The 61,893-nt window shown below is 49.6% G+C and overlaps 2 protein-coding genes across 2 annotated transcripts; both read right to left on the reverse strand.

Annotated features, from left to right (window-relative positions):
• Positions 1-28,119: 28,119 nt before the first annotated feature.
• LOC116989176 (complement C1r subcomponent-like) lies at positions 28,120-44,016 on the reverse strand. Its single transcript, XM_033046401.1, has 9 exons — positions 43,856-44,016; positions 42,249-42,462; positions 41,699-41,879; positions 40,971-41,102; positions 37,656-37,849; positions 35,889-36,036; positions 29,930-30,067; positions 29,629-29,703; positions 28,120-29,236 (listed from the first exon to the last, which is right to left on the reverse strand). Exons 1-9 carry the CDS (start codon positions 43,876-43,878, stop codon positions 28,386-28,388), a joined length of 1,956 nt encoding a protein of 651 aa, XP_032902292.1. The 5' UTR covers positions 43,879-44,016; the 3' UTR covers positions 28,120-28,385.
• A 9,297-nt stretch (positions 44,017-53,313) lies between these two features.
• LOC116989075 (complement C1r-A subcomponent-like) lies at positions 53,314-60,608 on the reverse strand. The gene is made up of 6 exons (XM_033046232.1): positions 60,441-60,608; positions 56,598-56,716; positions 56,257-56,338; positions 54,988-55,125; positions 54,807-54,881; positions 53,314-54,431 (listed from the first exon to the last, which is right to left on the reverse strand). Exons 2-6 carry the CDS (start codon positions 56,601-56,603, stop codon positions 53,581-53,583), a joined length of 1,152 nt encoding a protein of 383 aa, XP_032902123.1. The 5' UTR covers positions 56,604-56,716; positions 60,441-60,608; the 3' UTR covers positions 53,314-53,580.
• Between the last annotated feature and the right edge of the window lie 1,285 nt (positions 60,609-61,893).

Below are 61,893 nucleotides of genomic sequence, written 5' to 3' on the forward strand. Positions count from 1 at the left end.
ATTTTACCGTGGTATTACACAAAGTGGTTGTAAAACAGCCAATACAAGCTTAACCTGATTATTACAGGCACTAAAATAAGGGTCTCGACCCGAAACGTCGCTTATTCCTTCGTTCCATAGATGCTGCCTCATCCGCTGAGTTTCTCCAGCATTTTTGTCCACTTTCGATTTTTCCAGCATCTGCATTTCTTTCTTAAACATTACAGGCACAAAGGGTGGTGGGTGTATGGAACGAGCTGCTGGAGGAGGTAGTTGAGGCAGGTTCTATCGCTCGACGGTGGGCTAAAGGGCCTGTTTCCACGCTGTATCTCTGAGGGATGAGAGGGAAATCTTATTGAAACATATAAGATTGTTAAGGGTTTGGACACGCTAGAAGCAGGAAACATGTTCCCGATGTTGGGGGAGCCCAGAACCAGGGGCCGCAGTTTAAGAATAAGGGGTAAGCCATTGAGAACGGAGATGAGGAAATACTTTTTCACCCGGAGAGTTGTGAGTCTGTGGAATTCTCTGCCTCAGAGGGCAGTGGAGGCCAGTTCTCTGGATGCTTTCAAGAGAGAGTTAGATAGGGCTCTTAAAGATAGCGTCGTCAGGGGATATGGGGAGAAGGCAGGAACGGGGAACTGATTGGGGATGATCAGCCATGATCACATTGAATGGCGGTGCTGGCTCAAAGGGCCGAATGGCCTACTCCTGCACCTGTTGTCTCTTGTAAACATATGAACTTATGGACTAAACTAAATGAACCTAACTAGTGTGAATGGGTGATCAATGGTCGGCATGGACTCGTAGGGCCGAAGGGCCTGTTTCTGTGATGTATCTATCATTTGATCACACATGCCCGTGAGCGGAGTCTGCTTCTCAGGTTAAGAGATGAGGATCATGGACTGAGAGGGACAAGTTTGCTTTTCATAATTGACTGTCGTGTCAGCATTGGGTTTGGTGCAAGTCGATAAACTGTGGATTAGTCGCGCTCTGAGGCTTTGTCGGTATCCCTTGTCCCAAAGTCCTTAATCTTAACTGAAAAGAGCAACTTTGTCCGCAGAAGCGTGACGTTAATCATTTGCTTCTCTGCTGCCCTGCTAGTTCCATTGAGAACTGCCAGCGGAAAGGGGCGCCTGGGCCAAAAATGGACAGCTTCAAACTGAGGCTGAGGCTCTATAAGAATCCATGAGAATCCAGAAATCGGAGGTACAAAGGGACTTGGGAGTGCTGGTGCAGGATTCCCGCAAAGTTAATCTGCAAGTCAAATCGGTAGTAAAGAAAGCAAACTCAATGCTAGCATTTATTTCAAGAGGGCTTGTACACAAAAACAGGGGTGTTATATTGAGGCTCTATAAGGCGCTGGTGAGGCCGCATTTGGAATATTGTGAGCAATTTTGGTCCCTATTTCTGAGGAAGGATGTACTGGCTCTAGAGAAGGTCCACAGGAGGTTTACAAGAATTATCCCAGGAATTTCGTTCAGACCGTAAGGTCTGAATGACAATAAAGGTAATTCTAATTCTAATTCTAATTAGTAGGTTAACCTATGATGAGCGTTTGACGGCACTGGGCCATTTACTTTTCAACCAGGGCCTCGCTTGATTTTAGAAGAATGAGGGGGGACCTCATTGAAACTTACAGAAGAGTGAAAGGCTTGGTTGGAGTGGATGTGGAGAGGATGCCTCCATTAGTGGGAGAGTCTGGGACTACAGGTCATAGCCTCAGAATTAAAGGAGGTCCGTTTAGGAAGAAGATGAGGAGGCATTTCTTTAGTCAGAGGGTGGTGAATCTGTGGAATTATTTGCCACAGAAGGCTGTGGAGGCCAAGTCAGTGGATATTTTTAAGGCGGAGATAGATAGATTCTTGATTAGTACGGGTGTCAGAGGTTATGGGAGAAGGCAGAAAAATGGGGTTAGGAGGGAAAGATAGATCAGCCTTGTGTAGGAAGGAACTGCAGATGCTGGTTTAAACCGAAGATAGACACAAAAAGCTGGTGTAACTCAGCGGGACAGGCAGCGTCTCTGGAGAGAAGGAATGGGTGACGTTTCAGGTCGAGACCCTTCTTCAGACTGAGAGTCAGGGGAGTCCATATCTCTAATTTCCCTCTCTATTGACTCCCAGTCTGAAGAAGGGTCTCGACCCGAAACGTCACCCATTCCTCCTCTCCAGAGGTGCTGCCAATCCCGCCGAGTTACTCCAGCTTTTTTTTTTTAGCCTACCTTCGATAGATCAGCCATGATGGGATGGCGGAGTAGACTTGATGGACCGCACGGCCTAATTCTACTCCTATTCCTTAAGACCTTATGACCTTATAACACCAATCGGTGCCCTGGTTGAAAAGTAAATGGCTCAACTCCAAAGGATGATACATGTTATGTTAATAATTGCAAAGCATGGTTTGTGGAATTGGGTGATTCTGTGGGAAGACGTTGTTTTACATAAACCACAAAGGAAATCACGGTGAGATGAACTGTGAGGCGCCATCTGGAGCCACAGGAGGAGTCCGGATTATTATTTAAACAAAAACAAATGCTTTGATGTGCTGTGAAGCTTCAAAGCCGTGGGGAAAGGGCAAACCTGTCAATTAAAGTATTCCAAACAACCTCGGCTCATCTTGAAGCCCTCAAGGGCCCCCGCGTGTTTTCCTGGGAAGAAAAAAAAATATGGTTTTAGAGAAACCAAAATAGCGATGGGACTGGAAGCAAATATCCGACTGAGATAAAAAGAGAAAGGACTCAAGTTCCGATGCAAGCTGGAGTAACTCACAGCGGGTCTCCGGAGAAAAGGAATGGGTGACGTTTCAAGAACTGAAGAAGGGTCTCGGTCCACGAAACGTCACCCATTCCTTCTCTCCAGAGATGCTGCCTGACCCGCTGAGTTACTCCAGCTGTTTGTGTCTGTCTTCGGTTGAAACCAGCATCTGCGGTTCCTTCCTACACATTTCGTCCGCTCCACTGCGAAATCTCCTCAAGGAAGACCTCCTCTCTCCGACGAGAGTTCCACAAGTCTGCCGAAGGATCTCAAGTCAAGAGTCAAGAGCATTTTATTGTCATGTGCCCCAGATAGGACAACAAAATTCTTGCTTGCTGCGGCACAACAGAATATTTAAACATAGTACATAACGGGAGAAGAAAAAAGTTCAGTGTGTACATACACACATGCACACATTGAGTGTGTGTACATACACACATGCACACACACTCAATAATTAAACAAATATAGTGCAATAATAATTATAGTCTGTTGTAGTTCAGAGCTTATTTGTTGTGGTGTTTAATAGCCTGATGGCTGTGGGGAAGCAGCTGTTCCTGAACCTGGACGTTACAGTTTTCAGGCTCCTGTACCTTCTTCCCGATGGCAGTGGTGAGATGAGTGTGTGGCCAGGATGGTGTGGGTCTTTGATGATGTTGGCCGCCTTTTTGAGGCAGCGACTGCGATAGATCCCTTCGATGGTGGGGAGGTCAGAGCCGGTGATGGACTGGGCAGTGGTCACAAACTTTTGTAGTCTTTTCCACTCTTGACCCGAAACGCCACCTATTCCCTCTCTCCAGACATGCTGCCTGTCCCGCTGAGTTACTCCAGCTCTTTGTGTCTATCTTCGGTTTAAACCAGCACCTGCAGTTCCTTCCAACACATGACCAAAGGCTTCTTCGCCATCTGGCAGAAATGACAGAAGCTTGAAAGCGCGCACCACCAGTCTCAGGATCAGCTTCTTCCCTTCTGATATCAGGCTTCTGAACGATCCTTCCATAAGCTTAGGGTAGTGCCCGATTCCCCACTACCCCATTGCAGATGGCGCAGACTTGGTGGGCCGAATGGCCTGTTTCCGCGCTGTATGTCGAAACTAAAGACCAAACTAAACTAAACTAAACTGCCCATATGAGATTCAAAGTTTAGACAATAAACTAAACTAAATTAAAGGACAAGTTTAGAGGGATATGGGCCTAGTGCGGTTAGGTGGGACAAGTGTACATGGTGAACAAAACTCCAGTTACTCCAGCACTTTGCGTCTTTTTTTTTGTAAACCAGCATCTGCAGTTCCTTGTGCCTTAAAATTTAAGAAACTTTCTTCTCTGCAAAACCATGAGATATCCAAAAATCTGTGAACTTCCACACCAACCATCTGTGGACATATTTGCATTCTTCATTTACATAACGGGAAATAAATTATTCAGAGAAAATTTAATTGCAGCCTGATCAATTATTAATTTGCTGGTGTCGTTTCCCTCAGTGGCCTTGCTTAGTGCTGCTTTATTGTGTGAAAGCAGTGCGCTATAACCTACCATGTGTTTCTTGAGGCTCCCCAAAGCATGTAGGTGGGAACACCTACCTGTGTGATTGCAGTAACAACTTGGGGGCACAGTGGCGCAGCGGTAGAGTTGCTGCCTTACAGCGCTTGCATCGCCGGGAGACCCGGGTTCGATCCCGACTACGGGCGCTGTCTGTACGGAGTTTGTACGTTCTCCCCGTGACCTGCGCAGGTTTTCTCCGGGTGCTCCAGTTTCCTCCCAAAAGTACAGGTTTGTAGGTTAATTGGCTCGGTGTCGTTGTACATGTCCTGTTCTCTTCTTATCTGCTGGCGACGTGGGAGGAGCGAGGGCCGGTGGGAAAGGGACCGGGGTAATGCCTCCAGGTCGGCTACAGGAGGCGCCCACGGGACACAGAGGGGGTCAGGCGGGCGAGGAGAGGGGCTGCAGGCGCTGGCTTATACTGGAGATAGACACAAAGTGCTGGAGTAACTCAGCGGGACAGGCAGCATCTTTACTTTAGTTTAGTTTAGTTTAGAGATACATGCGGAAACAGGCCCTTCGGCCCACCGAGTCCACGCCAACCAGCGATCTCCCCGCACACTAACACTATCCCACACACACACTGGGGACAATTTTTACATTTTATACCAAGCCAATTAACTTACAGATTTGTACGTCTTTGGAGCGTGGGAGGAAACCGAAGATCTCGGAGAAAACCCATGCAGGGTCACGGGGGAGAACGTACAAACTCCGTATAGACAGGGCCCGTGGTCAGGATCGAACCCGAGTATCCGGTGCTGTAAGTAGCAATGTTACAAAATTTTGAGATTTAAAAAATCAAGTCTGTAATTTATCCCACCAGATAAAGCATAAAAAGAAGTTTAATTTGACACCTAATTCACTTTCATATCTCATGTATTTAAAAAGTTATGGCCATTTTCATACTCGGAAATTAGCATCTTGTTCCCTATTGATTTTCTATGGACGTAACAAAAAAGCTGTGATCGTGGACAGTCAAAAGCCCATAACTTTCTTAAAAATTAAGAGAACTGAATGAAATTTTCAGTTATCATAGATTGAACCATTCTGAAACAAATATAAAATAATCTTACTTGGATGACCTGAAATTAAAGCATATAATTAGTTAGTTACCCAAGTGTAGCTAATTTCAAACTTCAATTACTAGATCTAAACATCTATCCATTTCTTAATAAATGATTAACATTTTTAAATAGCCTAAGTGTGCAAATAATATTCATAAATAATTCACAATAAAACATGATTTTTAAATCTCATTTACATTAATTTATAGGCCAAATGGAAGGAATTAAGTGTTCAATTGCTGTAAATTAAAGTCCATTTTAAATCAGCTTTCTAGTGGGATCCTGTGAACGCGCTGGTTTAGAACGTTCACATTGCGCTAGATTTGTGCCCCAAATGCCCAGAAAAATACTGCGGGATATAATGGGCCCAAAATGAGCTACTCGCAACTTTAAACTTTGTATAAAGGGATCTTAAGAAGCCCTTTTTAATGTAAAAATAAGCTACATACCTTCTGTGGTTTGCTCTATGGGACCCTGACGGCTGTCGGTGGTCGCGGGTTTAGAGATTGATTTTTAAACTACTATAACTATTATCCAAGGCCTTTAAAACTAATAATAGCTTTTGCGACGGGGTCTTCCAGCGATTTTTCGTTAATAATTAACAAGGCTGAACATCTCCGATTTGAACAGCCTAGAGAAAATCGCGTTTTAAACCCGCCCCCCTCTAAACGGCGCCAAAATCGCGCACACCCGCAGCGACAGATTTTCAGCGACGCTTCAGGTAGGCTTTGCAACATACCTACTGTAAGCGCTGTAAGGCAGCAACTGTACCACTGCCCCACCAGGCCCTGTTTGCCCTGTGACCGCGTGGGTTTTCTCCGGGTGCTCCAATTTTCTCCCACACTCCAAACACGTACACGTTTGTAGCTTAATTGGCTTTGTAAAGATTGTATGTTGTCCCTTGTGTGTGTGGGATGGTGTTAGTGTACGGGGATTGCTGTTCGGCGAGGATTCGGTGGGCCGAAGTGCCTGCTTCCATGCCGCCGGTGGGCGGCACGACTCTCGTCAGCAGCGGCCTCTGCAGTCCGTCTGCGTTTTTATTATTTTATGTCTATGTTTTTATGTAGTTTTTGTTATTTTTTGTTGGGGTATGTGTGTGGGGGGAGAGGGGGTAACTTTTAAATCTCTCCCTGCACGGGAGACCCGACCTTTTCTTTGTCGGGTCTCCGTTGTCGTTGGGGCTGCAACGAGGAGCGGCCTCCAACAGGAAGACCGGGGGCTCTGGTGCCGACTACTCACCTCACCGTCGCGGAGCTGGCCGAGTCCAGAGCGGGTGGAGCTGTGGTGGACGCTGCTGCGGCCCGACCTCCGGAGATTCGGAGGCTGCAACTGCGGGTCTGGCGGACGGCGGCACCGGGAGCCCGCGGGTCCCTGGAGGGAGACCGCTTTTCAGGGCTCCCGCAACGGCGACTTCTCCCGCCCGAGTTGCGGGGTTGAAGAGCTCCTGGAGCGGGGCCTTACAGCACCGCCCCGCGCGGCTTGGAATGGCCGCGGGACTCTGTGAGCGCACGCCGGGGGCTCTAACATCAAGAACCCGGTGTGCGACCTTGCATCACCCGGCGTGGCTTTAATGGCCGCGGGACAATTCGCCATCGCCCGCCGGGGGCTTTGACTTTGACTTTGACTCTGACATCGGGGGGAGAGTGCAGTGGAGAGATAAGTTTTTTTGGCCTTCCATCACAGCAATGTGATGGATGTTTATGTAAATTATGTTGTGTCTTGGGTCTATTTGTTTGTAATGTATGGCTGCAGAAACGTCATTTCGTTTGGACCTCAAGGGGTCCAAATGACAATAAATTGAATTGTATTGTATATTGTATTGTATTGTATCTCGAAACTAAATTTGAAGGAGTGTCTCGACCCAAAACGTCACGTATGCCTTTTCTCCAGAGATGCTGCCTGACTTGCTGAGTTACTCCAGTTTTTTGTGTCTAAACTAAGCTGGATATAACTATGTTTCTATGCTTCTAGATATATGCGTAGGAAGGAACTGCAGGTGCTGATTTATACTGAAGATAGACCTAAAATCTGGAGTAATTCAGCGGGACAAGCAGCGTCTCTGGGGAAAAGGAATGGGTGATATTTCAGGTTGAGACCCTTCTTCAGACTGACCCAAAACTTCACCTTTTGTAAACAAGATATATTCAGAGATAATTTCACTCCAGACACGCTGACAGTTTCTGCGCCATTATAGATGAAGATGGAAAAATTCTGCACAGGATATTTAATTCATTGAATGAGATAGCGATCGTAATTGAGCACAGAATTGCTAATTATATCATCCACCATTAGAGTTTACAATTCACAAAGAAATTAATTACTTTACCACAGGAAGAAGTATTCACACATCAAAAGTGACATTGTTTACAGAGGTGTTAAACTTGGCTAAAGACTGCAGAAATACACTCCAGTTAGCCTTGATTTAATGGGCTGCACGGTGGCGCAGAGGTAGAGTTGCTGCCTTACAGCGCTTGCAGTGCCAGAGACCCGGGTTCGATCTCGACTACGGGTGCTGTCTGTACGGAGTTTGCACGTTCTCCGAGAGGGTAGATACAAAATGCTGGAGTAACTCAGCGGACGAGGCAGCATCTCTGGAGAGAAGACTGAAGAGGGTCTCGACCCGAAACGTCGCCCATTCCTTCTCTCCAGAGATGCTGCCTCACCCGCTCCAGGATTTTGTGTCTACCATTTTGTGTCTATCGATTTAAACCAGCATCTGCAGTTTTTTTGACACATTTTATCCACTCCACTGAAATCTCCTCAAGGTTTTCTCCGAGAGCTTCGGTTTCCTACCAAACTCCAAAGACATGCGAATTTGTAGGTTAATTGGCTTGGTATATTTAAAAAAATGTAATTGTCCCTGGTGTAGGATAGTGTTGGTGCACGGGGATCGCTGGTCGGCCTGGACTCGGTGGGCCGAAGGGCCTGTTTCCGCGCTGTATCTTTAAACTAAACTAAACTAGGTTTATCACAATTACAGTAAGCAGACTGTAATTTTATGCGCTGTATTTAAACTAACCCATAGGAATGTGACTCCTGTGTAGAACATTCTCTAATTATGCATTTATTTTACCTTCAAGTGGTGACTTTCAGATCTAGATGAAAACATTTCGGAAAGAGCTTCTCTACCATCTACATGGGGTATAATAGTGATTCAGTTAATTAACCATTACTTTACTTCACATGCACATTATTAAAATTGTCATGGTCTAACAAATAAGAGATTATTTTAAATTGAAGAACCTATGCAGTAGAATAGAGAGTTGTCTTTTAGTTTAATTTAGAGATACAGCGCAGAAACGGGCCCGTCGGCCCACCGAGCCCGCGCCGACCAGCGATCCCCGCACATTAACACTACCCTAGACACACTCGGGATAATCTTACATTTAAACCAAGCCAATTCACCTACAAACCTGCACGTCTTTGGAGTGTGGGAGGAAACCGGAGCACCCGGAGAAAACACACGCAGGTCACGAGGAGAACGTTCAAACTCCGTACAGACTGCACGCGTAGTCAGGATTGAGCCCGGGTCCCTGTCGCTGGAAGGCAGCAACTTCACATTCACATGAGTCAAATTGTCATGGTCTAACAAATGAGAGATTATTTACAATTCATGAAACTCTGTGGTGAGGTGAGGAGTTACCAAAGGAGATTCTCAAAAAAAGATAAGAGACTTGTCGACCGAAATTTCGATACTGAAATATGACTTACTCTTCCAACTATCACATTTTATTGTTCGGTTGCCTCCCACACTCAAAGGACGTACAGGTATGCATGCTAATTGGCTTGATGTTTGTGGAAATTGTCCCTGGTGTGTGTAGGATAGTGTTAGTGTGCGGGGATCGCTGGTCGGCAAGGACTCGGTGGGCCGAAGGGCCTGTTTCCTCGTTGTATATCTAAACTAAGGAGAATGGAGCGCTGGGCTTGTATACTCTGGATGGATGAGAGGGGACCTTATTGAAATATATAAGATTATTAAGGGTTTGGACATGCTAGAGGCAGGAAACATGTTCCCGATATTGGGGGAGTCCAGAACCAGGGGGCACAGTTTAAGAATAAGGGGTAAGCCATTTAGAACGGAGACGAGGAAACACTTCTTCACACAGATAGTTGTGAGTCTGTGGAATTCTGCCTCAGAGGGTGGTGGAGGCCGGTTCTCAGGATACTTTCGAGAGCTAGATAGGGCTCTTAAAGATAGAGGAGTCAGGGGATATGGGGAGATGGCAGGAACGGGGTACTGATTGGGGATGATCAGCCATGATCACATGAATGGCGGTGCTGGCTCGAAGAGCCGAATGGCCTACTCCTGCACCTATTGTCTAGCTTACACCTAGCTTACACACCTGAGAAGATCAGACAGAGAAATTAGAGCATAAATAGATGACATAAGGTCCTGAGGAAAAGGAGTATTCGGCCCATCAAGTCTACTCCGCCATTCAATCATGGCTGATCTATCTCTCCCTCCTAAACTGATTCTCCTGCCTTCTCCCCAGAACCTCTGAAACCCGCACTAATCAAGAATCTATATCTATCTGTCTTAAATATATCCACTGACTTGGTCTCCACAGCCTTCTGTGGCAAAGAATTCCACAGATTCACCACCCTCTGACTAAAAAAGATTCTCCTCATCTCCTTCCTAAAAGAACGTTCATTAATTCTGATGCTATGACCTCTAGTCCTAGACTCTCCCAATAATGGAAACATCCTTTCCACGTACACCCCATCCAAGCCTTTCATTATTCTGTATGTTTCAATGAAGTCCCCCCCCTTATTTTTCTAAACTCCAGCGAGCACAGACCCAGTGCTGTCAAACGCTCATCATATGTTAACCCACTGATTCCTGGGATCATTCTTGTAAATCTCCTCTGAACCCTCTCCAGAGCCAGCACATCCTTCCTCAGATACGGGGCCCAAAATTGCTCACAATTTTCCAAATGCATCTGACCAGCGCCTTATAGAGCGTCAGCATTACATCCCTGTTTTTGTATACAAGCCCTCTTGAAACATCTGCTAACATTGAGTTTGCTAGAAATGACAGGCGATCTATAAGGAATTAAATTCCCCACATGCGTTTGTACCGAGTCTCAACATTGGTGAAGCAACTAATTCGATCTGTTTGTGTGTGGGACGTGAGTTTTCACCTTCAGCTGGGTAAACATAATATATTTTTTAAAAGGTAGTCAAAAATGCTGGAGAAACTCAGCGGGTGAGGCAGCATCTATGGAGCGAAGGAAATAGGCAACGTTTCGGGTCGAAACCCTTCTTCAGACTGATGTGAGGGTGGGGGATCGGGAAGAAGAAAGGAAGAGGTGGAGCCAGTGGGCAGAGGAAGAGCTGGGAAGGAGAGGAGAAAGTAAGGTCGGTTAGTGGAGTGAGGCCGAGGCGATGTCTGGTGGGGGGATGGTGGGTGGTCAGGGAGGGAGGGGGTATGAGGACTATAGTGTGGGTGGGGAAGAGCTGGGGGTCACATGGTTGGAGGGGGAAGGGGAAGACCGAGTGGAATAGCGATGTTACAATACTCACCTTCAGCGGCGCTGCAGTTCTGCCACTGGCCGTGTGCGCGACTTTGGTGCCTTTGAGAGGGGGGGGGGGGGAGGGATTAAAATGCCGTTTTCTCCTGCCTGTCGGAGTCAAACTTCCTCTGGCTGTTCAGCTGCTGCAGAAAAATCGTTACGACTTCTGTTCTCGGAAGTTTAAAAAAAAAATTGCGGGACAATTTAATCCCTGGAGTAAAATAAAAACCTACTTCTAACGCCGTCAACGCCTACAACGGGACGGATCTCACGTAGGGGACAAAACATAGAGTAGGTCGTCTATTTTACATATAAACTTGCTTCTTAGGATGACTTTAATCCAAATTTCATTGGCAGAAATGTGATTTTGGCCCCATACGAACCGGCAGTGTTTTTCCTGCCGATATGGGGTTCAAATTCACGGCAACAACAACGTTCCAATCGATTGCGTTCCACAAAAACCCACTCGCAAGATGATTAAAATGCCCATTAATTTACGGGAATTAAACATTAAATTCCTTCCATTTGGCCTATAAATTCATGACAATGAGATTTAAAAATCATGTTATACCTGTATTGTGAATTCTTGTGTGAATGTTATTTGGACACTTAGGCTATTTAAAAATGTTAACCTTTTCTTAAGAAATGGATAGGTGTTTAGATCTAGTAATTGGATTTTGTAATTAGCTACAATTAGGTAACTAACTAATTATATGCTTTAATTTCAGGTCATCCAAGTAAGATTGTTTCATATTTGTTTCAGAATGCTTCAATCTATAATAACTGAAAATTTCATTCAGTTCTCTTAATTTTTAAGAAAGTCATGGGCTTTAGACTGTCCTCGATCACAGCTTTTTAGTTAAGTCAATTGAAAATCAATAGGGAACAAGATGCTAATTTCCGAGTATGAAAATGGCCATAACCTTTTTTAATACTGAAGATATGAAAGTGAATTAGGTGTCAAATTAAACTTCTTTTTATGCTTTATCTGATGGGATAAATTGCAGACTTGATTTTTTAAAATCTCAAAATTGTGTAACATTGCTAAGTGGAACAACCACTGAGGTTCCCTGGGTTAGGGGTACGAGCACTAGGACCCAGCGCAGTCAAACCCCGTGGAGTTGGAGTCTGCAGCGTGTGAAGCTTCAGGCCCGGTGCTGAGCCTAGGCCTCGGGTAAGGCGACGGCTGCGGCCTGCTAGAGAGCGGTGGAGTGGCGAGGGTCGGTGGAGTCGATGTTGGAGGCCCACGGGGAGTGGGGGAGTGAGTGGTCAGCGGGCGAAGCGTGGGAGATCCCGGTCAGCGGATGACCGGTGAGGCGGCGAGGTTAGGCGGGCCCGGTGAGGCGGCGAGGTTAAGCGGGCCCGGTGAGGCGGTGTGGTTCAACGGGCCCGGTGAGGCGGCGAGGTTAGGCGGGCCCGGTGAGGCGGTGTGGTTCAACGGGCCCGGTGAGGCGGCGAGGTTAGGCGGGCCCGGTGAGGCGGCGAGGTTAAGCGGGCCCGGTGAGGCGGTGTGGTTCAACGGGCCCGGTGAGGCGGCGAGGTTAGGCGGGCCCGGTGAGGCGGCGAGGTTAGGCGGGCCCGGTGAGGCGGCGATATTTGGCGGGCCCGGTGAGGCGGTGTGGTTAGGCGGGCCCGGTGAGGTGGCGATATTTGGCGGGCCCGGTGAGGCGGCGAGGTTAGGCGGGCCTGGTGAGGCGGCGATATTTGGCGGGCCCGGTGAGGCGGTGTGGTTAGGCGGGCCCGGTGAGGTGGCGAGGTTTTTTATAAACAAGCTTTTATGCCAATTACCTCAGCATAAACACAGCAGTACACCACCAATTCCCCTTTCCAACAAAATGTCAATGGTGCTTTATTCTCCCTGAGAGTCATACATTATTACCACACGTGCCTGGATGCAGGCACTTTGGGTGCGATCTGTGTGGAGTTTGCACTTTTTTCCTCTGACCATCTTCAGGCTGAAAGTACTAGTAGGGTCTCGATCCGAAACGTCTTTTTAAAAACAAAATTTGGAATGTCACCCATTCCTTCTCTCCAGACAATAGGTGCAGGAGTAGGCTATTCGGCCCTTTGAGCCAGCACCGCCATTCAATGTGATCGTGCCTGATCATCCCCAATCAGTACCCTGTTCCTGCCTTCTCCCCATATCCCCTGATTCCGCTAACTTTAAGAGCCCTATCTAGCTCTCTCTTGAAAGCATCCAGAGAACCGGCCTCCACTGCCCTCTGACGCAGATAATTCCATAGACTCACAACTCTCTGTGTGAAAAAGATAGGGAAGGCAAAGATAGAAAGGTTCTTGATTGTTGCGGGTGTCAGAGGTTACGGGGAGAATGGGGTTGGGAGAGATAGATCAGCCATGGTTGAATGGAGGAGTAGACTTGATGGGCTGAATGGCCTAATTTTGGTCCTATGACATGAACTTATGAAACTGGAGCACCGGGGGAAACCCACACGGTTTCAGGAGAACATGCAAACTCCACTCAGACAGTAACCAAGGTCAGGATCGAGGTCAGGATCGAACCTGATTCTCTGGCGCCGTGAGGCATCGCCTCCACCAGCTGTGCCACCGAACCGCCCAGTTGACTCCTCCATTAAAATAGCAGCATGCCATGCGGAGGCATGAATTATTTCCCCACTAATATCATTGCAATTTTCTCTCTGATAATATTACCTCCAACTTACTGTTTTAATACGATCTTCACTCGATAATTGTGCTTTTTTATATTGCAATTAGTAAGTGCTACAGGACCACGTTTGAAGGAGAGAATTACAGTTCAAATCTGAGCAGATAATTCCAGTCTTCGAGCCTCTCGGTTCTCTGTATCACCAATTTGGCCAGAGCTCATACTGAAAACTATTTGCTTTACACCGGAGAAAGTTCTTCATGCAATTTATAAACATTAGGAACTCAGCACTGGGCTCAATCCACATGCCAGGCGCAAATTGCCAATCCAGTCATTTAAAATCCTATTAAAGTTGCTGCGTTACAGCGCCAGAGACCCGGGTTCGAGCTTGACTGCGGGTGCTGTCCATACGGAGTTTGTATGATCCCCCCGTGACCCGCGTGGGTTTTCTCCTGGTGCTCCGCTTTCCTCCCACGCTCCAAAGACGCACAGGTTTGTAGGTTAATTGGCTTTGGTATAAATGTAAAAATTGTCCATGGTGTGTGTGAGGCCAAGTGTCACGGGGCAGTCCCACTGCGGCGACCTAATCCACGAGTTCAGAAGAGTGTCTTCGACCTTCAAGCTCGAGGGCACTCGCCTGAAAAACCGCAAGCTGGATCGACCGTCAGCGTTGAAACCGCGAGCTGGATCGACCGTCCGCGCACACACGCACACAAACACATCGCAAGGGCGGGGGTCAGGGAAAGTGGGGGAGTGCTGTCTGAAATTCACACCCGGAGGGGGGGAGGAGGAGTGGAGACACTTTTAAGGAGTATAATAAAGTTTAGCCGGCATTTAACGTACCGATCGGTTTTCCTGGGTCCTGAAAACTCCAATGAGCCAATTAAAATGCCCGGTCAGCGAAGGACATTGCCTACGGCTGCTCTCGACTGCCTGTAACTAAATAGCGACCCCACTCCCCCCACTGGATTTCCAAGATGGCGCCTGCCTGCGGCGACTTTTGCGGAGCTCCGGAAAATAAAAGGCTCAACTACAACTTCCAACAACTTACCTGGATCAGAAAAACGGCAGAAATCGGTGCCGTTTCGGACAAGCTGCTTGAGCACCTCAAGGCTCTCGCAATTTCGCGATCTCCCGCAGCTGTGGGAGCCCTGGACTTTAAACTTTCCCACGCTGGCTGTGGAACTCCCGACCCGACTGAGGATCCCAGGTACGGTACCTGGAGACCCCGGGATGACCCCCAGAGCCGACGGGCTGGATCTCCCAGCAACAACGGAGCTGGAGCTGCAGCTGCCGACTTTGAGGGAATCCCCGTTCGTTACGGAGCTGGAGCTGCCGTCTGTGAGGGAATCTCCGTTCCAGCGCAGGTCCGCAGAAACAGCAGGTACAGCAAGTACAGTACCTGGAAACAAAGGGGAAGCCTCCATTGTGTCCGGAAACGTGGCCGTTGGGCAGGACTTCAGGTCAGAATGAAGCGCAGGGGACTTCGGCCCCCTCTCCCTACCATCCTACTGGCTAATGTACAGTCCCTTGAAAACAAAGTGGAGGACTTAAGGGCAAGACTGCTTTATCAAAGGGAGCTGAGGGAATGCTCTGTGTTCTGTTTCACAGAGACATGGCTCACTCCCAGCTCCCCAGACTCAGCGGTCCAGCCTGAAGGGTTCTCCATCCACCGCATGGACCGTACCCTGGCATCTGGGAAAGGGAGAGGAGGGGGCGTCTGCCTCATGGTCAACTCTGCGTGGTGTTCCGACGTGGCAGTCCTGTCCAACTCCTGTTCTCCACACCTTGAACATCTGGCGGTGAAGTGCCGTCCCTTCTACCTCCCGAGAGAATTCACCTCCGTTATCCTGACCGCGGTCTACATCCCACCCCAGGCAGACGTCCGTCTGGCACTGGAGGAGCTGCAGGCCGTGGTCAACAAACACCAGACGTCTTACCCCGAGGCATTTACCACCATTGCTGGGGACTTCAATAAGGCGAACCTCAAGAAATCACTCCCCAACTTCCACCAACATGTCTCCTGCTGCACCAGAGGACCTAACACCCTCGACCACTGCTACACCACCATCAAGAATGCCTATCGTTCTATCCCTCGCCCTCACTTCGGTAAGTCCGACCATACCGCGGTGCTGCTTCTTCCTGCCTACAAGCAGCAATTAAAGAGCGCACCCCCAGAAGTGAGGACAGCACAGAGCTGGTCGGGGGGGGGGGGGGCAGAAGAACAACTCCAGGATTGTTTGGAGTCTGTAGACTGGGCAATGTTCAAGGACTCGGCAACGGACTTGAACGAATATGCCACAGTCGTTACAGACTTCATAAAGAAATGTGTGGAGGACTGCATCCCTACAAAAACCTTCCGAGTGTTTCCCAATCAGAAACCTTGGATGAACTTTGAGATCCGCACTCTCCTGAAGTCCAGACACAGGGCATTCACATCCAACGATACAGTGGCCTACATGAAGACCAGATACGACCTTGGTAAGGCCATCAAAAAGGCCAAAAGGGACTTCTGCTCCAAACTGGAGGATGAGACAGATGTTCGGCAGCTGTGGCAGGGTCTGAATGTAATCACCTCCTACAAGGCAAAACCAGGAGGCAGCTCGAATGCCGGTGTAACATCACTCCCTGACGAGCTCAATGCGTTTTACGCACGCTTTGACAGGGAAAATACTGATGTGCCTTCCCGATCCCCCATTCGCTGCGATGGCATTTCAGTCTCAGTCACAGAGGCCGATGTCAGGAAATCCTTCAGGGGGGTGAACCCCCGAAAAGCACCTGGTCCTGATGGTATACCCGGTCGTGTTCTAAAAACCTGTGCGGACCAACTGGCGGGAGTTTTTACGGACATTTTCAACCTCTCACTTCTGAGGTCTGAGGTCGCCACCTGCTTTAAAAGGGCATCAATTATACCGGTGCCCAAGAAGAGTAAGGTGACATGCCTCAATGACTATCGACCAGTGGCACTAACGCCGGTGGTGATGAAGTGCTTTGAGAGGTTGATCATGGAGCAAATCAACTCCTACATCGACAAAAACCTGGACCCACTGCAGTTCGCGTACCGCCACAACAGATCAACGGTGGATGCGATCTCGCTGGCCCTCCACTCCGCACTGGGCCACTTGGACAACAAAAACTCATATGTCAGGCTGTTATTCATTGATTACAGCTCGGCATTTAACACAATCATCCCCTCCAAACTGGTTACCAAACTCGCAGAACTGGGTCTCTGCGCATCCCTCTGCAACTGGATCCTTGACTTCCTCGTCCACAGACCACAGTCTGTTCGTATTGGTGGAAATGTGTCAGCCTCAATAACAATCAGCACGGGAGCACCTCAAGGCTGCGTGCTCAACCCCCTGCTGTACTCACTCTATACCCATGACTGCGTAGCGAACCACAGTGCGAACTCCATCATCAAGTTCGCTGACGACACCACTATTGTGGGGCGTATCACTGATGGGGATGAGTCAGAGTACAGAAGAGAGATCGAGCAACTGTCCATATGGTGCCAGCGCAATAACCTGGCCCTCAACACCAGCAAAACCAAGGAACTGATTGTGGACTTTGGAAGGAGTAGGAGGGGGACCCACAGCCCCATTTATATCAACGGGTCGATGGTTGAAAGGGTCAAGAGCTTCAAATTCCTGGGCGTGCACATCTCTGAAGATCTTTCCTGGTCCGAGAACACTAATGCAATCATCAAAAAAGCACATCAGCGCCTCTACTTTCTGAGAAGATTACGGAGAGTCGGTTTGTCGAGGAAGACTCTCTAACTTCTACAGGTGCACAGTCGAGAGCATGCTGACCGGTTGCATCGTGGCTTGGTTCGGCAATTTGAGCGCCCTGGAGAGGAAAAGACTACAAAAAGTAGTAAACACTGCCCAGTCCATCATCGGCTCTGACCTTCCTTCCATTGAGGGGATTTATCGCAGTCGCTGCCTCAAAAAGGCTGGCAGTATCATCAAAGACCCACACCATCCTGGCCACACACTCATCTCCCTGCTACCTTCAGGTAGAAGGTACAGGAGCCTGAAGACTGCAACAACCAGGTTCAGGAATAGCTACTTCCCCACAGCCACCAGGCTATTAAACCTGGCTCGGACAAAACTCTGATTATTAATAACCCATTATCTGTTATTTGCACTTTATCAGGTTATTTATTCATGTGTGTATATACAGTATTTATATTATGGTATATGGACACACTGATCTGTTTTGTAGTAAATGCCTACTATGTTCTGTGTGCTGAAGCAAAGCAAGAATTTCATTGTCCCATACAGGGACACATGACAATAAACTCTCTTGAACTTGAACTTGAACTCCACTGCACTACGAGTTCAAAAAAACCATGCCGACCAATTTTTACTCGCGGAAAATGTTTCAACATGCTGAAAAACTTTCCGCGACCTAGTTGAGGCCGCGAGTCTGCGGGAACTTCCCTCGAGCATGAAGGAGAGTTCCAGTGACCTCATAGGACCTCCTAGGACCACGTGTCGACCATGCTGTGAATTTGAGTCGAGAGCAAACTCTTCTAAACTCACAGCAGTGGGACAACCCCACTAGGGGCGCTGCACTGACAGCAGCCTCTACCTACAGCCTGTCTGTTATTTCTATGTTTTTTATTAGTTAGTCTAAAGTCTTGGGGGAAACTTTAACTTTTCTATGTGGGGGAGGGGGGCAGGGTAAGGGGGAAACCGTCTCCCAGTCTCTTCCTGGCGGGGACGCGACTATTTCTCCGAGTCGCGTCCTCGCCCCCCACCTCGCGGCCTATCAGCTGGATCGGAGCGGCCTTTCCTGCCGGGGACCGGGAACCGGACCAGGGCTGCTACAGCGGCGGCGCAGCGCTGGAGTCACCGCGGAGCGGGCGATGCCTACCTGGGTCGCCGTTTGGAGCTCCGGAGCGTTGGGCCGCTGCTCCAACATCGTGGAGCTCTGGTGCGGAGAGCTTCCAACGCGGGCGGCGCTGAACGGCATCGTGGAGACCTGGGGCGCCTTGCAGAGGGTCTCCAGCAGCAGTCTCCACCCCGGCGTGGCCTACGGACTTTGGAAGCCACCGACTCCGGTAGGAGGGGGCCGACTCTGGTGTCCACGCCGCTGAGGACGTCCCGCAGCCCCGACATCGGACTTGTATCACCCCGGCGAGCGGTCCTGAACATCGGGCCGTCCGTAGCTGCAACTGCGGAGGGCACGGGGAGCCCCTGACCACGGGGAACAATGGAAGAAGAGACTGACTTTGGTGCCTTCCCACACAGTGGGGAACTTTGATACTGCTGTGTGGGGATGTTTTATGTCAGACCCTATAGTGTGTTGTGTCCCTTATTTTTATTGTATGGCTGTATGGGAATTTCATTTCACTGTGCCATCTGGTACATGTGATGAATAAATCTATCTTGATCTTGTCTTGTAATCTTGTAGTGTGCGAGGATCGTTGGTCGGCGCGGACTCGGTGGGCCGAAGGTCCTGTTTCTGCGCTTAATCTCTAAACTAAACTATCAAGTAGTTGCAGATAATTTTATTTTTCTCATCACCATCCTCTGGCCAGTGGAGCAACTAATACAATTTGTCCCACCTTCGTACTTCCTGGTTTTCAATTTTGAGGTCTCATTCTTTCCGTGTCCATCTTGTTACAAATGTTGACCTCGTTGACATCATCCGTCCTGAAAACGACGCAAGCTTCCCGCGACAATCAGTGGGAGCCATCACTTGTTGCAGTAGATGATGGTGGCAGCAGAATTAGCTCGGGATACTTCCACTTTCCAGCCCTGCGACGTGGGTGCTTCTGCTATGGGGCCATTTTGGAGATGGACACAATTTTGGCCACTTCAAAGATATACAATCCATTAAAGACTTTTGATCAATAGGATCAAATTATGTTCATAAAGATAGGACCAGAATTAGGCCATTCGGCCCATCATTTCTACTCCGCCATTCAATCATGGCTGATCTATCTCTCCCTCCTAACCCCATTCTCCTGCCTTCTCCCCATAACTCCCGACACCCGTACTAATCAAGAATCCATTTATCTCTGCCTTAATAATATCCACTGACTTGGCCTCCACAGCCTTTTGTGAGTGAGCCCTGGGACTAATTATCACATTATGTGGGGATCGCTGGTCGGCACGGACCCGGTGGGCCGAATGGCCTGTTTCAGCTCTGTATCTCTTAAAATATAAATAAAGAAGGAATGGGCGACGTTTCGGGTCGAGACCCTTCTTCAGACTGGGAGTTGGGGAGTGGGAGACAAGAGAGATATGGAAGGGTAAGGTGAGAAAACACAGATCAAATGGGAAGATGTTCAAGAAAAATGTAGAATGGTTCATTGTTAGCTGAGGGGAAGGTGACAACGAGGCGTACAAAGTGACATTTAATCAGGAGGACTGAAACTAGTCGAAGAACTAGGATGGGGGAGGGATAGAGAGAGAGGGAAAGCAAGGGTTACGTGAAGTTAGAGAAATCAATATTCATACCTCTGGTTGTGGGAGTCTCTGCCTCCACCTGTTAGATCACCCATTAGATCATTTCAGCTGTCTGCTTTCATTTAGTCCATGTTATGGTGTTTATTGTGGCAGCTTTTGTACCTTTCACAAATGTGAGCAATACTTGGCTTGTCAATGTCAAACCACCAAAGATTTTGACGCTCAAATCTTTTCCTCCGTGTCTGTTGTCTGAATTCCCCTTCAGGTTTACTACTCGTGTTTGGTTGTGACATCAAGCGTAAGAATGGTACGGAGACGATCTTTGATCGGACTTTACCAGCTTTATCTTGCACTAAACCTTGTTCACGTTATTTCTCTTATCATGTATCTGTAAACTGTGGGCAGCTTGATTGTAATCGGGTATTGTCTTTCTGCTCTGTATCTTTAAGCTAAATTAAGCTAAGCTCAAGAACTGTCACAAAAATAGCCATTAATTAAAGGAGGTATTTTGATCAGTTTCATCAAACTAATGAATAAATATGCTATATACATTGTAAAAACAAAGAACTGCATATGCGGGTTTATATCAAAGATAGGCACAGGGCGGCACGGTGGCGCAGCGGTAGAGTTGCTGCCTTACAGCGATTGCAGCGCCAAAGACCCGGGTTTGATCCTGACTACGGGTGCTGTCTACGGAGTTTGTACGTTCTCCCCGTGACTGTGTGGGTTTTTTCCGAGATCTTCGGTTTCCTCCCTCACTCCAAAGACGTGCAGGTTTGTAGGTTAATTGCCTTGGTGAAAAGTACAATTGTCTCCAGGGTGTGTAGGGTAGTATTAATGTGCAGTGATCGCTGATCGGCTCGGACTCAGTGGGCCGAAGGGCACTGTATCTCTAAACTAAACTAAACTAGATTAAGTACAATCAATTCAAACTCGAGTACAATAGGTAGAGCAAAGGGGGAAGACACAGAGTGCAGAATATAGTTCTCAGCATTGTAGCGCATCAGTTCCAGAGACAAAGTCCAATGTCTGCAATGGGGTAGAGGTGAATCGGACAGTACCCTGGCTTATGGAAGGACTGTTCAGAAGCCTGATAACAGAGGGGATGAAGCTGTTCCTGAGTCTGGTAGTGCGCGCTTTCAAGCTTCTGAATCTTCTGCCGGGCGGGAGACGAAGGAATGACCGAGGTATGTTAAAGAAAACTTTAAAACACGACTCAAAGATCGGGTAAGACTTTATTTAAGAGGGTGTACTCTTGGAGATCGCTCAACAAGCAAAGATCGATCGACTCTTTATATACAGAACTTTCCTTTGTTGTGTTGTTGACTGTAGCAGGCACTTTAGCACTTTTCCTTCTTCTGAATGGTCTTATGACAATTATAAATAATGCCTCTCCGATAGACACGGCCCAATTCCACACCATTACAGGGAAGCAAATGTCCTGTGAGCCTTTTGCCTTTATTTTATCGTTTTACGATTGCTGTTTGTCCTTTGACGACAGGGAAACGGAATCTGACTAAAGTAGACTGCTGTGAGTATCAGGTACACATGATCAGATTCAACCTTCTCTAAAGCACAGAATTATTATCACACGTGGAGAGGACTTTAAACATTTTTAGGCCACTCTACCCATCCTTGTCCCTTGCTGTCTTCTTGAAGCTTTGCGATGTATCTTTGACAGGTGGAGCAAGTCTTTGATGGTGTTAGCTGCTTTCTCCGAGCCAGCGTGAGGTGCGGACGGAGTCAATGGCGGGAAGGCTGGTCAGACTATGTTTTACGTCTGTAGAATTTCTCAGCCAACGAGTGTCCGTGGAAAGGCAGGCCTTAAGATGCCGAGAGGAATTCGATGTTAATATGGTAATTGTAATTGTTTAATGAGATGGAATACTCTATATCCGAGTGAGTGAGCAAGAAATTATATGTTAAAAAGCAATTTATATGGAAGATGAACCTGGTCATGATAAGGGAGCTGTTCTTGAAATGGTTCATTTATACACAAGCATATACGTTTTATAATTTCTGTATCTATGCAATTTTATTGAACCAATTCACACAGAGAGGTGTGTAGGAAGAATATTTTTCGGACTGGGGAACTGTGTGGAACAGATAGGGTGAACGCACAAAGTCTTTTACCCAGAGTCGGGGAATCATGAACCAGTCGAACAAAAGTTAGTTTAGTTTAGTTTAGCGATACAGTCCACCGGGTCCGCAGAGACCAGCGATCCCCGCACATTAACACTATCCTACACACACTAGGGACAATTTACATTTATACCAAGCCAGTTAACCAACAACCCTGTATGTCTTTGGATGTAGGGGGCGCTGTCCTGTGCACGGCTGCCCAGCCAGCAGCTGTCTGTCTTTTCATCTTTTTATTTTTTATTTTAGTTAGTTAAGTGTTTTGTTTGGAGGTCTAGATTTTTTTATGTGGGGGGTGGGGGGGGGAGGGGGAAACTACCTTTCTAGGTCCCTACCTGGTCGGAGAGGCAGCTTTTCTCCGGGCTGCAGCTTCGACCCGTCCTCGTGGCCTACCAGCGGGCCTGGAGCGGCGTTTCCTGTCGGGGACCGCCCAGAACCTCGGCTTCGGCGGCGGCACAGCGCTGGAGCGCTATCGCGGAGCGGGCGATGCGTTGCCCGGGTCGCCGCGCTGGAGCTCCGGTGAGCTGAAGATCGCTGAGGAAAACATCGCGGAGCTGCGGGACTGTGGAGCGACCAGCTGCGGGCGGCGGCACTGACTTTACACCGGGAGCCTGGGATCTCTAGATGAGATCGCCAGTTGTGGAGCTCCAACCGGCGCGGCCTTGTGGGCTTTGGAAGCCGTGGCCTCCAGTACGGAAGCGGCCATTCCAGGGTTCCCAAACCGCTGAGAGGACTCTCCCGACGCCGGAGCAACATCACCCGGCGAGAACGGCCTGGAACATCGGGCCTCCGTAGAGGCAACTGTGGAGGCCTCAATGGGCCCGACTATGGGTGAACTGGGGTTGGGGACTGGACTTTGTGCCTTCCCTCATAATGGGAACCATTGTGGGGGGATGTTCTTTATGTTTAAAACTCTTATTAATGTTATGTCTGTATTCCTTCTTTATGTGCTGCAAAACGGCAAGAAGCATTTCACTTCACTACACCTAGGTGTATGTGAATGTGACCAATAAAATACCTTTGATACCTTTGATACTTTGAGTGTGGGAGGAAACCGGAGCACCCGGAGAAAACCCACACAGGTCACGAGGAGAACGTACAAACTCCGTACAGACAGCCCCCGCAGTCGTGATTGAACCCGGGTCTCTGTCGCTGTGAGGCAGCAGCTCTACCGCTGCGCCTCCGTGTCGCCCTACAGTATCAGATTCCACCGAGCAGCATATGATGCAGCCACTCGTTTAAACTTCATGCTAAAGACCTGGATGCTGGATATAGGTTTACATTGTTATATTTGTTGGTTGCAGGGGATGCAAACCCCAGTATTTTAGCAGCTGCAGAAAAAATATTAAATCAATTGTCTTTTTAATGTTGGAAAACAAATTAAACGTTCTCACTGCTGTAGAGCTACAGCAAACGGCAAACACATACCCCTATCTTATCTTGAACATGGGCGGCACGGTGGCACAGAGGTAGAGTTGCTGCCTCGCAGCGCCAGAGACCCGGGTTCGATCCCGACTGCAGGGGCTGTCTGTACGGAGTTTGTATGATCTCCCTGTGACACTCCAAAGGCAATAGACAATAGGTGCAGGAGTAGGCCATTTGGCCCTTCGAGCCAGCACCGCCATTCAATGTGATCATGGCTGATCATCCACATTCAGTACCCCGTTCCAGCCTTCTCCCCATATCCCTTGACTCCGCTATCTTTAAGAGCTCGCCAGTTTGTAGGTTAATTGGCTTGGTGTAAATGTAAAAATGTTCCTAGTGTGTGTAGGATAGTGTTAGTGTGCGTGGATCGCTGGTCGGCGTGGTCACAGGGGGCCGAATGGCCTGTTTTTCCGCGCTGTATCTCTAAACTAAAACTAAAACAGATATACGAAATGCTGGATTAACTCAGCGGGCCAGGCAGCCTCAGACCCTCTCTGGAGAGAAAGAATGGGTGACGTTTCGGCTCGACCCAAAACGTCACCTATTCCTTTTTCTCCAGAGATGCTGCCTGTCCCGCTGAGTTACTCCGCCATTCTGTGTTTATCTTCGGCGTAAGGCAGCTTCTGCCGTTCCTTCCCACACACTCCTACCTTATCTTTCCATGTCACTTAATACATGGAGGTCAGACAAAGATTGGGAACTAAGACAATGGGTGTCAAGTCTGAGGGATTTTAGCCATGCGATCAGCTTGTTGCCTTGGCAATGGTCTCTGAAAGAAATGTACTTCTATGCCCGGTCCTTGCCCTCTTAATCGTTGATGGAAAGTCACAGCACTTACTGACCTTAATTAGACTGGAAGTGGAGAAGTTTTCAATCATCTTTCCTATGTGGCATGTACCGTACTTTCTCCCTTTAATTTCAAAAATGACAATGACTTTGCAGTTGTCTGAGGTGTATGATTTAACCTCTTCACTAGAATTGCTCGGGCAGGCAAGTAAAATCACAAAGGCATTCATCAATTGACATTGCACTCTCTCCCCCGCTGTCTTGGATGTTAATCAGCTCCATTGAGCAGGTACTGTACGACGAGCCACACTTCTTGAAATATGCAGCGTAGGAAGGAACTACAGACACCGAAGATACACAACAAAATGCTGGAGTAACTCAGCAGGACAGGCAGCATCTCTGGAGAGAGGGAATGGGTGATGTTTCGGGACGAGGCCCTTCTTCAGTCTGAATATACAGATCAGACTCCAACCACATGGCACGGTGGCTCAGCGGTAGAGTTGCTGCCTCACAGCGCCAGAGACCCGGGTTCGATCCCGACTACGGGTGCTGTCAGTACGGAGTTTGTACGTTCTCCCCGTGACCTGCGTGGGTTTTCTCCGGGATCTTCGGTTTCCTCCCCCACTCCAAAGACGTGCAGGTTTGTAGGTTAATTGGCTTGGTATAAATGTAAAATTGTCCCTAGTGTGTGTAGGGTAGTGTGCGGGCATCGCTGGGCGGTGCAAACTTGGTGGGCTGCAGGGCCTGTTTCCACGCAGTATCTCTAAACTAAAGACACCATTGATGACGATGCTACTTTATTGTCACGTACTGAGGTGAAATTAAATTTGTTGTTCTTGCGTACAGAGTACACAAAAGAGTCACCACAGAGGAGCCGTAAAAAGTTACAGACAGCATTCATCCCTTCTTTGTTGTCCCACCACGTCCTGCCGATCCCTCTTTGTTCTCCGCGACCTCCCCCCTCCGCGCCCCCCCCCCCCCCCCCACACAGGATCCCCCTTAGGTTCTTCCCCCCCCCCCCCCCCCCCCACCACCACGCCGGGTCCTTCTTTGTTCTCGACGAAGCGGCCCCTCTACCTTGATCCAGCTCGCTCCAACCTCGAGATTCCAGACATGGGACTCCAGACGCATGGACACCAGACGCCGGGGACACCAGACGCCGGGGACACCAGACGCCGGGACACCAGACGCCGGGAAACCAGACGCCGGGAAACCAGATGCCGGGAGGTTGTAGGTAAATTGGCTTGGTATAAACGTGAAAAATTTCCCTAGTGTGTGTAGGATAGTGTTAGTGCGCAGGGATCGCTGGTCGGCGCGGACTCGGTGGGCCGAAGAGCCTGTTTCCGCGCTGTATCACTCTTTGACTCTGAGTTTGATTTTCAGAAATTGCCAGCACATGAAGAAAGACTCTGTGAACAAAGACTTGAATGTTAGAAGTCAGAACATCAGAATGAACATAGTCAAGTGTTCATCTTACAGTACTTGTGTCACCAAAGGTCCTTTAGATTAAATTTTCTGGAAAATTAATTATATTTCAATTACAATACATGAGATCAGTAGCAAAGCACAACAAAGCAGTACAGCTGTGAGAGTCAAAGGCCTTCAAAGATTTCAAAGGACTGTCTATGTATTTAGTTTAGTTTAGTTTAGTTTAGAGATACAGCGCAGAAACAGGCCCTTCGGCCCACCGAGTCCGCGCCGACCAGCGATCCCCCCGCACACTAACACTGCTCTACACACACAATTTGCACCAAGCCAATTAACCTACAAACCTGCACGTCTTTGGAGCGTGGGAGGAAACCAAGGACCTCGGGGATAAACCTACGCAGGTCACGGGTTCGATCCTGACTACGGGTGCTGTCTGTATGGAGTTTGCACGTTCTCCCCGTGACCTGCGTGGGTTTTATCCGAGATCTTCGTCTGGCCGACAGTCTGTCTGTCCCTTATGGCTGAATGGTAAATCGAGTTTCACTGTATCTTAACTGGTACAAGTGACAATAAACTGATCTTTGAACCTATGAACCTTTGACCAAACAAAACACCACTCTGTTTTTTTATCCAACAAACATTTACTTCCCAAGTGAAAAGGGAAACTGCCTTACAGTTTTTTGTCACGGTACAGGCATTGAAATAATGTTTAAGTGCCGTAAATAGCTGAACTTCAGAGGTTAGAAGGAACTGCACATGCTGGTTTACAAGATAAGAGTGCTGAGGTAACTCAACGGGTCAGGCAGCATCTCTGGAGAAAATGGATAGGTGATGTTTCGGCTCATCATAGAAACATAGACAATAGGTGCAGGAGTAGGCCATTCGGCCCTTCGAGCCAGCACCGCCATTCAATATGGTCATGGCTAATCATCTAAAATCAGTACCCCATTCCTGTTTTCTCATATCCCTTGATTCCGTTAGCCCGAAGATCTAAAGGGCCTGTCCCACTTGGGCGACCTCTACCGCGAGTTCTGGCGAGTTTGCCCGCCACCCAAACTCGCAGCATGGTCGCCACGAGGTCGTAGGAGGTCTTCGTAACTCTCCTTCATGCTCGAGAGTGGTCTCCTCGTACTCGAGGCCTCAGCTAGGTCGTGGTGTTTTTTTCCAAGATGATAAAAAATGACCACGAGTAAAAATAGATTGCCGTGGGAATAATCGATACCCATTCTCTCCCCTCTCCCCCCTTCCCTCCCCTTCTCTGCCCCCTTCTCTCCCCCCCCCTCCCCGTCTCACTCCCCCCCCCCCCGTGTCTGTGGCAGCCGTTTACCTTCCTCTTCAATCACGCAGAAAAAGCTCCTCCGCCTTCCTTGGCCCCCGCCTTCGGGATGTGTGTGTGTGTGTGTGTGTGTGTGCGCGCAGACAGGTCGATGCAGCTCGCGGTTTCAATGCGCTCAGTCGATCCAGCTCGAGGCTTTTCAGGCTCTTTTACACTCTTTTTAACTCGCCGATTAGGTCGCCCAAGTGGGACAGGCCCCTAAATCTAACTCTGTCTTGAAAACATCCAGTGAAATGGCCTCCACTGCCTTCGGTGGCAGAGAATTCCACATGTTCGCAACTCTCTGGGTGAAAACTTGTTTCCTCATCACAGTCCTCAATGGCCCACCCCCTTATTCTTAAACTGCGTGGCCCCTGGTTCTGGACTCCTCCAACATCGGGAACATTTTTACTGCATCTAGCCTGTCCAATCCCTTAAGGATGTTGTATGTTTCTATAAGATGTAGGACAGTCTCTTCTACGTCGTCTAGATCAAGCGTAGACTTGGCGACCATTTTGTTGAACACTCGCTCTGCTGAGGTCTGCCTGATCTCCCGGTTGCTCAACACTTGAACTTCCCTTCCCATTCCCACATCGACCTTTCTGTCCAGAGCCTCCTCCTCCAATGCCGGAGTGATGCCACACGCAAACTGGAGGAGCGACACCTCACATTCCGTTTGGGCAGCTTACAGCCTAGCGGTAAGCACACTGAATTCTCCAATTTTAGGTAACGACCATCCGACCTTCCCTCTACCCCTCCCCAATTCCCTTCACTCCCCCTCCTCACTCCAGCCCCCCTCAATCCCCCTTCAATTCCCATCCCATCCCCCTCAGTCACTCCCTCAATTCCCCCTCCATCCCCTTTAATTATTGCCCCCCTATCCCCCCTCAATCGCCCCGATTAATTCCCCCTCAATTCAATTCCCCCTCTATTCCCGCTCAATTACCCCCCCCCCTTCAACCCTCCATCCCTTTACAATTTCCCCTCAATTACTCCCTCAAACCCTCCCCCCCTTCAATTTCCCCCAAATCTCCCGCAACCCCCAAAATGTCCTCCAATTACTCCCTCAATGCCGCCTCAAACCTCCCTTCAAGCCGTCAGGCTTCTAAATACGACATCAAACAAGCTCTGAACAATAATAGTCTATTGTACTTTATCTGTTTATTTATTGTGTACATATATGGTCTATAGACACACTGAAATTTTATCTCCTGTTCCATATTATGTTTACATATTCTGTTGTACTGCAGCAAGCACGAATGTCACTGTCCTATCTGGGACACATGACAATAACTCCCTTCACTTGTCTGGATTTTCCCCTTTTAATTTACGTCAATTTGCCTCAGATTCCCTCACAATTCCCCCTCAACTTCTCCTGGATTCTCCCTCCCTCCCCGCTCGCTCTATGTCCCCACATGCCCCTCCATCACCTCCTGCATCCAGGGTATGTACGCCCCGACATTGGTGTACACCCCGTAACGCCCCACCTTCCCGCAGTCTATCCCCCAGGACACCAGCCCTGCCACATACCAAACCCCCTCCTCCACCTGCTCTCTCCCCCCCCTACCCCCCTCCACGGAGAGAGCCCCCCCGCTGTCCCCCTGGCAGGCATCCGCTCCGCCCCCCAGCCCCGTCCCGGCACAGAATGACCCCGCGGTCAGTTTCAGGGGCTTCTTGGCCCGAGGCTGGGCCGCAGCCAGCGCCCCGCGGCATTTCTCGGTGTTGGCGACGGGCAGGGAGGCGTAGTGGAGCTTGTTGGTCAGTCTCCGGTTTTCCGTCATCCCCCACCCCGCCAAGTAGCCCAGACGCCCCTCCTGGTAGAGCCACTCGTGCCCAGGACCCCCAGCGGGGGGGAGACACACGGGGCCAATGTCGGCCGTCAGGCGCAGGGGGGTGGCCAGTTCAATGAGGGCGATGTCATTGGAGAAATTGGGGTCACTGCCGCTGTAGTTGGGGTGCAGGTAGACCCTCTCCACGGGCAGGCCGGGCGACATTACTAGGTCATCTAGGTCATTGTCACCCACGTAGATGCCGTGGCTCTCCAACTCCCCGTCCGTGGGTTTCTTCGCGCCTTTGTTCCACAGGATGCTTGCCGCCGTCAGCACCCAGCGGTCAGACACCAGCACCCCCGCCCCACGACCATGCCGGGGCCGCACAAACACCTGCCACGGGAAGCTGCCGTCCGGGGCCTCCGAACCCCCCAGCACGCGGCCCACCGCCAGCGAGGTGACCGGCACGTCAGGGACACCACACACTGGACATGGGGAGAGAGGGGGGGGGGGAGAGGAGAGAGGGAGTGAGAGAGCGGAGGGAGAGAAGGGTGGGGGGAGAGAGGGGGGGAAAGAGGGACAGAAGAGGGACAGAAGGACGGGGAGAGAACGAGAGAAAGGAGTGGGGTGAGGGAGGGTTATAAGGGGAGAGGAGGAGGAGGAAGAAAGAAAGGAGATAAAGTAGAGCGAGAGGAGAAGGAGGTGAAAGAGAAGGAGGAAGGAGAGATAGAGAGAGGAGGGAGAGAAATGGGAACGGGAAGAGCGGAGAGAAAATGAGAAGGCAGAGGGAACAGGGGAGGGAGAGAGAAGTTAGTGGGTGTACCACAGGGGGAGAGGGAGGGAGGGAGGATAGGGGATGGGGAGGGGTCTATCTTACCCGAGGCACAATATGGGATGGTGTTGGAGACGGTGGGATTGTTCCAGACACGATCAGCAGAGCAAGTGTACGTCCCTGGGGAGAGAGAGAGACATCAGTACGGGGAGAGGATGGACGTTGAGTCTCCCTCTATCTCCCCCTCGCTTTCTCCCCTTCCCTCTCTCACTCCCTGCCCCAACCTCTCTCCCCCAACCTCTCTCTCCCTTCCCCTCCCTCTCTCCACCTCCCTCTCTCCCCCTCTTCCCTCCTCCCTCCTCCCTCTCTCCCCCTTCCCCAACCTCTCACCCCCCCCCTCTCTCACCATCTCCCTCAGTCTTCATACGATATCTGCGATCACATGAGTACTGGATTCGAGTCAAATATCCGTCCTTCACCGCTCTTACGTCCAAGACTTCGAACTTCCCATTCTCCAACAACTTTGGTGTTCCACAATCGCTCACTTTAGAGAGGGAGAGGGAGAGGGAGAGAGAGAGAGAGATTGATTAAACAGTGAATACATTTTGGGGAGGGGATGGTGTGGGAGCATTATTTATTAGTAAAACACTAATACACTAAAAAACAATATAACATTAGAACATCATAATGCAAAATACTAGCAATATAACACAGTATAATACACTATTACTATACTAAACTATAATGCAGTATAAAACACTATATTAATAGATTATCTATTATATATTAAAACTCTGTGGCTGCCGCCTGCCGTCCGTCCGTCCGGCTGCCGGCTGCCTTTCTTCCTTTTGATTTGTTTCCATCGTGTGATGTCACAATGCCCAATGCTCACAGATGTCCAATCGGAATGGCCGATGCTCGCAGATGTCCAATCGGAATGGATCCATTTACATGTACGGCTGCCGGCTGCATTTCTTCCTTTGATTCCTTGCCACGCCGAATCCAGACGTACAATCGCCGAGATCTTTTCCATTCCGGTAGAGATTTCACTTTTCTTTCTAAGTATCCGCTCCTCATTACATTTCGTCGTGTTTAAGTACACCTTTTTAATCAAATCCTTCTCCCCCCCCCAATATTTCAAAAATAAACTGGCTTCTCACCCATAGAAGCAGCCATTTCGGTAGACATTTCACTTTTCATTCCAACTATCCACTCCTCATTAGATTTTGTTATGTTTATGTCCACATTTTTCATTAAATCCTTCTCCCCCCCCCACCCCACTCACTCATTTTGTCGCCTCCTGCTGGCCAGCGACCATAACGGCTGCTGGCGCCCGCATCTCGCCTCAAAGACGCCATTTAAAACCAGCCGCACTGCTCATTCCTGAGCCGCTTGAGTTGGAGGACCACGTCTCCCGTGGGGGCTACGGGTAAGGAACGGCTGCGTTGGGGGAGCAGACCCAACGGGTCTGCCCTTGGTCTAGTATAATATAATACACTACAACGTAATATAATACACTACAATATGACACTATAATGTAACACAAAAATACTATAATATAACTATATAATATACTATAATATAATAATATTATACGCTGCAATATAACACTATAATATTATAATACAATATAATATGCTATAATACACTATAATACATTATAACACAATATAATACACTATAGTACAACTATAAGACACTACGATAATATCAGGAGGAGGAGCCATCTTGGGGAACGGCTGCTAACCAGCAGCCGTCCGTTTAATTCATTTTTTTTCCAGTTTTTAGTTAGTCCTGTTCGTCGTTTGTTCGGAGAAATGGACTTCTTAATGTGGGGGGAAGGAGGTAACCTTACTTCTAGGTCCCTACCTGGTCGGTGAGCAGCTTTTTCTCTGGGCTGCCCGTCGACCCGTCCTCGTGCCTACCAGCGGGCTTGGAGCGCCGTTTCCTGGTGGGGACCGCCCAGCACCTCGCCTTCGGTGGCGGCACAGCGCTGGAGCGCTATCGTGGAGCGGAGCGGGCGATGCCTTGCCTGGGTCGCCGCGCTGGATCGACGCGCTGGAGCTCCGGTGAGCTGGACCGCCGGGATCAACTCCTCCGGGCTGCGGGTCTGCGGAGCGGGCGGCGCCGCCTTTAACATCGGGAGCCTGGGCGCTCCAACTCGGTGCGTCCTTGTCGGCTTCGGAAGCAGCCGTTCCAGGTGGCCCAGCCACTGTGAGGACTCTCCCGACGCCGGGGCAAGACCACCCGGCTAGAACGGCCAGGAACATCGGGCCTCCGTTGAGGCAACAGCGGTGGCCTTAATAGGCCTGACTTTTGGGAGAATTGGGGTTGGGGACTGGACTTTTGTGCCTTCTCCCACAGTGGTAACCACTGTGGGGGGATTACTTTTCTGTGTGTAAGGTGCTTTGTTAGTCTGTGTCCAAGATGGCTGTCGGAAGGGAGAGTGGACGCTGGCGCGCTTTAGCTGCCGCTGCTCTCTCTTCACATTGTGTTTTTTTGATTTTTTCATTTTGTGTCTTTGGAGCGATTTCTCTCTTTAATTTGTGTATTGATGATGTCCTTATTATTTATTTTTCTCCGACTATATGTTTTTTTCTCTTCTGTTAATCTTTGTAAGGTGTCCTTGAGATTTGAAAGGCTCGAGTGCTCGAAAATAAAATTTATTATTATTATTAATATATAATACACCAGAATACAACACTATAATACACGATAATACACAGTAATACATAATCTCCATGATACAGTCATACAATATAATGCACTATAATACACTACAATACACTATATAACACTACTAGACTAAGTGGGACTCTTTGGATTCTTGGGCTGGCAGCTCAGTCACTCACGACTGGTGGGCTGGCAGTTGACTCACGGCTATTCCTTGAGATTCCATTTCAAGCAGTGTGCAAGGCCACCAAATTCAAGTGCAGTTTCTTACCACTTCAAGCAGGGTGCAAGGCCACCAAATTCAAATGCAGTTTCATGCCATTGCAAGCAGGGTGTAAGGCCACTAAAGACAGCGACTCGTGACCTCTCCCTCCTCCATCTTGCAGAGACTGAGCCACTCCCATTCTTCTGGGTTTTATAGTCCCTCCACCGTCCCACCAGAAGGGGCGTGGCCTTCATGGCGTGATTGACAGGAGAGAGAATCTCAACATTTTTTAAACACTGATAACTGTTTTATTTTTCATCCTTGGCACCTGATGAGCGGGGGGGGGGGGACTCTCAGTAAGATGGCCAAAAATCACAGCTGTACGTGGTAGCTTTTATTTTATAAAATCAATATAAAGCGAAAACAGGGTGGTCAAGATTAGACTTTTAATACTATAGAAGGCAACTTTAATTAGGCAAGGCAACTTTAATTAGGCAAGGCAACTTTAATTAGGCAAGGCAACTTTAATTAGGCAAGGCAACTTTAATTAGGCACAATGGGCTAAGTGTTCGGCTGGCGGCCGGAAGGTAGCCGGTTCGAATCCCGCTTGGAGTGCATACTGTCGTGTCCTTTGGCAAGACACTTAACCCACCTTTGCCTGTGTGTGAATGTGTGTGAGTGATTGGTGGTGGTCGGAGGGGCCGTAGGCGCAGATTGGCAGCCACGCTTCCGTCAGTCTGGCCCAGGGCAGCTGTGGCTACAGAAGTAGCTTACCACCAACGAGTGTGACTGAGGAGTGAATGAATAATGCGATGTAAAGCGCCTTGAGTATTAGAAAGGCGCTATATAAATCCCATCCATTATTATTATTATTAACTTTAATTAGGCAAGGGAACTTTAATTAAGCTACACAGCTTTATCATTTCCAAACCAAAGGCAACACAGCTTTAGCATTTCCAAACTATATTTTCAAACCACATTAAGGGCACTGACCACTCACAGTTTAGTAGACATGTGTTCAGTGTTATTCACAGCTCAGACAGAGACGTAACCCTCTTGCTCCCCCATCTTGCAGAGACAGACTGAGGCACTCAACACTTCTGGGTTTTATAGTCCCTCCGGAAGGGGCGTGGCCATTTTTTAAACACTGATAACTGTTTTATTTTTCATCCTTGGCACCTGATGAGCGGGGGGGGGGGGGGGGGGGGTGGGGGTGGGGGGGGTGGGGGTGGGGGGGGGGGGGTGGGGGTGGGAGGGGGGACTCTCAGTAAGATGGCCAAAAATCACAGCTGTACGTGGTAGCTTTTATTTTATAAAATCAATATAAAGCGAAAACAGGGTGGTCAAGATTAGACTTTTAATACTATAGAAGGCAACTTTAATTAGGCAAGGCAACTTTAATTAGGCAAGGCAACTTTAATTAGGCAAGGCAACTTTAATTAGGCAAGGCAACTTTAATTAGGCACAATGGGCTAAGTGTTCGGCTGGCGGCCGGAAGGTAGCCGGTTCGAATCCCGCTTGGAGTGCATACTGTCGTGTCCTTTGGCAAGACACTTAACCCACCTTTGCATGTGTGTGAGTGATTGGTGGTGGTCGGAGGGGCCGTAGGCGCAGATTGGCAGCCACGCTTCCGTCAGTCTGGCCCAGGGCAGCTGTGGCTACAGAAGTAGCTTACCACCAACGAGTGTGACTGAGGAGTGAATGAATAATGCGATGTAAAGCGCCTTGAGTATTAGAAAGGCGCTATATAAATCCCATCCATTATTATTATTATTAACTTTAATTAGGCAAGGGAACTTTAATTAAGCTACACAGCTTTAGCATTTCCAAACCAAAGGCAACACAGCTTTAGCATTTCCAAACTATATTTTCAAACCACATTAAGGGCACTGACCACTCACAGTTTAGTAGACATGTGTTCAGTGTTATTCACAGCTCAGACAGAGACGTAACCCTCTTGCTCCCCCATCTTGCAGAGACAGACTGAGGCACTCAACACTTCTGGGTTTTATAGTCCCTCCGGAAGGGGCGTGGCCATTTTTTAAACACTGATAACTGTTTTATTTTTCATCCTTGGCACCTGATGAGCGGGGGGGGGGGGGGGGGGGGTGGGGGTGGGGGGGGGGGGGGGGGTGGGGGTGGGAGGGGGGACTCTCAGTAAGATGGCCAAAAATCACAGCTGTACGTGGTAGCTTTTATTTTATAAAATCAATATAAAGCGAAAACAGGGTGGTCAAGATTAGACTTTTAATACTATAGAAGGCAACTTTAATTAGGCAAGGCAACTTTAATTAGGCAAGGCAACTTTAATTAGGCAAGGCAACTTTAATTAGGCAAGGCAACTTTAATTAGGCACAATGGGCTAAGTGTTCGGCTGGCGGCCGGAAGGTAGCCGGTTCGAATCCCGCTTGGAGTGCATACTGTCGTGTCCTTTGGCAAGACACTTAACCCACCTTTGCATGTGTGTGAGTGATTGGTGGTGGTCGGAGGGGCCGTAGGCGCAGATTGGCAGCCACGCTTCCGTCAGTCTGGCCCAGGGCAGCTGTGGCTACAGAAGTAGCTTACCACCAACGAGTGTGACTGAGGAGTGAATGAATAATGCGATGTAAAGCGCCTTGAGTATTAGAAAGGCGCTATATAAATCCCATCCATTATTATTATTATTAACTTTAATTAGGCAAGGGAACTTTAATTAAGCTACACAGCTTTAGCATTTCCAAACCAAAGGCAACACAGCTTTAGCATTTCCAAACTATATTTTCAAACCACATTAAGGGCACTGACCACTCACAGTTTAGTAGACATGTGTTCAGTGTTATTCACAGCTCAGACAGAGACGTAACCCTCTTGCTCCCCCATCTTGCAGAGACAGACTGAGGCACTCAACACTTCTGGGTTTTATAGTCCCTCCGGAAGGGGCGTGGCCTTCAGGAGAGAGAATCTCAACATTTTTTAAACACTAATAACTCTTTTATTTTTAATCGACGGGGAAAATCCTCTTGCCCTGCACAGCGGAGGGGGACTTTGAGTAAGATGGCCAAAAACCACAGCCATAAGTGGCAGCGATTTTTCTTAAATCAATATACACAACAACAGGAAGTGGTCAAGATCGGACTTTTAGTATTATAGATAATATAACACCATCATAAACTAATGTAACACTATATTATATAATATAACTAAATTACAACATTATAATGCACTGAAACAATATAATGCACCAGTGTAATACACACTAATTCAACATTGTAGTACATCAGTACAATACAGTCTATAATACAGCAGTATAATACGCTCTAATAGAGCAGTATAATACACTCTAACATTATAATACAGCACTATAGTAACTCTAATACAGCAGTATAATACTGTCTAACACTATATTACAGCAGTATAACACACTCTAATACAGCCGTGTAATACACTATAATACAGACTAACCCACTATACACCAGCCTCCACATTGTGGCTGAGGACATACACTCACTGTCGGTGGTGTAGTGGATTTTCCAGCCCCGCTCAATGCCAGATATGTCCGTGTGGAACAAGATATCCACAGCATTACTGCGCGTGTCAACCCTCGTCGGCCTCTCCGACCCACACAGCGGTATCAACACCGTGTTCTTGTACTCAATCTGGAGGCAGAGATCACAGCAATTGTGTCAGACTGTCCCCCTCCTACCCTGCCCCCTCCCCTCACACACTCCTCCCGGGGGTCAGACACACACACACACACACAGTGCAACCCCCTCCCCTCATCACCCTCCACTCACACACTCCTCACAAGTGCACAAGTTATAGGAATAGAATCAGGCCATTCGGCCCATTGCGTCCACTCCTCCATTCAATCGTGGCTAGACACAAAATGCTGGAGTAACTCAGCGGGTGAGGCAGCTTCTCTGGAGAGAATGAATGGGCGACATTTCGGGTCCAGACCCTTCTTAGAGAACATTGCCCGTTCCTTCTCTCCAGAGACGCTGCCTCACCCGCTGAGTTACTCCAGCATTTTGTGTCTACCTTCGATTTAAACCAGCATCTGCAGTTCTTTCTTACACATTCAATCATGGTTGATCCCTGCCTCTTAATCCCAATTTCCTGCCATCTCCCCCTAACCCTTGACAATCATTCTAATCATGGATTTGTCTATCTCTGCCTCCTAGGGGTCATACACGCACACGCACACGCACACACACACACACTCCACATTCCCCCAATCTCCATCTCCCCCTCTCTCTACGTCACTATCCCTTTGTCTCTTCCCCCCCCCCCCCCCCCCCCGCCTGCCTCCCTCACTCCCACCCGCCCTCCCTAGCTATCACTTTACTTTCCTCCGACCTACCCTACCTCTCCTGCCCTCCCTCTCCCTCCCTCCATTCCACTTTCTCTCTCTCTCCCCTCTTCTTTCTCTCCTTCCATCTCTCTCTCTCCCTCCCTCCCTTTCCATCGTTTACCTACATTTTATAAGAGTTGAGTTGAGTTTAGTTTAGTTCATAGACACAGAGACACTAGTTTAGTTCAGACCCACCAAGTCCGGACCAGCCATCGATCACCCATTAATAAGTTCATGTGATAGGGGCAGAATTAAGCCACTCGGCCCACCAATCATGGCTGATCTATCTCTCCCTCCTAACCCTATTCTCTTGCCTTCCCCCTATAACCCCTGACACCCGCACTAATCAAGAATCTATCTATCTCTGCTTAAATATATCCATTGACTCTTCTATACAGCCTTCAGTGGCAGTGAATTCCACAGATTCATCACCCTCTAAAGAAATTCCTCCTCGTCTCCATCCTAACTGACTATGATTTTATTGTGAGTCTGTGGCCTCTGTCCTAGACTCTCCCACTAATATAAATGTTTTCTCCACATCCACTCTATCCAGGCTTTTCACTATGTGGGAAGTTTCAATGAGTTTCTCCCCTCAGTGTTGTAATCCCCAGTGAGAACAGGCCAAGTGCCGTCAAACGCTCATCTTATGTAAACGCGTTCACAGTCGTTCTAAGTCATCCCACTTTCTCATCCACACTAGGGGGACAATTTACAGGAACCAATTAACCTACAAACCCGCCATTTCTTTGGGGAACGTGGAAGGAAACTGGAGCACCCGGAGGAAACCCACGCGTGCGGCCACAGGGAGAACGTGCAAACTCCACACAGACAGAGAGACAGCGCCTGCGGTCGGGATCGAACCAGGTTTCCTGGCACCGTGAGGCTGCGGCTCTACCCACTGCGCCGTTGAGGGGGGACGCTCACCGTCATGTTGTCGTAAGGACATTTCACTTGTGGGTGACTCTCAATCTCAAACAGGCCCTGGAACTCGAGGGAAATGGAGAAGCCTTCCTCCACTCGAATACTGTAGTTACAGTGAAGGTTGGCGGGGTAGGCAGCGGGATATCCCGGACTGGAGAACTGGCCGGACATCTCACTGAAATATTCCTGGCATTCCACTGCGGGAAGACAAGGGAGATTGTCATCAACACGTGGTCATAATCATAGTTAGAGTCACATTCAAACAGTCATACGATACGATAGAACTTTATTTACCCCAGGAGGGAAGTTGATCTGCCAACAGTCATAAAACACAACATGAAACATGACATTAGAGTGACAATTCGAAAGGATTGGCGGTGTGCAAAGATTGGGGAGAGCGGGGGAGGGGAGTCAGTCTCAGTCTCAGCCTCAGTCCACCCCACCCCAGAAGCGGGAGGAGAGGGTGGGGGGTGTGTGTGTGGGTGGGAGGGGGAACTTTCAAAACCTTCATAACTTTTGTACTATTTCTCAGATCGGAACAAAACGTATTTGACTTGCAGCAGAGGAGAATGGTGAGTAAGGTGGGGGGAAATCGTAGCGCTATGGGGGATCGTTTTTGCGCAAATGTAATTACAACGCAGGCAGGAAGTGGTCAAGATGAGAGTTTTAGTAATACACTAGACTAAGAGGGACCCGTTGGGTCCCATGTTCACACGGGAGGGCTGGTCCCCCAACGCAATATTCCACCTCTCCATCTATTCCAATATTGTTGGCCAGTGGGGGGGGGGGGGGGGGGGGATTTCTGGAGCGCTAGTATGGGTGTTGTGGGCTGAAGGGACTGGTTTCCAGAGGGCTAGTATGGATATTGTCAGCCGAATGGTTTATTGGGCTAGCAGCTCAGTCACTCAAGCCCGGTGTGCTGGCAGCTCACTCACTCACGGCTGGTGGGCTGGTAGTTGACTCACGGCTATTACTTGAAATTCCATTTCAAGCAGGGTGCAAGGCCACCAAATTCAAGTACAGTTTCCAACCACTTCAAGCAGGGTGCAAGGCCGCCAAATTCAAGTGCAGTTTCATACCATTTCAAGCAAGGTGCAAGGCCACCAAATTCAAGTGCAGTTTCATACCATTTCAAGCAGGATGAAACCACCATATAGCCACATAAAACACCACAAACCCACATAAAACACCACAGAACCACATAAAAACCACACTCACAGTTCAGTAGATATTTAGTGTGTTCAGTTGATTCACAGCTCAGACAGAGAGTCGTGACCTCCCCCATCTTGCAGAGACTGGGCCTCACCCACACTTCCGGGTTTTATAGTCCCTTCCCCCCTCCCACCGGAAGGGGCGTAGCCTTCATGGCATGATTGACAGGAGAGAGAATCTCAACATTTTTTAAACACTAATAACTCTTATTTTTCATCAATGGCAAAAATCTCTGCACCTGATGAGCGGAGTGGGACTGAGTAAGATGGCCAAAAATCACAGCCATGTGTGGTAGCGTATTTTCTAAAATCAATATGCAGTGCAAACAGGAAGTGGTCAAGTTTAAACTTTGAATTAAATTGATGGATAGATATATAGAGTCAAAGAGTGATAGTACCATTGTCATAAACATAGAGGCTTAAGGGCCTGTAGCACCTGGGCGTCATTTGCGCGTCACGCAGGTGGAGCGCAAGGATTTTCAGAATCACAAAATCCTGGAGTACCGCGGGTCACTGCCTACGCAACCACGTCTCACCACACGCCATGCGCGCGTTACGCGTGCGTCGTGACGCGTAAATGATGTCGCGTAAATGACGCGCAAATAACGCCCAAGTGGGACAGGCCCTTTAGAGTCAGTCTGGGGGTGGCTCGAATTTCACTACCTAAACTGGTACACGTGACAATAAACTGACCTTGAAACCTTATAGATCAGAGGGTTCTAGGAGTGCAGGTACATCGTTCTCTGAAAGTGGCGTCACAGGTAGATAAGGTGGTCAAAAATTATTTCTGTATATTTGCTTAAGAAAGAACTGCAGTTGCTGGAAAAATCGAAAGTAGACAAATATGCTGGAGAAACTCCGCGGGTGAGGCAGCATCTATGGAGCGAAGGAATAGGTGACGTTTCGTGACGAGACCCTTCTTCAGACTTCTTCAAACGTCACCCTTTCCTTCGCTCCACGGATCCTGCCTCACCCGCTGAGTTTCTCCAGCATTTTGGTCTACCCTCTGTACATTTGCCTTCATCAGTCATAGTACTGAGTATAGAAGTTGGGGACGTGAGGTTGCAGTCACGGTGGGGCAGCAGTAGAGTCGCTGCCTTAAAGCGAACGCAACACCGGAGACCCTAGTTCGATCCCGACGACGGGTGTTGCCTGTACGGAGTTTGTACGTTTTCTCCCCGTGATCTGCGTGGGTTTTCTCCGAGATCTTCGGTATCCTCCCACACTCCAAAGACGTACATGTAATTTTTACACTTGGTAAATGTAATAATTATCCCTCGTGTGCGTAGGATCGAGTTAATGTGCGGGGAACGCTGGTCGGCGCGGACCCGGTGGGCCGAAGGGCCTGTTCCCATGCTGTATCTCTAAACTAAACTATAGTTGTGTAATATGTTGGTGAGGCACCACTTACAGTATGTATTGTCTTCAGTTTTGGTCACCCTGTTATAGGAAGGTTGTTGTTAAGCTGTAAAAGGTGTAAAGAAGATTTGCGAGGATGTTGCCAGGATTCGAGGGCCTGAGCTACAGGGAGAGGTTGGGGCATGCTGGAACATTATTCCTTTGAACGCGGGAGGATGAGGGGTGATCTTATAGAGGTGTATAAAACCATGAGGGGAATAGATCGGATTAGTGCATAGAGTCTTTACCTCCAGGGTCGGGGAATCAAGGACCAGAGGACATGGGTTTAAGGTGAGAGGAGAAATATTTAGCAGGAACCTGAGGGGCAGTTTTTTCACACAGAGGGTGGTGGGTGTATGGAACGAGCTGCCAGAGGAGGTAGTTGAGGCAGGGACTATCCCAATGTTTAAATGGCAGGTACATGGATAGGACAGGTTTAGAGGGGTGTGGGACAAACGCAGGCAGGTGGGACTAGTATAGATGGGACGTGTTGGTCGGCATGGGCAAGTTGGGCCGAAGGGCCTGTTTCAGTGCTGTATGACTATTGCTTTTCCCCCACTCAAGGAGCTCTCTGCCCGCCCTCTCCCCTCCAACACCGTGGAGCTCCCTCACTGCCCCTGCCTCACCCCTTCCCCCTCCCACTCCCTCTCTGCTCCTCTGTTCTGCCCCTCTGATTTCTCCCTGGTCTCTCTCTCTCTCTCCCGGTCACCTTTACAGCTCCTCCCATCGTCCCGGAGGCTGTATCCCCGCCAACAGTCACACGTGTAGCTGCCGATGGTGTTGTGGCAAAGCTGGTCACACACGGGCAGTGACGCGGAGTCCTGAGAACACTCGTCCACATCTGCAAGACAGAGTCGGCACATTCACACTCAGTGAAGCTCCCTCCCTCCCTCCCTCCCTCCCTCCCTCCCTCCCTCCCTCCACACCCACCCCATCACACACACACACACACCCACCCCCGTCACACACACACATACACACACGTGCATACACACACACACACACACGCACACGTACACACACACATACGTACACACACCCACCCCGTCACACACACACACACACCCACCCCGTCACACACACACACACACCCACCCCGTCACACACACACATACACACACGTACATACACACACACACACACACACACACGTACACACACACACGTACACACACACATACACACACACACGTACACACACACACTCGTACACACACACACATACACGTGCACACACACACTTAAACACACACACGTACACACACACACACACATGTACACACACACACGTGCACACACACACTTAGACACACACACACACGTAAACAAGTGTGCACACACACATGTTACACACACAAGTGCACACACACACGCGTGCACACACATGTGTACCACACACATACACGTGCACACACCCACACACACGTGTGTACCTACCCATGGCCATGTAGTAGATGAGGAAGCCTCTGTAGGGCCACTGGTTGGAGAAGTCAGAGGAGAACTCGAGGCTAAGGGAGTTTTGAGAGGAGTCGAGGATCGGCTGAGGTGGGTTCCCCGCTCCCGCTGGCTTCTCCCCGTCACCGCAAAACACACCTAGCGTCCGTGTCCCCTCGTTCACCTGTAGGGGGCAGTCGTGTCAGAGCACACGCACACGGACATAGACACATGTGCACAACACACGGACAGATGGTTACATGGATACATGGACAGGTAAACATGCAGAATTACACGGATAAACACACGGACACACACACGGATCAGACACGGGTACAACACAGGCACAGGAATACAGACCCACACATGCATCGACAATGGCATTGAACACACAAGACACGCACACACATAGTCGGGACTGAACGCACTCCCGCCCTCACCTCACCTCACCCTCCCTTTTTCCCTCTCACCCTCCCTCCCTCCTCTCATTTCCTCTCCCTCCTCTCTCCCCCCTCTCTCCCTCCCTCCTTCCCTCCCTCTCTCTCCCTCTCACCTTCAGTCTATCGTACACGCAGCCTTGAGACGCCTCCAGTTGGAAGTATCGGAAGTGTAGGCGGATGCGGTAACCAGAGGGAACGCCGATGGACCATTCGGCCCGGGTCTCGTTGGGATAGTAGGAGGGGAATCCCGGGGAGGAGATCTCGCCGTACATGGGCAGGGTCTCGGCGACACTCCCCTGGGTCGGGATCCACAGGGCCACAGCCCACCTGTGGGGGTGGGACAAGAATCCGTTAACCCCTCACCGCATACCTTCTGCCCATCGAACCCCTGCTATCCCACCATTCTGTTCCCTCCCACTTACGGACGTGAAAACAGGCCCTTCGGCCCAACTTCTCCCTGCCGTCCTTCCGAGGTGAGGGGGCGGTGAGGAAGGGAGAGAGGGAGCGAGAGATGGAGAGAGAGGGAGGAAGAGAGGGGTGGACAGAGAGAGCGAGAAATGGGTCGAGAGAGGGGGAGAGTGGGAGGGAGAGGCGGAGAGGGAGAGTGAAAGAGAGAGGGAGAGCATAGAACGTGGAACAGTACAGGAACGGACCCATTGGCCCACCGTGTCCACCATTTTCAAATCTGGCACCACCACCACCCCTGGCAACACGTTCCATGCACCCACCACCCTCTGTGTAGAACAACCTGCCCCACACATCTCCTTCGGGGAGAGAAAGGTTCTGACTGTCGACCATATCTACACCTCTCTAGTATATATTCTGTATCTGAACTAAACAAAAATCTCTGTCTTGCTCATCGCAATCCCCCCTCTTCTCCCCCTCCCTCTCTCTCCCCACCCATTCTCTCTCCACCCTTTCTCTCCCCCTCTCCCTCTCCCTTTTTCTCCCCCTCTATCTCCACCCTCCTCTCTTTCTCCCCCTCTCTCTCCATCCCGCTCACCCACTCCCCCTGTCTCTCTCCCCTCCCTCTCTTTCTTCCCTCTCTCCACCCCCCCCCCCCCTCCCTCTCCCCTGTCTCTCTCCCTTTCTCTCTTCCCCCTCTCCCCCTCCCCTTCTCTTCCCCCCCCCCCCCCTCCCTTCTCATAGAGTGATACAGTGTGGAAACAGACCCTTCGGCCCAACTTACCAACATTGACCAACATGTCCCACCTACACTAGTCCCACTTGCCTGCGCTTGGTCCATATCCCTCCAAACCTGTCCGATCCATGTACCTGTCTAAATGTTTCTTAAGCATTGGGATAGTCCCAGCCTCAACTACCTCCTGTTGCAGCTTGTTACATCCATACACCTTTGTGTGAAAACATTACCCCTAAGGTTCCAATTAAATCTTTTCCCCTTCACAGTAAACCTGTCTTCTCTTCCCTCTATCACTCCCCCCTTCCCCTCACATGCCCCATCTCTGCCTCCTCTCCTCCTCTCTGCCTCTCTCCCCTCTCTCCCTCACCCTTTCTCCCCCCTCTCTCTCTCCTCTCTCTCCCCCTCTCCCTCCTCCCTCCCCCCACCTCTCTCTTTCCCCCCTCTCCCACACCCCTTCTGCCTCTCACCCCTCCATCTCTTTCCCACTCCACCTCTCCCTCTCCCCCTCCATCTATCTCTCTCCCTCAACCCCCCCCCCCCCTCTCTCTCCCACTCCCCCTCTCCCTCTCCATCTCTTACCCAAGGCAGTGTAGAAGCCACATCAGGCTGTGTCAGTGAGACAGTGCAGGGTTATGGGAGCTGGGGGTCGATGTAGAACGGGGCGCTGTGTATCCTGGAGAGAGGGAGACAGAGCGAGAGTGACGTTTCGGGGCTGGAAACGCAGGTCGCCACTGTCTGCAACATTGCTTCACACAGTTTATTACAATGTGCAAATATTAGTGGAAAAACAGCTCAAAGTTCAGAGGGGGAGAGAGGGGGGGAGCCCAAATCAAACACTCGCTGGTGACACAGAGTGCTGGGGTAACGCATCGGGTCAGGCAGTGAGGGGGCAGCACGGTGGCGCAGCGGTAGAGTTGCTGCCTCACAGCGCCAGAGACCTGGGTCCCATCCCGACCGTGGGTGTTGTCGGTACGGAGTTTGTACTTTCTCCCCGTGACCACGTGGGTTTACTCCGGGTGCTCCGGTTTCCTCCCACATTCCAAACATGCGCAGGTTTGCCGGTTAATTGTAGGTTCGGTAAAAATCGTAAATTATCCCTAATGTGTAGGAAAGTGCTAGGAATGACCGCTGGTCAGCGCAGACTCGGTGGGCCGAAGGGCCTGTTTCCGTGCTGTATCTCGAAAGTCTAAAGTCTAAAGAGTAACTTCGCGGGCCAGACAGCATCTCTGGAGAACGCGGATAGGTACAAAGTGCTGGAGTAACTCAGCGGGTAAGGCAGCATGTCTGGAGCACATGGGCGGGCGATGTTCAGGTCGGGGGGCCCTTCGTCGGGCTTCAGTGTTGAAGTTTCGACATTATGTTACAGTTGTACAAACAGGGATCTAGGAGTGCAGGTACATAGTTACGTGAAAGTGGCGTCACAGGTAGATAGTGTGGTCAAAAAGACTTTTGGCACAATGGCCTTCATCACAGGAGCCTAGAACACAGAACAGTGCGGTATGGTGGCGCAGCGGGTAGAGCTACTGCCTCACAGCGGCAGAGACCCGGGTTCGTTCCTGACTACGGGTGCTCTCTGTACGGAGCTTGCCTGTTCTCCCCATGACCTGCGTAGTTTTTCTGCAGGTGCTCCAGTTTCCTCCAAAGACCTGCAGGTCCCCCCCGCTGCTTTTCACCATTCTCAGATCGCTCCGGGCCTTGCTCTGGTCCACGCCTGCCGCAGCCTAGCTTGGGCCTGGCGCCTGGTGGGAAGGCCGGCTCTAAGACCTGGGTAGGTGCCTCCTCTACCCCCTCCCCCCACACCCCTCTACCCCCTCCCAGAGATGGTGGAGAGGAGAGGGTGGAGGAGAGGGGGGGAGACGGAGGAGGAGTGGGTGGGGGAGGGGGCCCTCCCTCTCTGCTCCCCCTTTCTAGCCGCGCCTGTGCAGTTGGGGGTTTTGCGTGAGTGGATAGGGTGGGGGATGGGGTAAAAAGGAGCGAATGAATATTAATATAATATCAAGGGGCGTTTAGTGTGTGTGGGGGTGGTTAGCGTGTATGTGGCACCTAAGGCCCCCCCCCCCCTCGCAACCACGTGTTGGGGAACAGAATATGTAAAAATGTCAACATTACTGCGTCGGGTTTTCGATGAGATGTGAATCAAAGAAAATATCAGAGGCAGCTTTCGTACCTTTCACAAATGTGAGCAATACTTGGCTTGTCAATGTCAAACCACCAAAGATTTTGACGCTCAAATCTTTTCCTCCGTGTCTGTTGTCTGAATTTCCCTTCAGGTTTATTACTCGTGTTTGTTTGTGACATCAAGCGTAAGAATGGTACGGAGACGGTATTTGATCGGACTTTACCAGCTTTATCTTGCACTAAACCTTGTTCATGGTATTCCCCTTATCATGTATCTGTAAACTGTGGGCGGCTCGATTGTAATCATGCATGGTCTTTCCGCTGGCTGGTTAGCACGCAGCAAAAACTTTTCACAGTACCTCGGTACACGTGACAATAAACTAAACTTTAGTCTTCAGCCCACCGAGTCCGCGCTGACCAGCCATCACCCCGCACACTAACACTAACCTACACGGACTAGGGACAATTTACAGTTTTACCGAAGCCAATTAACCTACAAACCTGCACGTCCTTGGAGTGTGGGAGGAAACCGGAGAAAACCCACGCAGGTCATGGGGAGAACGTGCAAACTCCGTACCGACCGCACCAGTGGTCAGGATCCAACCCAGGACACTGGCGCTGCTAGGCAGCAACTCTACCTCCGCCCCAATTATCATTGAATCATGAAAGCAGTAACTAGAAATAATGCAGCATATATATTTAGACTCTGCATTCATATTATAGAGAACCGTTGGTCAACTACCAATGATATCATGATCATAATCATATTTTATTAGCCAAGTATGTTTTGCAACAAAACACACAAAACACATTTTAACATAAACATCCACCACAGTGACTCCTCCACATTCCACAGCGGGTGCAGCAGCATCTATGGAGCGAAGGAAATAGGCAACTTTTCGGGTCGAAACCCCTTGGGTTTCGACCCGAAACGTTGCCTATTTCCTTTGGGTTTCGGCCCGAAACGTTGCCTATTTCCTTCGCTCCATAGATGCTGCTGCACCCGCTGAGTTTCTCCACCACTTTTTCTACCTTCGATTTTCCAGCATCTGCAGTTCCTTCTTAAACCCTCCACATTCCTCACTGTGATGGAAGGCGGAAAAAAGTTCAATCTCTTCCCTTCTTTGTTCTCCCGCGGTCGGGGACCTCGAGCCTTTCGTTGTCAGGGCGATCTTGACTCCCGTAGCCGGAGGCGTTTGGGACCTCCGCAGGCCGCGGTAGGAGCGTCGATCCCAGGCAAGGAATCGGCTACGATGGTAAGTCCACGGCCCCGCGGTGGGGCTCAAAGTCACTCCCGAGCGAGGCCTCCAGCTCCACGATGTTAGGCCGCAGAGGGACCGGAGATACGATCCGGAAAACAATCGCATCTCCGGCAAGGTAAGAGATTGAAAAATGAGTTTCCCCCCCGACCCCCCGACCCCCACATAAAACAAACCAGAGAACATTAACACAAACTTTTAACACACACTAAAAATAACACCAAAAAAAGATGAAAATACAGACAGACTGTTGGCGATGTTGCCATTCGGTGCCCCTTGGTACCCCTGAAATGATACTTTATTTTCACATGTAACGAGGTAGAGTGAAATGCTTTGTATACAACCCAGTAAAATCACGTAACAGACCTCAGCTAGGCAGTGGACAAGTGACGCCACAACTGGCACCGACAAAGATACAAAAGTACATTCTTGCAGTTCTCATTTAAATTCAGGTTATGTTTTATTCTTAATAATGGCAGAGATTTATGGTTCTGGCTTATGGATGACAGTGGTACAAAAATAGCAGGTATTTCTAGGAATAATACAGAAGGTGCAGGATCAGTTCATTCCTAGGAGGAAGAAAGATTCCAAGGGGAGAAAGGGGCAACCGTGGCTGACAAGGGACGTCAGGGACAGTATAAAAATTAAAGCGAAGAAGTACAACGTAACAAAGATGAGCGGGAAACAAGAGGATTGGGTAATGTTTAAAGAACAACAGAAGATAACCAAAAAGACAATACGGGGAGAAATGATGAGGTACGAAGGTAAGCTAGCCAAGAATATAAAGCAGGATAGTGTAAAGAAGTGTCATCAACACACTGTAGCTTTACTTCTTTTGTTCATACTGTAACATTACAGAAAGCACTAGCTGTACGTGGTCTGTCACGGAAACTAGAGAGCGATATGTGGGTGGGGAGGTTGTAATTATACTTGTGATATGGGGAGTGGTTAGTAGTGATGAGGTAACTATATTAAAGGCACATACACATGTCATCTACATCCTTCCCCTTAGAAACGAAAGGCAAACAAAATGGTGACAGGGCGACCACGTCTCATGCGCTATAAACGGTTAAGCAAAGTCACCATAGCGGACAGGCGGCTTGACAACACGTCCCGACCGGGTTCGCATCTCGCCATCTTCCCTCCCTGCAGGAAGAAGTGGAACAGGTGCAGACGGCCGAGCCGGAACGGGGGAGCTGGGAGGGGATGAAGGAGGGGATGCGGGCACAGCAGCGGGCAGCGCGCGGGCAGAGCCTGGGGAGGAACGGACTGATAGAGCTGAGAGGGCAGAGACCGAGGCATGCGAGGAGCGGCGGGCGGAGCAGCGGCCGGAGGCCGGGACTGCAGCGGGGGAGCAAAAGGGTGCGCGGGTGGTGGTGGAGGCTCGTTGACGAGCCGCAGGTGTTGGCGGGACCGGCGGTAGACGGTTCCCGCATGGTCGACAAGATAGGACCAAGGCGAACCAGCAGAGCCGATGATGGTGGCTAGCCTGGCGTGACCGGAGGGGGATTGCATGCTGATGACCTGACCGGGGAAAAGGCGCGGAAGGGGGCGGCAGGACTTATCATGGGAGTGCTTCTGGACATCGTGCTTGAGGGCAATGCGTTCCTGGACAGCAGCGGGCTTGAGGACGGAGGGCATGAGGGAGCGCTGGGCCACCGGGATCGGGGGTCTGGTGGTGCGAGACATGAGCCGCTGAGCAGGGGAGCCCATGGCAGGGTCGCGGGAGATGTTGCGAAGGTTAAGGAGGGCTAGGTAAAAATCGGAGTGAGACAAGCGACACTTCCAGCAAGTTCTTTGCACTGCGGACAGCGGGCTCGGCCAGACCGTTGCTTTGCGGGTACTCAGGGCTGCTGGTGAAGTGGCGGATGTTCCAGCTGGCCGCGAAAGCCCAAAACTCGGAGCTCGTGAACTGGCTGCCGTTGTCCGACTGCAGGCTGGCCGGGGAGCCGAAGGTAGAGAAGTGGCCGCGCAGCTTATCGACAACGGCCGAAGAGGTGAGGGAATGCAGCTGGTCAACCTCGAACCAGTTGGAGTAAGTCGACAAGGACCAGGAAGTGTTTGGCTCGCCACTCAAAAATGTCAGTGGCAACCGCCATCCAGGGTAGTTCGGGGGCAGGCTGCTGCAGAAGCGGCTGTCGCTGTTGGTGGGGGGCGAGACTGTTGCAGGTGGAACACGAGGAGACCCTCTCCCGGATGTATTGAGCCATACCAGGCCAGTAGAACTGGCTCTGGGCGTGAGACAATGCGGCCTCGGCCCCAGGATGACCGCGGTGAGCGGACTGAAAATAGTGGTCGTGCAGCGCAGCAGGCACTACTACCTTGTGTCCTTTCAACCTTGTGTCCTGACACCATGTAAAGATGTGTCATCAACACACTGTAGCTTTATTTCTTTTATTCATACTGTAACATTACAGAAAGCACTAGCTGTACGTGGTCTGTCACGGAAACTAGAGAGCGATCAATGGGTGGGGAGGTTGTAATTATACATGTGATATGGGGAGTGGTTAGTAGTGATGAGGTAACTATATTAAAGGTACATGCACATGTCATCTACAGATAGTAAAAGCTTCTTTAGGTATGTGAAGAGGAAAAAATTAGTTTAGACCAAAGTTGGACCCTTGAAGACCGAAAAAGGTGAATTTATTATGGGGAACAAGGAAATGGCAGATGAGTTGAACAGGTACATTGGATCTGTCTTCACTAAGGAGGACACAAACAAACTTCCTGATATAGTAGTGGCCAGAGGATCTGGGTTGACAGAGGAACTGAAGGAAATCCACATTAGGCAGGAAATGGTGTTGGATAGGCTGATGGGACTGAAGGCTGAGAAATCCCCAGGGCCTGATGGTCTGCATCCCAGGGTACTTAAGGACGTGGCTCTAGAAATCGTGGATGCGTTGGTGATAGTTTTCCAATGTTCTATAGACTCAGGATCAGTTCCTGTGGATTGGAGGGTAGCTAATGTTATCCCACTTTTTAAGAAAGGCGGGAGAGAGAAAACGGGGAATTATAGACCAGTTAGCCTGACATCGGTGGTGGGGGAGCTGCTGGAGTCAATTATAAAAGATGAGATAGCCGCACATTAGGATAGCAGTAACAGGATCGGCCCGAGTCAGCATGGATTTACGAAGGGGAAATCATGCTTGGCTAATCTTCTGGAATGTTTTGAAGATGTAACTAGGAAAATGGACAAGGTGGATGTAGTGTACCTGGACTTTCAGAAAGCATTTGATAAGGTCCCACATAGGAGATTAGTGGGCAAAGTTAGAGCGCATCAGGTATTGGGGGTAGAGTGCTGACATAGACAGAGAAGTGGTTGGCAGACAGGAAACAAGGAGTAGGGATTAACGGGTCCCTTTCAGAATGGCGAGCAGTGACTAGTGGGGTACCGCAAGGCTCGGTGCTGGGACCGCAGCTATTTACAATATACCTCAATGATTTGGATGAAGGGATTCAAAGTAACATTCGCAAATTTGCAAATGACACAAAGCTGGGTGGCAGTGTGAACCGTGAGGAGGATGCTATGACAATGCAGGGTGACTTGGACAGGTTGGGGGAGTGGGCAGATGCATGGCAGATGAAGTTTAATGCGGATAAATGTGAGGTTATCCACTTTGGTAGCAAAAACAGGAAGGCAGATTACTATCTAAATGGCGTCAAGTTGGGAAAAGGGGAAGTACAACGGGATCTGGGGGTCCTTGTACATCAGTCTATGAAAGTAAGCATGCAGGTACAGCAGGCAGTGAAGAAAGCGAATGGCATGTTGGCCTTTATAACTAGAGGAATAGAATACAGGAGCAAAGAGGTCCTTCTGCAGTTGTACAGAGCCCTAGTGAGACCACACCTGGAGCATTGTGTGCAGTTTTAGTCCCCTAATAAAGTGCAAGTGAAATGAATTTGCCAGCAGCGGTACAATGAAAAAGAACACGCAAAAACACAATAAAAATTGAACATAAACATCCACCACAGCATTCATCACTGTGGTGGAAGGCACAAAATTTGGCCAGTCCTCCTCCATTTTCCCCCGTGGTCAGGACCTCAACCCTCCGCAGCCGCCGCTGCGGGCGTCCAGATGAGTAGGCAAGGTAAAGTCCAGGTAAGTTCTGAATCGGTGCCTCCCCACCGGAGACCGCGGCTTCTGGTTGGTGTAGGCCGGCGGTCGAAGATCTAAAGACCCCGCCGCGCTGCAGCCAGAAGCACCACAGACCGCAGGGCCGGCAGTCGGAGCTCCCCTCCAGGGGTCCCCTGCGAGGGACCCCGCTCCTGATGGTAAGACCACGCCGCGCCCGCAGTAGAAGTATGCCTCGGGCCGGCGGTCGCAGCTGTTCTCCCGGATCCCCAACGAGGGATCCCAGGCTGCGGACGCTGCGCCAGCTGAAGCTCTGCAGACCCCGGCTTCAGGCTGCCGAGGGCCAGCGAACAGAGTGCTCCCTTCCGGTGAGGGCTCGCCCGCTCCGCAACAAGAGTCCATGTTGCGCCCGCAGCAGAAGCCCCGGGCGCGTCTCTGAGAAAGGCCGCACCGATCCTCGATGTTAGGTCACGGGGGAGGCGACATGGAAAAAGTCGCCTTTCCGTGGAGGAGGCAACCAAAACGGGTTCCCCCTTACCCCCCCACACAAGACACACAGAGAGACATTAAAAACATACATTAAAACACTAAAAAAGTTGGAAAAACTAACACGCTGCTGGCAGGGCTGCCGGCTTGCAGCGTCCCCACCCACCCAGCAATGGAAATGAAATGAAATGCAAATGAGATGAGTTGAGTTGTTTGGCCTGCCCTGTGCTTGAAACTGAAATGGCAATGGAAATGAGATGAGTTGTTTGGCCTGCCCGGTGCTTGAAACTGAAATGGCAATGGAAATGAAATGAAAATGAGATGAGGTGTTTGGCCTGTCCTAACTTTGAAACTGAAATGGCAATGGAAATGAAATGAAATGCAAATGAGATGAGGTGTTTGGCCTGCCCTGTGCTTGAAACTGAAATGGCGATGGAAATGAAATGAGTGCAAATGAGATGAGTTGTTTGGCCTGCCCTGTGCTTGAAACTGAAATTGCAATCGAAATGAAATGAAGTGCAAATGAGATGAGTTCTTTGGCCTGCCCTGTGCTTGAAACTGAAATTGCAATGGAAATGAAATGAAATGAAAATGAGATGAGTTGTTTGGCCTGCCCTGTGCTTGAAACTGAAATGGCAATGGAAATGAAATGAAAATGAGATGTGTTGTTTGGCCTGTCCTCTGCTTGAAACTGAAATGGCAATGGAAATGATATGAAATGAAAATGAGATGAATTGTTTGGCATGCCCTGTGCTTGAAACTGAAATGGCAATGCAAATGAAATGAAATGAGTTGTTTGGCCTGCCTGAAACTACTAATTTTGGCCCACAAGGCCCCCTATTAGACGAGAAACCAGTCCTTTTTGCCCCAAATGCCTGTATTAGCCCAGGAAGAGCATTCTGGCCCAAAAGACCCATGCCAGGCCAGGAAAAGGCCAGAAAAGGTGCCTTTCACTGAGATTTCACTCAGATTATTTTTTTAAGACTCCCTTCAGCCCATCAGGCCTGTAATAGCCCAGGAGGAGGCCATTCGGCCCATCAATAAGTATTCCCCCTACAAGTATTAAACCTCACCCCAGTATTTTTATCCCTCCCTTCATTGGTTCTCTGTGAGATCCAGGCCAGGATAGACTTTCCTCCTTCATTGCTGTGATCTGCAGAAAAAGATGTAAAAATCTAAAATTGTTTCTCCACCCTCTCCCCTTCTCTTTCACAGAGTTTTTCACCTTTTTTGGGCCGAACTTCTGGCAGTTTCTGAGCTGCCAGCCCAGAGTAACTGAGCTGCCAGTCCACCAGGCCTGAGTTACTGAGCTGCCAGTCCTGAGTGACTGAGCTGCCAGCCCGCCAGGCCTGAATGACTGAGCTGCCAGCCCACGAGGTCTGAGTGACTGCGCTGCCAGCCCAAGAATCCATTCGGCCAACAATGTCCATACTAACCCTCTGGAAACCAGTCCCTTTGGCCCACAACACCCATACTAGCACTCCAGAAAGCCCCCCACCCCCGGTCATGATAAGAGAACTGTTCTCAAAATGGTTCATTTATACACAAGCATATATGTTTCATAATTGCTCTATCTGTGCACAGTATCTCACAACACTTGAACTCCCCTTCCCATTCCCACACCGACCTTTCTGTCCAGGGCCTCCTCCTCCAATGCCGGAGTGATGCCACACGCAAACAGGAGGAGCGACACCTCACATTCCGTTTGGGCAGCTTACAGCCCAGCGGTAAGTACACTGAATTCTCCAATTTTAGGTAATGACCATCCGACCTTCCCTCTACCCCTCCCCAATTCCCATCACTCCCCCTCCTCACTCCAGCCCCCCTCAATCCCCCTTCAATCCCCATCCCATCCCCTTCGGTCACTCCCTCCATCCCCTTTAATTATTCCCCCAATTGCCCCCCTATCCACCCCCCCCAATCGCCCTGATCAATCCCCCCTCAATTCAATTCTCCCTCTATTCCCGCTCAATTACCCCCCCCCCCCCCCTTCAACCCTCAATCCCTTCACAATGTCCCCTCAATTACTCCCTCAATGCCGCCTCAAACCTCCCTTCAAGCCGTCAGGCTTCTAAATACGACATCAAACAAGCTCTGGACAATAATAGTCTATTGTACTTTATCTGTTTATTTATTGTGTACATATATGGTCTATAGACACACTGAAGTTTTATCTCCTGTTCCGTATTATGTTTACATATTCTGTTGTACTGCAGCAAGCAAGAATGTCACTGTCCTATCTGGGACACATGACAATAACTCCCTTCACTTGTCTGGATTTTCCCCTTTTAATTTCCGTCAATTTGCCTCAGATTCCCTCACAATTCCCCCTCAACTTCTCCTGGATTCTCCCTCCCTCCCCGCTCGCTCTATGTCCCCACATGCCCCTCCATCACCTCCTGCATCCAGGATATGTACGCCCCGACATTGGTGTACACCCCGTAACGCCCCACCTTCCCGCAGTCTAGCCCCCAGGACACCAGCCCTGCCACGTACCAAACCCCCTCCTCCACCTGCTCTCTCCCCCCCCTACCCCCCTCCACGGAGAGAGCCCCCCCGCTGTCCCCCTGGCAGGCGTCCGCTCCCCCTCCCAGCCCCGTCCCGGCACAGAATGACCCCGCGGTCAGTTTCAGGGGCTTCTTGGCCCGAGGCTGGGCCGCAGCCAGCGCCCCGCGGCATTTCTCGGTGTTGGCGACGGGCAGGGAGGCGTAGTGGAGCTTGTTGGTCAGTCTCTGGTCTTCCGTCATCCCCCACCCCGCCAAGTAGCCCAGACGCCCCTCCTGGTAGAGCCACTCGTGCCCAGGACCCCTGGCAGGGGGGAGACACACGGGGCCAATGTCGGCCGTCAGGCGCAGGGGGTTGGCCAGTTTGATGAGGGCGATGTCATTCGAGTAATTGGGGTCACTGCCGCTGTAGTTGGGGTGCAGGTAGACCCTCTCCACGGGCAGGCCGGGCGACAATACTAGGTCATCTAGGTCATTGTCACCCACGTAGATGCCGTGGCTCTCCAACTCCCCGTCCGTGGGTTTCTTCGCGCCTTTGTTCCACAGGACGTGGGCTGCCGTCAGCACCCAGCGGTCAGACACCAGCACCCCCGCCCCACGACCCTGCGGGGGCCGCACAAACACCTGCCACGGGAAGCTGCCGTCCGGGGCCTCCGAACCCCCCAGCACGCGGCCCACCGACAACGAGGTGACCGGCACGTCAGGGACACCACACACTGGACATGGGGAGAGAGGGGGGGGGGGGGAGAGGAGAGAGCGAGTGGGGGGAGATGGAGAGGGGGTAGAGGAGAGAGAGAGAGGGACAGAGGGAGTGGGAGAGAGAAGGGGGGAGAGAGTGGGAGTGGGAGAGGGGGAGACAGAGGGATGGAGAGGGGAGAAATGGGGGTGAGAGAGGAGCGAGAGGGGGGTTGATGGGGAGAGAGAAGAGAGGGACGGGGAGAGAGAAGGGGAGAAAGTGGGGAGAGAGGGAGAGAAAAAAAGAGAAGGGCAGAGAGAGAGAGGGACAGGAGAGGGAGAGAGATAGAAGTTAGTTGGTGTACCACAGGGGGAGGGGGGGAGGGAGGGAAGGTGGGGGAGGGGGGCTATCTTACCCGGGGCACAATATGGGATGGTTTTGGAGACGGTGGGATTATTCCAGACACGATCAGCAGAGCAAATGTACGTCCCTGGGGAAAGAGAGAGACATCAGTACGGGGAGAGGATGGAGGTTGTGTCTCCCCCTCCCTCTCTCCCTCCTCCCTCTCCCCCCCTCCCTCTCCCACCCCCCCTCACCATCTCCTTCAGTCTTCATACGATATCTCTGATCACATGAGTACTGGATTCGAGTCAAATATCCGTCCTTCACTGCTTTTACGTCCAAGACTTCGAACTTCCCATTCTCCAAAACCTTTGGTGTTCCACAATCGCTCACTTTGGGGAGGGAGAGAAGAGAGGGAGAGGGAAGGAGAGAGAGAGAGAGGGAGGAGGGGAGAGAGAGAGTGAGGGAGGGTAGAGAGGAGGGAGGGAGGGGGGAGGGAGGGAGAGAGAGAGAGAGGGGGGGGGATGAGAGAGGGAGGGGGGAGGGAGGGAGAGAGAGAGGGGACAGAGAGAGGGAAGAGATGGGGAGAGAGAGTGGAGAGGGAGGAGGGAGGGGGAGGAGAGAGAGGGAGGGGAGAGTGAGGGAGAAAGAGCGGGGAGGAGAGGGAAGGAGAGAGAAAGAGAGGGGGGAGAGAGAGAGGGAGGAGGGAGGGAGGGTGAGAGAGATGGTCAGAATCACCAATTCGGTCACCAAAACCAGTGTTAATCTGTCAGCTCGCTGTGGCGGAGTTAGTCCATGCTCTCCACATCCACGGCATGACCTCTCCCCACCGTCTGCATGTCCGGGAGTGTGGGGGAAGACTGCCCGCCGTCCACAGTAGGAATCTCTCAGCTTCACCCGGGCGCTGTTAGTCCGTGGTCTCCGTTATATTTCCTTTCCCCCAAGATCGAACGCCACCATGCAGGAAAAATGTTGCCCGATTTTGGGGGAGTCCAGAACCAGGGGGTCACACACAGTTTAAGAATAAGGGATTGGCCATTTAGGACTGAGATGAGGAGAAACGTTTTCACCCAGAGAGTTGTGAATCTGTGGAATTCTCTGCCACAGAAGGCAGTGGAGGCCAATTCACTGGATGCTTTCAAGAGAGATTTAGATTTAGCTCTTAGGGCTAACGGAATCAAGGGATATGGGGAGAAAGCAGGAACGGGGTACTGATTTTTAATGATTAGCCATGATCATATTGAATGGCGGTGCTGGCTCGGAGGGCCGAATGGCCTACTCCTGCACCTATGGTTCTATGTTTCTATGCTCAGGGCAGAGTTAGTCTGCGTACTCTGCATCCGCTACATTACCTCTCCACCGTCTCCAGGCCAGGGAGTGTGAGGGAACCCTGTCCGCTTGCACGGAGTTAGCCCGTGTACTCCACATCCGCACCCTCTCATCCCCTCCCCTCCAGCAGTGCGGTGCTCCCCCAGCGCCCAACCCCACTGCCCCGCCCACACCGCGGCAGACCTGAACCTTACTCTGACAAATGGCGATGATGTCTTTATTCCAAGTCCCGTCTTTCATACAAATCATATTGAAGGATGTTAATTCCCGTCCACGCTGTGGGTTAGAAATGCCCAGTTAATTATCTCCCTGTCTCTGTAACCCCCTCCCCTCTGGCCCCTATACCCCCTTCCCCCGTCCCTGTAACCCCCTCCCCTCTGGCCCCTACACCCCCTTCCCCCGTCCCTGTAGCTCCAGCCCCGACACCCCCTTCCCCCGTCCCTGTAACCCCCTCCACTCTGGCCCCGACACCCCCTTCCCCCGTCCCTGTAACCCCCTCCCCTCTGACCCCATAAACATAGGAAATCCTATAAACCTTCATGATTTTATACCCAACGTCACAGCTATATCTGACTCGATCAAGGAATCGATACTGGGGTAAGATGGGAGAAATTGTTCCGTGTTCAAGTGTTTGGAGAGCAGGGCAGGGGATTCCTGGAGAAGGAGAGAGAGGGGGGGGGGCGGGAGAGAGAGGGGAGGGGGGAGAGGGAGAGTGAAGGAGAGAAATAGAGAGGGAGGGGGAGGAGGGAAGAGAGAGAGATTAAACAGTGAATACATTTTGTAGGGGAGGGGAGGGGTGGTGTGGAAGCTAACGTTATTTATTACTAATAATACACTAAAAAACAATATAACATTAGATAATACAACATAATGCTAAACACTGGCAATATAACACACTATAATACACTATTACTATACTAAACTATAATGCAGTATAAAACATTAATAAAAGATAATACAATATAATACACTATACAATGTAATACAGTATAATACACTATACAATGTAATACAATATAATACACAACAATATGACACTGGAATGCAATATAATGTAACACAAAAATACACTATAATATAACTATATAATACATTATAATATAATGTTATACGCTGCAATGTTACACTATAATATAACACTATTATATATAATACAATATAATATGCTATAATACACTGTAACACTACCATACACCATAATACACTATAATACATTATAATCTCCATGAAACACTAATACAATATAATAGAAAGATTAAACAAAAACTTACTGTTTTAAGTTTGATCTTTATTTTCTCAGAAGTTGAAGTGAGGGAACACGTGAAGAGCCCGCCATCCCGCGTGCGCGTCAATCTTCAGAGAAACTGTATGAAACCACAGACTAGTTGCAGGACGTAAACTATAGAAAGATTAACGACCTTAGACTTACCGGATGATCTTTATGAGAATCATGGTTGGGAGTGGAGGGCACGCATTCCCTCACTTCAACTTCTCATAAAATAAAGATCAAACTTCAACGGTAAGTTTTTGTTTAATCTTTCTATTTTATATCGAAGTCACGTGAGTGACTACGTGAAGCCTTCAAAGCTCTGTGGTTTCATGCAGTGAGCCAGTCTATATGTGGACACACTGCACCGATCAACCATACATGGTTGAAAGAAAAACATATTGCATTGAAACATGATGTTAATTTGCATACATGTACATGCTTTTTAATAGAAGCAGTCCCTTTACATCAGGGATAAACAATTGTCTTAATCAACAACGTAAAATTCTATTAGCAAATAAGCCAGGCCTGTTAATTGGTTTATTGTAAAACTTCTGAAAATTACGCTCATTTGCCCATCGTACTGGCGCAAGAATGTGATCCAGCAGAACTTCCATTTTATTTGCTGCCGAGGTAGCTGCAGCCCTGGTAGAGTGAGATTTGAAAATATCAGTATCCAACACGCATCTGATAACATACATTTTATCCAGCTAGAAATAGTTCGCACCGTTATCCTTTTGTGTGGCTTCTTATAACTTATGAATACAGCTTGGTCGTTACCTCGAAGGTTTTTTGTAACCTAGATGTATCACTTTACATAAGTAACCACACACAACCTCCGATCTGGTGGATACGCCAACAGCTCTAATTTGTATCCCAACGCACCTGACCTGCTCTGCTTTATCAATTCATCTATGTAAAAGACCACTTTTTTGTCGGATATAACAGCGTTATCCAGTCGAAGTTTCTGCAAAGACTGAACTCTTTGTGCTGAGACGAGAGCCATAAGCATTACCAATTTGTGAGTGAGCTGGGGCAAAGATAATGATGCGGCTGGTGCCAAATTGCGAAGCAGCCTTAACACTACCTTAACATTCCATACCTCATGATATCTAGGCCTTGGAAGGTTCCTGTTAAAAACACCTTTCATGAATTTAGATACCAATGGGTGAGTGCCAACAGTTTGATGCCCAGACCCCAGCACTAAATATGATGATAAGGCACTGTTAATAGCACTGTAACTTAACTATTTTTCAAAATATAACGCTGAAAGAAACTCCAACACATCGGCTATGTCTGCCGTAAAGTAATTTATATGTGTCTCCTCAGAAAACTTCTCCCATTGTTTGATGTATGAGTAGTACTGCTTCCTTGTGCCATCTCGCCAAGCTGCAGTTATTACGTCAACCATCCTGTTGGATAGTCCTAGCCCCTCGAAAGGCCTTCTTAAATTCTGCAAATTAATGTCAATGCGATCATGCAATGGATGAGGTTCCCGAGTGACAGGCTGAATTAACATATGTTTATGACTGTAAACCACCATGGGAGGTTCCTTCAATAGTCCTTTTAATAATGGAAGCCATGGTTGAGTAGGCCAGTTAGGAGCTACTAAAATGCCTGATGCCTTGTCTTGAATTGTCTTCTGCAAGCTTCTCCCAATAAGGCAGAATGGAGGGAAGGCATAGAAATATATTTCCCCCCCCAGTCTATAGAAAATGCATCTATTGCTTCTGCCCCTGGGTCTGGTTGCCAGGCTATATATCGTGGTAATTGATTATTAAGTCTGGAAGCAAACAAATCAATCTCTGGTGTTCCATAACGAGCTATTATCTCATTGAATACTGCCTGATTCAGCATCCATTCAGTGTGTTCATTGAACTTCCGCAATTTAGCATCTGCTACCATATTGTATCTGCCCGGCAAATGAGCAGCTGATACTGTCCCAACTATCCATAGATGTTGGGACAGTGTCTTCCTGTCCAGAATCGTCCGATTGGACATTTCTTATTGATATAGCTTTGGCTTTGCCCCAACTCGGGGTTGCCAAGCTGCTCCCTCTTGGAGCTGAATCAGAGCTTGCTGTGCAGCCCGCAGCTGCCAGCGTCTCCGAGGTAGAAACCTACAGCCGTCGGCTTTTCCCAATGCCGCGGTCCTCTGCCGCTGCTTTCTCAGCAGCCCGTTTCCCTTACGGTCTAGGTTTTTCCATCACGACAAACCTAGGCAAACGTCGGAATTAGTTTTAAATTTGTACTCACCTGTTTGGCTTTTAAACCTTACCAGTGGGGAGACCGACGTTCATCCCCAACCAAACCTCGCGCCATGCGTGGACGTATAGACGCGCATGCGGTCTGGCGGGCTCTTCACGTAGTCACGCACGTGACTTTGATATAAAATTCACTATGATGCACTATAATACGCTACAATACACTATAACACTATAATATTACTATAATAAACTAATATAACACGATATCTTCTATATCTATCTATATAATATTAAAATTGTGTGTGTGTGTGTGTGTGTTTCTGCCTGACTTGTGGGTGCCAGCCTTTGATTCGTTGCTACGCCAACACCAGACCCACAAACGCCCAGATTTTTTCCATTTCGGTAGATTTCACTTTTCATTCCAAGTATCCACTCCTCATTAAATTTCGTCGTGTTTATGTACACATTTTTAATAAAATCCTTCTCCCCCCCCCCCCCCCCCCACTCACTCATTTTGTCGCCTCCTGCTGGCCAGCGACCATAACGGCTGCTGGCGCCCGCCTCTCGCCTCAAAATTTAAAAACAGCCGCACTGCTGACTGCTGGAATCTTATGTTCGGGAACGGCTTGAGTTGGAGGACCATGTCTCCCGTGGGGGCTACGGGTAGGGAACGGCTGCGTTGGGGAGCAGACCCAACGGGTCTGCACTTGGTCTAGTTATATAATATAACTATAATACAACACTATAATGCACTGTAACAATATAATGCACCAGTGTAACACACTCTAATTCAACAATATAGTACAGCAGTATAACACACTCTAAAACAGCAGTGCAATACACTATAACACAGACTAATCCACTATACACCAGCCTCCACAGTGTGGCTGAGGACATACACTCACTGTCGGTGGTGTAGTGGATTTTCCAGCCCTGCTCAATGCCAGATATGTCCGTGTGGAACAAGATATCCACAGCATTACTGCGCGTGTCAACCGTCGTTGGCCTCTCCGACCCACACAGCGGTCCCAACACCGTGTTCTTGTACTCAATCTGGAGGCAGAAATCACAGCAATTGTGTCAGATTGTCCCCCTCCCACCCTGCACCCTCCCCTCACACACTCCAGCCGGGGATCAGACTCTCACACACACACACACACACACAGTGCAACCCCGTCCCCTCATCACCCTCACAAGTGCACAAGTTATAGGAGTAGAATCAGGCCATTCGGCCCATCGAGTCCACTCCGCCATTCAATCGTGGCTAGACACAAAATGCTGGAGTAACTCAGCGGGTGAGGCAGCTTCTCTGGAGAGAAGGACTGGGCGACGTTTCGGGTCCAGACCCTTCTTAGAGAACATTGCCCGTTCCTTCTCTCCAGAGACGCTGCCTCACCCGCTGAGTTGCTCCAGCATTTTGTGTCTACCTTCGATTTAAACTAGCATCTGCAGTTCTTTCTTACACATTCAATCATGGTTGATCCCTGCCTCTTAATCCCAATTTCCTGCCATCTCCCCCTAACCCTTGACAATCATTCTAATCATGGATTTGTCTATCTCTGCCTCCTAGGGGTCAGACACACACACACACACACATCCCTCCCCCCCTGCCTGCCTCTCTCACTCCCACCCACCCTCCCTAGCTATCACTTTACCTTCCTCCGACCCGGCCTACCTCTCCTGCCCTCCCTCTCCCTCCCTCCATTCCACTTTCTCTCTCTTTCTCCCCCGTTCTTTCTCTCCGTCCATCTCTCTCTTTCCCTCCCTCCCTTTCCATCGTTTAGTTTAGTTTAATCTAGTTTAGTTCGGAGACACAACGTGGAAACAGGCCCTTCGGCCCACTAAGTCCGGACTAACCATCGATCATTAATAAGTTCATAAGTGATAGGAGCAGAATTAGGCTATTCGGCCCACCAAATCTACTCTGCCATACAATCATGGCTGATCTATCTCCCTCCTAACCACATTCTCCTGTCTTCTCCCCATAACCCCTGACACCCGTACAAATCAAGAATCTATCTATATCTGCCTTAAAAATATCCATTCACGTCCTCCACAGCCTTCTGTGGCAAAGAATTCCACAGATTCACCACCCTCTGACTAAAGAAATTCCTCCTCGTATCCATCCTTATTGACTATGCTTTTAATGTGAGTCTGTGGCCTCTAGTCCTAGACTCCCACTAGTATAAATATCTTCTCCACATCCACTCTATCCAGGCTTTTCATTATTTGGGAAGTTTCAATGAGGTCCTCCCCTCAGTGTTGTAATCCCCAGTGAGTACAGGCCAAGTGCCGTCAAACGCTCATCTTATGTAAACGCGTTCACAGTCGTTCTAAGTCATCCCACTTTCTCATCCA

Source organism: Amblyraja radiata, chromosome 28, assembly GCF_010909765.2.
Source record: "Amblyraja radiata isolate CabotCenter1 chromosome 28, sAmbRad1.1.pri, whole genome shotgun sequence".
NCBI classification, from domain to species: domain Eukaryota; kingdom Metazoa; phylum Chordata; class Chondrichthyes; order Rajiformes; family Rajidae; genus Amblyraja; species Amblyraja radiata.

What these genes read in the sequence shown, in the direction of transcription:
- LOC116989075 (XM_033046232.1), bottom strand. An exon ending in CATCATCGCCATTTGTCAGA is followed by an intron (nt 55,126 to 56,256) that starts GTAAGGTTCAGG and finishes CCCTCCCCAAAG; the next exon opens with TGAGCGATTGTGGAACACCA. An exon ending in CATCCCATATTGTGCCCCGG is followed by an intron (nt 54,432 to 54,806) that starts GTAAGATAGCCC and finishes CCCCATGTCCAG; the next exon opens with TGTGTGGTGTCCCTGACGTG.
- LOC116989176 (XM_033046401.1), bottom strand. Translation starts at nt 43,878, where the DNA reads ATGTGGCTTCTACACTGCCTTGG. An exon ending in CATCTACTACATGGCCATGG is followed by an intron (nt 41,103 to 41,698) that starts GTAGGTACACAC and finishes TCTGTCTTGCAG; the next exon opens with ATGTGGACGAGTGTTCTCAG. An exon ending in TATGAAGACTGAGGGAGATG is followed by an intron (nt 29,704 to 29,929) that starts GTGAGAGAGGGG and finishes CTCTCTCCCCAG; the next exon opens with GGACGTACACTTGCTCTGCT.